The following is a 66,625-nucleotide window of genomic DNA, read 5'->3' as shown; positions in this document are numbered from 1 at the left end:
TACACCAGACCAAAATATCACAGCTGTGGAAAAATGCTTTTTTGCCAGGTGGATCAAGCATACCAACTGATGGAAATTGCTGCAAAACCTGAACATCTTGAACAGGTAAATGCAACACAATAATAAAAAGCTATTGTGCGTGTTGCATTTTATTTCATTCTGGGGTTGAATGGTTGGTATTGCTTTAACTGTAAGTTAATTCATTTTCTGTGGAACCATTCATCAGATTGCAGGTCAAAGAAAGGCCTACAATTCCATGCAGGAGAGCAGGCCGTTGACTATTTGTGATTTTTAAATATCTGAGAGATAAATTACTGTACCTCCAAGTTTAAGTGGGACGACAACTGTGAGCATGAGCCAATGGTGAGGAAGAAGGAAAGCAAGCAAGGAAGGAGCAGAGAAAATGGCAATTTAACATTTTTATTTCAATGGTGAGACAACAAGCAGGAGGCTGAAAGAGTCTTTAAAATTGTAAAAAAAAAGTAAAACTAAACAATTAAAAAGGGTAATGTAAAAACTAAAAATTGAAATTTATAACTTTTCTGTAGAGAAATCTAACATGGTGGATGGAGGATCTGAGATTTCCCAGAAAGGGACTCAACATTTTCAGACTGGGCACAAAGCTACCTCGCTACCAAATTGTGTAACTACAGTGTGACAGGTTACATAGGCAAAATATATACTAAATGTGGACGTGCGTAAAACTTGACACAAAAAATGTGACAACAGAAAGTCAACTGGCGCAGACATGAAATGTGAGCAGACACAAGATTTGTTAATATGTTATGGATAGATTGGTATCAACACTTTTTGACTTTCCATATTTCAGCGATTGGTAACAAGGTCCTGCCATTTGATAATGCATGATGGATCTGACGCCGTGCAGGCAAAATTTGTCAAGCTGACATGGCAGCAGTAGTGCAGCCAGGCCTCAACAATGGAGGAGAACCAAGGTCACACATGCACGATAGGTTTGGTGTGCTGTGCAGAGTCATTCAGTCTGCGTGAAAGTGGACTTATTGTGAAGTGCAGTAGATGCAAGGTGGTTGTTGGGCTTTGACTGTAGCTAGGGAGCCTGTGCATGAAATGCAACTCAAAATGTTACTCCAAACCATTTTAGCTTACAGCTTTAAAACTGTCAATCCTACAAATTGCACTTTTGGACAGAACCAGCTGCATTCAGGATAATGAAGGGCTGGTGGCAAGTGAGATCCAATTAAAATTTTTAACCATTTATGTATATTGATGAAGGCAGCAATTTAAGACTAAGTAGATCTGTTAAGGAATAAGTAAGGTAGAAACATAGAGGATTAGGAAATGGCTGAGGTATCAAATGAATTCTTCACAGCTATTTAAATGTCTGGAGATGTTAGCGAAGCATCCGTTGCAAAAAAAGTTGAGGTAAGTACACAGCATACAGCTACACTCAGATGACTGCACTCTTGCCTCTGGGTCATAAAAGTGGGTTCAAGCCCTATTAGAGGTCTGAGTTTATAATCTAGATCAATACCCAAGTGCAGTACTGAGGAAGTGCTGCATTATCGGAGGTGCCGTCCTTTGGATGAGGTGTTAAACTGAAGTCCCACCTGCCTGTTCCACTGCTTCATGTGGTATTTCCCTGGTTTCCTGGCCAACATTCTTCACCCAGTGACACCCAAAGAAACAGATTAACTGGCCATTCATCTCATTACTGTTAGTAGTATTGTGCTGTGCACAAACTGGCCACTGTGGGTGCATGCATACATCCAGAGTAATTAAACTACACTCCAAAGTAATTAATTCTTTGTGAAATACCTTGAGATGTTTGAGACATGATGAGGCTTTATGGTGTGCACGTTAGAATCTTTAAGGAAATTAGAGTAAATAAGTGAGGCTGAAGGTCTGATTTTGGTACTTTCAGGAGTTTTTTATGGTTGCTGTTCCTGGTAGCGAATGTAATGCATCCAAGATTAAACTAACTGATCTGAGTCCAGTAGTAGGAAAAACACTTCACAAAACAAATAGCAAATCGTGTCTGAGTTTGAGGTTGGGAGAGACTATTTATACTGGCTCTTCCAAACCTGATGCAACTTGGTTTTGAAAGTGATCTGAAGCCTTTTGATGTTCTAGGGATCAACTCCTACTACTGTGTACTTTTGAACCTGGACTGCAGATGACCGTAATCAGGCTTCTGGGGGGGCTTCACGTCCACAGCTCTCGTGAAATTGCTTGGCTGAATTTCTGTTTACAAACCAAGTTTAACGCCACAATAAAATAGAAACTACTTCATTACAATATTAATTCTTCCTGAAGAGCAGAGAGGCCATAAAAAGAGTTGACATGGATTTACAGGCAACAGCTTGTGCCTAATTGAACTACTGGGATTCTTCCAGGAGGTAACAACTTCCAGGAGACGACAGTTGGTTCACAAGCAATCCAGTTGATAAAATTACTTGGGTTTTCAGGAGTTTGACAAAGTTTGACCTGTGAAGCTTATGAACAAAAGTATTGAAAGATTTAACCAGTAGAGTTCAGTTCCATTTTAAATCAAACTGGACTCTCTGATTTTAAAAAGGAAAGTGACAAATTTCTTCTCTCTTACAGATTGGAAGCATAGAGTCATTTGAATATTCTTTTACTAAAACTAAAAGGAAGGTAACAATCCATGCTTGGCGTCACCTAAGTACTGCTTCATTTACCCTCTCCTACTCTTTTCAGCTTTCTGGGCACTTTGACCCTTCACCTAAGTTTCTTAAATTAAAATAAATGTTAACTGATCGGGGCTAGGTCCCTAGTGTATGTGTGAATTGATCTGAATGGCTGATTGTAATGTGGATAAAGAGGTTCAGTACTTCGATTACAGTCCTTATTCATTTGCAACTGTGCGCACTCTTTCCTTTTAGTACATTACCCATGTGCCATCAGAGCAGGGCTAGGAAATTAACTGATCTTCAGTTAGTGCAAATACTTTTGAATTGTTAAATACCTTGCATGAAGCTTGAATTAGTCACTGTGCTACACTGTTTGCTCACTGCACTTGAATCTAGCCCAGGTCGGTCTCATTCTTTTGAGTTTAACTTGTAAACCCATAGCGCACAAATTTATAAAATGAGAAGCAGCTCATTCTTAACCGAAGTGTTTTTTGTTTATATAGTCTTATTGTGCAGAGGAAGAAATGAAACTTGTGGTCAAGGATAAGGCTGAGGTAACTATAATTCTATACATTTTGACTTCACGGGGAAGAGACAGAGAAGTGGGGTGAAAGCAGATAGTTCAGGTTTGCAAACAAGATTATGTTGGGTCAATAAATCAAATGCACTTATTCCAGAACTGTTCCATAATTTAGGTGTACAGTGCAGGGCGAAGACTGCAAGAAATGATTGCAGTGTGTATGGAGTCTCTCATTGTCCTTTGGTGTGTACATGCATTCTCTGAATTTAAAGTATTTCAGTACATAAGTACAAGTGCACATGAGTATGTCAGCATAAGGTGAACCCTACTTGTTCCAACGGAGCGCTATGGATTTTGTTTAAAAAATTACTTGTCAAAAACAAAAGCAAGGGAGTTATGTTGAACCTTTCTCAAACGCTGGTTCGGCCACAACAAGAGTATTGTGTCCATTTCTGGGCACCACGCTTTAGGAAGGATGTGAAGGCCTTAGAGAGGGTGCAGAAAAGATTTACTAGAATGGTTCCAGGGATGAGGGACTTCAGTTATGTGGATAGGCTGTAGAAGCTGGGGTTGTTTTCCTTAGAGCAGAGAAGGTTAAGAGGAGATTTGATAGAAGAGTTCAAAATCATGAAGGGTTTAGATAAAGTAAATAAAGAGAAACTGTTCCCATTGGCGGAAGGGTCGAGAACCAGAGGGGACAGATTTGAGGTGATTGGCAAAAGAACCAAAGGTGACATCTGGAATGTGCTGCTTGAAAGGGTTGTGGAAGCAGATTCAATCGTGGCTTTCAAAAAGGAATTGGATAAATACTTGAAGGGGAAAAATTTGCAGGGCTACGGGGGAATGGGACTAACTGGATTGCTCTTACAAAGAGCCAGCATGGGTTCAATGGGCCGAATGGCCTCTATTTGTGCTGTAACCATTCTATGATTCTAATTCATTGTTACTGAGGTTAAGCAACAACCTGGTTCACAATAGATGGGGTGAACCTTCCTGTTTCTCTCATTTAAATTTGCTGTGAATTACTGACTTAAATACACTATCACTGCATGATGCATGTTTCAATTATATTTCTGTGCCCCTTAATAGAAGAAAAACATTCTGTAATCCATATTTGGTGCACATGCTTTTCATGGGGTCAGCTATTTTTTAATGTGGAAAATCATTGCTATGTTTTCTGATCATCCGTGTAAGATTAGACGAAATGATTGGAAACGGAACTGGTTTTCTCTATGCCTTGTTACAGTTTGTGCAGTTGGTCCTCCAGTACAGTAGCTATTCTACATGAATCAACCACTGGGCAGAAGGTTTTAATACTTGAGTCCATTTACCCTTTAATTCTTTCCTGCCAGCATCATGAAGGGTGCTTCTGAGGCCTCTTTAGATCAGTTCCTAAGAGGTCCCCAAGAAGCAAGAACCCCCACAATGATATCCCTTCCCTGTGAAAAGACACCAGATTTTTATTCCGCACTATTCTGCAGCTAATGCACTGAGAACAGGGGCTTGATGTTAAACCCCCCCCCCCCCCCGCCCCACCAAAGACAGGCTGGAGAAGGTTGGGGGGTTGTTAAGGATTAAATCGTCAAATGCGCGAAACATGACCCCAACCTGCGACACACACGACCGTTTCCGTTTTACCGGCGATGGATATTGGGACGTTCAATTATCCCGCCGTGGAGAAGCAGGTCAGTCATTAACATATTTAAATCAGGCTCCTATTCATGCGATTTTGAGCCCGATTTGGAATTAACGACTGCTACATGGGTTTCCCGGGGTTGAGAAACTCAGCCGTGAAACCGAGGTGAGATTAAGTGACATTTTATCGGGGTGCTTAAAGGTCAGGAGTCCCAATCTGAATAAAGGTTCAGTGCTCACAGCTGCTTTCTCAGTTCCCTCTGGCAAACGGTTTGGTGAGAGTACCTGATGTGTGAGACTTCTTTGTAGAGTTTGGAGTTATTCACATGGAGAACATCAGAATGGGTAGCGCCACGGCTGCTTTTGATTGGACTTCGGACGAGGAAGAGAATGAGCATCATCAGCTGCAAGGGTGTGCTGTGGAGGGAGCTGCAGGTGGCCAGCAGAGAAGGGAGCAATCAAGGTCGCAGGAGACACTACCCACCTAACAGGGTGTACAGACAGGCTCAGCATCGTGTCCGACGACCTCTGGGTGTTGGAGCCAATGAGGGCCCCGCCAAAGACTGCTCCACCTACACATGTGCAGGGGTAGACTGGGCCAACAGGAGAAGAGATAGCATGTTGGGTACTGTTTGAAGGTGAGGCAACGGGTGAGACGTGCGAACGCTTTGAGAGGATTTTGCACTTTCACCTCCCCTATTGCCATTGTCTCTCTCCTGGGCCAGCGGCACATCACTCCTGCCTCTGCGGGAGAGTGGCTTGGAGCAGATCAGTGACGCCTTGTAAGCCCATGGTCAATCTGTCATCCTGTTTAAGGTGGCAGAAATGTTGGCATCCATAGTTTGCAGGGCCCACAGGGACTGATTAGTACGCTGCGATTCAAGTTCCATAGAGGAGGCCACTCTCAATGGAAGACATCCTTGCAGTTGCCTGCGGCATCAATCCACAAATGTTTGAGCTGGAATCCTCCATCCTCTGGGACGCTGTGAAGGGTGTGCCTGGCAGGACTGTTAGTACCTCACACATTTGCTGCTGACCCATTATCATTCTCCTTTTCATTGATGGCCCCCAGGGTTCAGCATTTCTGTCCAGCTGAGCAGAGCTTGGAGAGGAGTGCGCCTTCCGACGTGGACTCCCCACAGCTGTCCCTGCCACCACTCTGCTCGTGCTTACTTGTGCCTGGTGCAATTCACCAGGTAAGATCCCACCTAACTCTCTAACAGGACCCACCGAAGTGCTCGTATCTGCACTGGTGCCTGGTACGCATGTGTCCTAGGACGGTGCACCCTCAGCAGGAATCCACTCCTCTGAGAAATTCTAGTCATCTCTGAGCAGGGGCTGCTGTTCTTCGCATGATGGCCCTGGAGGAGAGAAGAGACTGATATGATTTAGTCATGGGAATGTACAAATGTTGAAATGCACATAATTATGGTAATATTATTAGGTGCTGAATTCAAGTCAAGATGACTTAGTCTTGTAGGAGACGTGGGCCTGAGAGAGTAATTCTGTCACCACTGATGCCACTAATCTCCAGAACCTCCTGTTCAGCATTGGTGAGCTCCACAATCTGTGGGGGTCCATCTCCAGTTCTCTCCCTCGCTCCTGTATTTTGAGCTCTCTTGTCCTGCAAGGGGACCTGACAGACCTATGAGTGGGTGTAAGGCATTTGTGCATCTGATAGATGCAGTGCATTCGGTGAGGGTGACTGAGGCAGCTGCATCACGAATGGCACTGGCAGGCATTTTAGAAATGTGTTGATTGTGTCATTTGAGGACGTGTGCTGAGAATCGAGGGAGCTGACTGAGGTGGTATCACATTACGTAAGGATTGGGGTGAGTGGCAGTGGTGGATGGAGGAAGGGGGTGGTGAGGAAGTGCATTGAAACAGAACAATCGGTGCTGCTGAAACTTAAGTGAGGACTGATGCGAATGACAAGATGGTGAGGGGGCTGCACTACACAATGTAGGTGAATCTACAACTTGCTCACCTTTCCTGACCTGGTTAGGTCATTGAAACGCTTGCTACACTGGATCCAAGTCCTCATAACACTCCTGCTACTCACCCTTTAGGCCACTTCCAGCCACTCCTTCTTCGTTCTGTCAGTATTTTTTTCCCCATTGCTAGGGAACCTCCGTCCTCGCCCTTACTGCATGCAGCAGTACATCCAGGGATGCCTCATTGAATCTGGGCGCAGCCTTTGCCCTCCTTGATTCCACCTTATACTTTACTAAGCACTATCCACAAAACTCCAACTCCTCCACCATTGCATCTGTGAAGTGGGCCTTTAAATAGTCGAAGTGAAATCGGGTCATGCGGGTCCACATCACACCTGCTCACGCGTAGTGGAGGCACGAAACCCGGAAGTAAAATAATAATGAGGCATCTCTGTTGAAATCAGACAATCCCACGATCTTGCATGTTTGTTGCCCGCTATCACCCCCCCCCCCCCTGCTCCGATCCCGTCTCTATGTTAATATTGGGGCCCAGGAGTTCAGAAGAGTGAGGGATTAGACTGGCGCTATCGTTCTGGTGGTGTATGGTGCTATCCTTTAGGAACACACACACAAAGCCAACATCGATGCTTTTAAGTGATCGTAGCCTTCAGTTAGACTCGGCACTCTGCCTTCATCTCGCAGTCCTAGCCCAATCGCTCCTCTTGTGGGGGCTGGTTCTCTTTCACTTAATTTCACCTTCTAGAGGCAGCAGCTGGGTTCATGTCATTCCCATAAGAGATTTTCTTCAAAGTATTTTTTTGTATGCAGAGTATGTCTATGTCCATACATCTTCTTCCAGTGTTCATCTTGACTTTGTAATGTGGGCCTGATGCAGGTTAAAGCTCCATTTACACTGCTAAACATTAAAAAGGATTTGAAAGAAACATTTTGAACTGTGAAATGCTTTTTTTTATTATACAGATTGACTACAAGAACAAACAAACTAAATTTGCTCTGGAGCACTATCAGGTAAATTTTACATGTTGGAGTCTTGCAACAACTGTGCCATAACCTGGGAATTCAGTTATCCAACAAAAATATGCATATGTTAAGTATGTTATTGGGGAGATTTTTTAATCCTTGGAGGGCTTGTAGCTTCAGTGAATTCCAGGCTTCCTGGACCAACTTCTTAAATTTTTAGCTCCCTCCATGCCACTGATGAATACAAGTTACTACTATTATTACAGTACTCAGATATCAGGGAAGCTTTACCCCTGTAAGATTTAACTCTGTTCTGCAAAACACTTACTTTACTTGAGAAGGCTGATAAGCATGTAACTGGTGGGGAAAATGGTCACTGCTAAGTTGTTTCATGATGTCTATGGCACAAATTGTTATTTGCACTGGTTAATCCTCAAACCCCTCACTTTGCGACAGAGTGGCTCTCAAGGCACTCAGTTATATACACCATGGGAATGGAGAGGCTACGGGATAAGGTGAGGTTCGACGTGGTCATAAATATGGGTAGGATAGTTTATATGGAGGGAGAGGTTTATGGAATACGGTGAATTCAGAGGAGTGAGTGTACAGGAGCCAAGAAAGGTGATTGAAATCACCAAGGATGAGTCACCCAGTTCAGAGGCTGAGAGTGGATATCTCGGGTGAGCCTTGGGAGGCTGGTAGATGACAATTTTAAAGACTAGGTGAGAGAGATGGAACAGGGTGAAGTGCTTGAAGCAGCACAGCCAGTATCTGGAAGTGTGGTAGTGTCACAGATGCAATCTAATTGACTTTCTTTTTAACATATCAAATAGAGTTTACATCTGCAGTGCCAGCAGCCTGATTGTGCCTGTGCAAGAATTGGGCCAGCACTCTTTTGACATGTAAACTGATGGTCCAGCGAGTTAATGCAACTTATATGGTGTACCACAGCGTAATTTGCAGCTAGGGCTTGCAACTCCCCACACATTGGGTTCTTTGTCACAGGCAGATGGCAGCCCTCCCCCCACATGCCATCTAAACCAAGGACAGCAAAGGATCTAGTCACATGCCTTCCCTCTGTGGGTTCATGTGTACAGAGGCCTAGGAGCAGATTACCAACTAGATAATGCACAGTGTGCATTTGTGGGGGAAGGTGGGTGGGTGGAGAGAAGGGAAGAAAAATGACTATAATTCTGAATCTTTCAGATACACTGTGTGAACTCTCATTCATTTAGGGATTGGATGTGGACGTTAAATATTCTGAGGAGCTGTTTGATGAGATTGATGACGATGATGACAGTGCTGACCTGTAAGTACTGGAATTTCATGTGTGATGTGTAAATGAGCACATATGTTATGCACATATGTAGCATAACTCAATAGCATCACTCATCACCCACCGTGCAAGGATATGTTCAACCACTGAGACATAACAGAAGGCTACTGCCCAATGTTCTTGCATTGAACTCGTTCAAAGATCGAGGGCCAGTCATCTTTTTTTAAAAAAACAATTGGGGAGGGGAAAAGAGGAAGAGAACCATTGCAAGAGCACATCGTGATAATTGAGAAAGTTTAATAATTAAACGGTAGCTTTGGGAAGATCCGGGTTCTTCCCTCCTTTTGTATATGGTCCCCCTGCTCCTGCATTCTGAGATGTTTGGCTAATCCTTTTGCAGTGCTAGCTTTTGGGAGATAATTTTGAGAAGTCTTTGAAAAAGGAGGTTGTGTGTTACCATTTTGTAGCTGAGTCTTGTTTCTTTTTAGGGAGACGCAAACAATATTGTGCCTACCATTCTTGTGTAGGAAAAGAAGAAATAAGCATAAGGAGGAGAAAGAGGTGAGTTAAAGGCAAGACTTTATTTTTGTAAAGTTACCTTTAATATATTTTCCAAAAAAAACGCTAAACTGCCTTTTGGCTAATGTATGAGCTTATGGAATTGACCTGATTTCAGGATATAAGAGGTCACAGGTCTAGCACCTATGCTTTCTGAATATGATGAGCTCCTGATCACTAGAGCCCCAGAGGGAGTTGCTGAGCAGAGGTGAGGTGCTTGAGGCTAGAATGGGGTGGGGAAGGAAGGATAAGTTCTCTAAATATGTCCTTGTCTTGCTCGCTGGTGCAGTGCTGGTGAAAGCAACTGATGAAGGCCTTGGAGCAGGTTTTCTGACCCCCTCAGCTGGGAAGGGGGAAGTTCTGCACTTAATTTGAATGGAATGAAATGTATGGAACACACTTTGGATAAGATGGAAAATTGAGATGATTTTGGATGTTGCCATAGCATATTGAATATAAAATCAGGTATAAAGAGCGTGGGGTGAAAGGGTTGTTGTAAATGCTCATAGCACTGCCCTTGTACTGACTGGAGATCAGCAACCTAGACACACTTTTCTAAAGTTGAGTTTAGGCTGAGAGTTTGGAATATCTGCCTTGTGCTGTCAACTGAAACTTCAGCCAGGATCATTCTGCGAATGTAGACATTTGTTGCATTCCTTTACTGTATCTGCTTAAACCTCTGATATAGAATTGTGTTGATTTTTGCACATTAGGTTCTAGATATTTTTGATGAAAAATCAGAAAAACAGGTTCGTTTTGCTAATGTTTAGTGGAGCAAAGTTGATACTAAATGTACAGCCTTCCCAGTGATCTGTATCTGTTCCCTGTACCTTGCATTGTGTGCCTCTATGTACTTGAGTATGAAAATGCAGCAAAATTATGGAAGCAATGAAGCTTTCTCTGCTTTTACTTGCATGCACAGAACAAATTTAGGTCTAAGATCATAGTGTACTCCAGGTTATTTCCAATGGCATGGTCTCTGCTCCACACATGCAGCAGAACACGGAGCCTACATTTTCTTTTTTTTTTGCTGTATTGCAGATAATATAGTTTTTGTAACAGTAGGATTGTACACATTTATTATTTTAAAATGCACAAACATTTTAAATTAAATTTGTTTTGCTCCCTCCTATCTGTTATAGCCAAATACCTTCAAACGTGTCACACAGAAAAGACGATCAGAAGCATGCAGTACACAATGAAGAGTGAACAGTGACGGGCACTACACTAATGTGCTGTAGTGTTAGGATGTCCAATGTCACACAGAACCAGTACACCCAAACATAATTTGCACCAGCTCCAGCTGAACTGCCTCAGATGAGTCCAGTTCCAGGCAGTGACTTCACCGGGTGTTAAATGTTGCGTTGGGAGTTCTTTTATCTGCATTATTTTAAGGACTTAAAATTGGGAATTTCAACCTACAACAGTGTTAGTTTGCCATATGACCAGCAAAGACTGAAATATTGAGCATATTATATACAACGAATTCAAAGCTTTGCTTTTTTTTTTGTTTTCCAACAGGGCACAAGCTGCTTTGGGAGATAACTTCCTGCCTGTAGAGATCTGTTAAGATGGAATTGATTGGCCTGTTTTATAATAAGTGGAGTTCCACAAAATCTGTTGTAAATTGTTTTGCCTGTTGATATGTTTAGCTGCTCTGTTTTGACTTTTAAGCTAAATTTAATAAAGATATTATTTCCATAATACGGTCATAGCGTTTCCTGTCCCTTCCCAGGCATGTGCTTGTGACAAAATAGTTTCTGCAACACTACATTGCTGGCCTTTTGACTCACCCAGTTTTAAAATTGCTGTCTTATTGGCTCCTCTATTTGACAGTCTTGCTCAGGTCTGCTGTAGAGGAAGGAAAATGCATGTGAAGGTTTGCCTTCCACATGTCTCAAGAATGCCTTCTAAGAAGCCAACCATAGTGGCGTTGCTGCCATCCAGGATACTACAGGCTAAATGACTCTATAGGGAATGGATAGTGCTGATGTTGGGAGGAGAATGGGATAACAAGAAAAGACAACTAGCCTATCTTTTGTTTCACAACTATCCATTCACTGACCTTACATTGCAGATGATGGTTGCAGCTTAACCTTATATACAAGCACTGAGGCTGATTCCTGCAACAATTGGAAGTATGCAGGCAGCGGATAAACTGGGAACAGATCCTATCGGGAGTATGCATGTCGCCTCTTACACCTTTCATTGCTCTTCCTTCCGTGACCATTTATGCATTCCACCAAGGAACCTGATCTCAATCTCAATCTCGATGGGCTGAAGGGCCTCTATCCGTGCTGTATAACTCTATGACTCAATTCCTCTGACACATCAACATGTTGGAGTTGTGTGGTTGGCACTGCGCCATTTCCAGGTGCAGGTCTTGTCTGTCCGGTGGATGGGCAGTGGCCCCACATTCTGGCACCTAAGGAAAGGTATAATCTTGTACTCTGATCTAAAATAGGACATTGATGGCTCATAATTTAGTAGGCTCAGAGACTGTACTGACAGAGTTACCCAGCAGGTACTTCACAGACTGATAGATCCCACAGAGAGGTGGAATTTTGACAGCAGCACTACCCAAGTGAAAATAAGAAGTTGTACCAGATCTGTTCCAGCATTTGAATCCTAATAGACTGTCCTTCCCCAACACAGAAGCTACCACGTGATAACTGGGCTGTGTGCAGCACTTGTGAAGACAAATTCCATTTAGAAGGTTATGCCGATAGGGTTAGATGCAGAGGGTGGGAGGAGGCTCGTGTGGAGCATAAACACCGGCATGGAGCAGTTGGGCTGAATGGCCTGTTTCGGTGCTGTACATTCTATGTAAATCTGCCTTTGAGTCCCTTTTTATTGCTCTGTGCTGCTTTTGAAAGAGGACTAGCTTTCATTCCTGTTTCCCTTGTGCTATACAACTGAGGGTGGAACTAGTGTTACAACTCTACTGCTAATATATTGATTCTGTGTGCTAGGCTGCTAACACTTGGCGTGAGTATCACTCATTTCCATGTGGGTGGGAGGGTAAGATGGGTAAAGAGCATTGTTCCTAGTTCTATCTAATTAAATCCCAAGATTCAAATACTGCTCCTTGCTGTACCACATAGGGATACATAAGACTACAGTCCAACAGAGTAAATTCCCCTCAATTTGATTTCAGTGTCGTTTTTAACCTGCAAAAAAATGGGAAAATAGCAGCACAGTTTAAAGGCACTATGTGGGGCTCAGCACTTTTCAAATAATTTCCATTAATTAGGGAGGTTGCCCTCTAGCCTCTCCCAATCAAAACTGAAGAGACAGACAATGCAGTTATGCACCGACAGCTACATGTTTGCGTTCACATCAAATCTGTCTGACTTTCCCTATTGTGTCAACTTGGCTGTGTTGGTAGTACTCTACTTTTGAGGCAGTAGGTTGTGGGTTCAAGCCCTACTATGGACTGGGGTACATAATCCAGGCTGGCACTCCAGTGCAGTAGAGGGAATGCTGCAATTTCGGAGGTGCCGTTTTTCGGATGAGACGTTAAACTGAGGCCCTGTCTGCCTGTATAGGTAGATGTAAAAGATCCTATGGCACTACTTGAAATGAGAGTCCTCCTGGTATCCTGGCCAGCATTCTTCCCTCAACCAACATCACCAAAACAGATTATCTGGTGACCCCTTTATTTGCTGTTTGTTGGGACCTAGTGTGCAAATTGGCTACCACGTTTGCCTGCAAAACAGTGATTGCACTTCATAAGTAATCAGTTGGTTGTAATTCACTTTAGGATGTCCTACGGTTGAGAAAAGTGCTATATAAATGCAAGTTCCTGTCAGTTTACTATATTCCCAAGTCCATTCCAAGTGACCAAAATGAGAATGAAATTTGAGTTCAGGGAGCTCAACAATTAAACAAATTTAATAATCAAGGACTGAAGATATAAGCACAAAAATGTGAATCATGTAACAGCCTCACCAGCAATACACATTTAGAACTATTAATTTATAACAGTACTCAAAAGGCTGAGAATCCACCCACACTAAGCACGCACTCAATAGTTTAAGTGCAATGTTTAACTGTACCTGATCTAGGAGGACATTTTACAGTACTGAAATTAATCCTAAATGAACATTTCACTTTTTGTCATCCTGTTAAAATACATAAATGTTATTGGATTGATGAATAATAGACTTTGGCAGCTAATTGAAACGGAAACTAAAAGATGTAAGAGGGGATATAAGTGTGTAAGAGGTCGCAGAGATAGGGTGGGTGAGACTGGAGAGATTTGAAGGAAGAGGATTTTAATTTTACTATGTTGAGGAAGCCTATGTAGATCACTGAGGATAAGCAGTGGGCATCAGGACATACTGTGAGTCAGGATATGGGTGGCTGAGTTTTGAACAAGTTGGAATTCATGGAGACCAGCAAGGAGAACATCGCAGAGATTGAGTCTGGCGGTGAGAAAAGCGTGGTTTCAATATTGGAGTGGCTGAGCTAGAAGTGGAGGAGGGCGTTGTCACGGAGGTGAATAGGATATGTGGGAACAAGGTTGAAACTCAGCTGTGGGTTGAGCAGGATGCCATAGTTTTGAATGGTCTGATTCAGCTTAAGCAAGTGGCTGGGAAGGATGATGTAGACTGGTAAGGGAGTAGAGTTTATGGTGGAGTCTGAAAAGAATTGAGGAAAGTGGGAGTGAATTTTGACATCCTAAATGGAGAAGCAGTCTGACAGCACAGGGACAGTGGTGATGTAGGGTCAAGGGAAATGGTGGGAGAAGTAGAGGTGGGTGTCATCAACATATATATGGAAGCTGACCCCATGCCTGTGGCTGATGTCACTGAGGGGCAGCATATAAATAAGGAAGAAGAGGGGTCCAGGACAAATCCTTGGCAGGACTCCAGAGGTGACGGTGAGGAAATAGGAAAATAAACCATTTCTAGAGATGCGCTGGTTGCATTTTGATATATAGGAGGCGAACTGTATGAGGGCAGTCACCTGGAGCCAGATAATAGGAGAGGTAGTGGAGATGGATGGCAAGGTGGACCATATTAGGAACATAGGAACAGGAGTAGGTCATTCAGCCCCTTGAACCTGCTCCACCATTCAAATAGATCATGGCTGATCTGTACTTCAACTCCATGTACCTATGTATCTTAGCTCCATATCCCTTACCAAACAAAAATCTATCGCTCTCAGTCGTGAAAGCTCCAATTGTCCCAGCATCCACAGCCTTTTGGGGGAAGAGACTTCCAGATTTCTCCTTCCCTTTGGATGAAAACGTGCTTCCTGATTTCCCTCCTAAATGGCCTAGCTCTAATTTTATGTCCCCTTGTTCTTGATTCCCCCATCAGAGGAATGCTATGGAGAGGTCAAGGAGGGGTAATGTACCACACTGATGTTATTTGTGACTGACTAGAGCTGTCTCAGTGCTGTGAGAAGGACAGAAGCCTGACTGCAGAGACTAGAACAGGGGGGTTTTAGCAGAGATGGGCAGAAAGGTGGTTGGCTAAGACACCTTAGAGAGGTTGGAGATGGAGCAATAGTTGGAGACAACAGATGAGGTGAGGGTCGGCTTTTTGTGGAGGGAGCTGTTGGCTGTTTTGAAAGGCAGAGGGACGGTGTGTGAACAAAAGAGCCATTTATAATGTTGCCAAGGCTAGGGTAAGTTGAGTAGTCAAGAGATCAAGGCAGCAGAAAATGGATATCATGGAAGAGATGAGGTTGGATAGAGCACAGGGGCACGTGCGAGAGAAACTGCAGAGTGACGGAGAATTGGAGGTAGGATAGGTGGGAGACTGGGGCCGGTCAGGAGCAGCTGGGGGGAAGTAGCAGAGGCAACTGCATGGATCAAACAGATAAATCCATGAGCTTTTCGCACTTGGTATTGGAGGTGAGGATGGATGGAACAGGGGAAAGAGGTTTGAGGACATGGTTTATCATTGAGAAAAGGAGCTGTGGGTTGTCCTTTTGCCACCAAGATAATAATCTCACCAGGGCACCAAGGTATGAAGATTTTACAGAGGGGAGAGAGACACTGGACAAACAGGGGGCGCTAGTGGGGGAGGAGTTAAATACGATTAAAATCACTAAGGAATTGGTGCTCAGTAAATTAATGGGACTCAAGGCGGATAAATCCCCTGGACCTGATGGCTTACATCCTAGGGTCTTGAGGGAAGTGTCAGTAGGGATTGTGGATGCTTTGGTAATAATTTTCCAAAATTCTCTGGACTCGGCAAAGGTCCCGGCAGATTGGAAAACTGCTAATGTAACACCCTATTTAAAAAGGGTAGTAGGCAGAAGGCTGGAAATTATAGACCACTTAGCCTAACATCTGTGGTGGGTAAAATTTTGGAGTCTATTATTAAGGAGACAGTAGCAGAACATTTGGATAAACATAATTTAATAGGACAAAGTCAGCATGGCTTTACGAAGGGGAAGTCATGTCTGACAAATTTGCTTGAGTTCTTTGAGGACATAACGTACAGGGTGGATAAAGGGGAACCAGTGGACGTAGTGTATTTAGACTTCCAGAAGGCATTCGACAAGGTGCCACATAAAAGATTATTGCTCAAGATAAAGAATCACTGGATTGGGGGTAATATTCTGGCATGGGTGGAGGATTCGTTATCTAACAGGAAGCAGAGAGTTGGGATAAATGGTTCATTCTCGGACTGGCAACCAGCAGCCAGTGGTGTTCCGCAGGGGTCGGTGCTGGGTCCCCAACTCTTTACAATCTATATTAACGATTTGGAGGAGGAGACCGAGTGTAACATATCAAAGTTTGCAGATGATACAAAGATGGGAGGGAAAGTGGAGAGTCAGGAGGACATGAAAAACCTACAAGGGGATATAGACCGGCTGGGTGAGTGGGCGGAGATTTGGCAGATGCAATACAATATTGGAAAATGTGAGGTTATGCACTTTGGCAGGAAAAATCAGAGAGCAAGTTATTATCTAAGTGGCGTAAAACTGGAAAGTACTGCAGTACAAAGGGATCTGGGGGTCCTAGTGCAAGAAAATCAAAAAGTTAGTATGCACATGCAGCAGGTGATCAAGAAGGCCAACGGAATGTTGGCTTTTATTGCTAGGGGGATAGAATATAAAAACAGGGAGGTATTGCTGCAGTTATATAAGGTATTGGTGAGACCGCACCTGGAATACTGCATACAGTTTTGGTGTCCATACTTAAGAAAAGACATACTTGCTCTCGAGGCAGTACAAAGAAGGTTCACTCGGTTAATCCCGGGGATGAGGGGGCTGACATATGAGGAGAGGTTGAGTAGATTGGGACTCAACTCATTGGAGTTCAGAAGAATGAGAGGCGATCTTATTGAAACATATAAGATTGTGAAGTGGCTTGATCGGGTGGATGTGGTAAGGATGTTCCCAAGGATGGGTGAAACTAGAACTAGGGGGCATAATCTTAGAATAAGGGGCTGCTCTTTCAAAACTGAGATGAGGGGAAACTTCTTCACTCAGAGGGTGGTAGGTCTGTGGAATTTGCTGCCCCAGGAAGCTGTGGAAGCTACATCATTAAATAAATTTAAAACAGAAATAGACAGTTTCCTAGAAGTAAAGGGAATTAGGGGTTACGGGGAGCGGGCAGGAAATTGGACATGAATTTAAATTTGAGGTTAGGATCAGATCAGCCATGATCTTATTGAATGGCGGAGCAGGCTCGAGGGGCCGATTGGCCTACTCCTGCTCCTATTTCTTATGTTCTTATGTTCTTATGGATTGTGCTTAACATAGTCAAGCTGGATCAGGCAATGAATGACTGACTGAACCAGTCATGCACCAACTAATGCTTGAGTTTGCAGCCCTCAGACTTACGAGAGCAAAGAGGGGGACTGTACCAGGGGAGTGAGGAGTGGAGACAGTGAATGATTTAGTCAGATGCCGCAATGGGCAGCAGGAAATGCTTCAGAATGAGCAGGGAAATCTGGGGCACTTGAACCTGGAGTGGAGGCGGAAGAAATTGCACCAACGTCCAGGTGCCATATTGAGGGGAAGGTCCAACACCAACAGAATGTTTCAATGTCCTGGTGAAGGTATGGCACAGTGAGGTGTGCCCAATCCTTTAGTGAGGGAATACCTCAATGTCCTAGTGAGAGGGTACAAATAAAATATTGCTCTGGTAGCCCAGTAAGGGGACATGCTGATGCCCTGGTGAAGAAACACCCTGGTAACTTGGTGCCCTTGTGAGATGGTGCCCCAATGAGGAGTTCAAATGCTCTCATCTGGGAATTTTTTTTTTATTATTCATTCATGGGATGGCCGGCATTTATTGCCCATCCCTAATTGCTCTTGAGAAGGTGGTGGTGAGCTGCCTTCTTGAACCGCTGCAGTCCGTGTGGTGAAGGTTTTCCCACAGTGCTGTTAGGTAGGGAGTTCCAGGATTTTGACCCAGTGACGATGAAGGAATGGTGAGGTGAGCTAGTCCTTCAGTCAGGCATCCGTCCTTCTCACAGCACTGAGTCAGCTCTGGTCAGTCACAAATGTTCCAATGTCCTGGTAAAGGATACCTTGGTGAGCTGGTGCCTCAATTCCTTGTTGAGGGGATGACCAATGAGGTGATAAGGTGTCCTGGTGGCCCGATGAGTTGATGCTGTAATGCAATGGTGCGTTGATGCCCTGGTTACAACATGGTGCCATTATTCCATAGTGAGTGGTTATACCCAAGCGAAGATGTCTTGGTAAAGGGGTTGACCAGTGAGGCAGTGCACTGGTGAGTGGGTGCCTCAGCACCCCAGTGAGGTAATGCCCTGGTGAGGGGTTGACCTAGTGCCCCAGTGAGGCAACGTCCTGGTGAAGGGTTGCTGTAGTTGCCCCAGTGAGGCAATGCCCTGGTGAGGGGATGCCCTAGTGCCCCAGTGAGGCAATGCTCTGAGGTAATGAGGGGTTGCTGTAGTACCCCAGTGACTGGTGCCCTGAGGTAATGAGGGGTTGCTGTAGTTCCCCAGTGAGGCAATGCCCTGAGGTAATGAGGGGTTGCTGTAGTTCCCCAGTGAGGCAATGCCCTGAGGTAATGAGGGGTTGCTGTAGTTCCCCAGTGAGGCAATGCCCTGAGGTAATGAGGGGTTGCTGTAGTTCCCCAGTGAGGCAATGCCCTGAGGTAATGAGGGGTTGCTGTAGTTCCCCAGTGAGGTAATGAGGGGTTGCTGTCGTTCCCCAGTGAGGCAATGCCCTGAGGTAATGAGGGGTTGCTGTAGTTCCCCAGTGAGGTAATGAGGGGTTGCTGTAGTTCCCCAGTGAGGTAATGAGGGGTTGCTGTAATTCCCCAGTGACTCTGGTGCCCTGAGGTAAGGAGGGGGTTGCTGTAATTCCCCAGTGACTCTGGTGCCCTGAGGTAAGGAGGGGGTTGCTGTAATTCCCCAGTGACTCTGGTGCCCTGAGGTAAGGAGGGGGTTTGCTGTAATTCCCCAGTGACTCTGGTGCCCTGAGGTAAGGAGGGGGTTTGCTGTAATTCCCCAGTGACTCTGGTGCCCTGAGGTAAGGAGGGGGTTTGCTGTAATTCCCCAGTGACTCTGGTGCCCTGAGGTAAGGAGGGGGTTTGCTGTAATTCCCCAGTGACTCTGGTGCCCTGAGGTAAGGAGGGGGTTTGCTGTAATTCCCCAGTGACTCTGGTGCCCTGAGGTAAGGAGGGGGTTTGCTGTAATTCCCCAGTGACTCTGGTGCCCTGAGGTAAGGAGGGGGTTTGCTGTAATTCCCCAGTGACTCTGGTGCCCTGAGGTAAGGAGGGGGTTTGCTGTAATTCCCCAGTGACTCTGGTGCCCTGAGGTAAGGAGGGGGTTTGCTGTAATTCCCCAGTGACTCTGGTGCCCTGAGGTAAGGAGGGGGTTTGCTGTAATTCCCCAGTGACTCTGGTGCCCTGAGGTAAGGAGGGGGTTTGCTGTAATTCCCCAGTGACTCTGGTGCCCTGAGGTAAGGAGGGGGTTTGCTGTAATTCCCCAGTGACTCTGGTGCCCTGAGGTAAGGAGGGGGTTTGCTGTAATTCCCCAGTGACTCTGGTGCCCTGAGGTAATGAGGGGTTGCTGTAGTTCCCCAGTGAGGTAATGAGGGGTTGCTGTCGTTCCCCAGTGAGGCAATGCCCTGAGGTAATGAGGGGTTGCTGTAGTTCCCCAGTGAGGTAATGAGGGGTTGCTGTAGTTCCCCAGTGAGGTAATGAGGGGTTGCTGTAATTCCCCAGTGACTCTGGTGCCCTGAGGTAAGGAGGGGGTTGCTGTAATTCCCCAGTGACTCTGGTGCCCTGAGGTAAGGAGGGGGTTGCTGTAATTCCCCAGTGACTCTGGTGCCCTGAGGTAAGGAGGGGGTTGCTGTAATTCCCCAGTGACTCTGGTGCCCTGAGGTAAGGAGGGGGTTTGCTGTAATTCCCCAGTGACTCTGGTGCCCTGAGGTAAGGAGGGGGTTTGCTGTAATTCCCCAGTGACTCTGGTGCCCTGAGGTAAGGAGGGGGTTTGCTGTAATTCCCCAGTGACTCTGGTGCCCTGAGGTAAGGAGGGGGTTTGCTGTAATTCCCCAGTGACTCTGGTGCCCTGAGGTAAGGAGGGGGTTTGCTGTAATTCCCCAGTGACTCTGGTGCCCTGAGGTAAGGAGGGGGTTTGCTGTAATTCCCCAGTGACTCTGGTGCCCTGAGGTAAGGAGGGGGTTTGCTGTAATTCCCCAGTGACTCTGGTGCCCTGAGGTAAGGAGGGGGTTTGCTGTAATTCCCCAGTGACTCTGGTGCCCTGAGGTAAGGAGGGGGTTTGCTGTAATTCCCCAGTGACTCTGGTGCCCTGAGGTAAGGAGGGGGTTTGCTGTAATTCCCCAGTGACTCTGGTGCCCTGAGGTAAGGAGGGGGTTTGCTGTAATCCCCCAGTGACTCTGGTGCCCTGAGGGAAGGAGGGGGTTTGCTGTAATTCCCCAGTGACTCTGGTGCCCTGAGGTAAGGAGGGGGTTTGCTGTAATCCCCCAGTGACTCTGGTGCCCTGAGGTAAGGAGGGGGTTTGCTGTAATTCCCCAGTGACTCTGGTGCCCTGAGGTAAGGAGGGGGTTTGCTGTAATTCCCCAGTGACTCTGGTGCCCTGAGGTAAGGAGGGGGTTTGCTGTAATTCCCCAGTGACTCTGGTGCCCTGAGGTAAGGAGGGGGTTTGCTGTAATTCCCCAGTGACTCTGGTGCCCTGAGGTAAGGAGGGGGTTTGCTGTAATTCCCCAGTGACTCTGGTGCCCTGAGGTAAGGAGGGGGTTTGCTGTAATTCCCCAGTGACTCTGGTGCCCTGAGGTAAGGAGGGGGTTTGCTGTAATCCCCCAGTGACTCTGGTGCCCTGAGGTAAGGAGGGGGTTTGCTGTAATTCCCCAGTGACTCTGGTGCCCTGAGGTAAGGAGGGGGTTTGCTGTAATTCCCCAGTGACTCTGGTGCCCTGAGGTGAGGAGGGGGTTTTCTGTAATTCCCCAGTGACTCTGGTGCCCTGAGGTGAGGAGGGGGTTTGCTGTAATTCCCCAGTGACTCTGGTGCCCTGAGGTAAGGAGGGGGTTTGCTGTAATTCCCCAGTGACTCTGGTGCCCTGAGGTAAGGAGGGGGTTTGCTGTAATTCCCCAGTGACTCTGGTGCCCTGAGGTAAGGAGGGGGTTTGCTGTAATTCCCCAGTGACTCTGGTGCCCTGAGGTAAGGAGGGGGTTTGCTGTAATTCCCCAGTGACTCTGGTGCCCTGAGGTAAGGAGGGGGTTTGCTGTAATTCCCCAGTGACTCTGGTGCCCTGAGGTAAGGAGGGGGTTTGCTGTAATCCCCCAGTGACTCTGGTGCCCTGAGGTAAGGAGGGGGTTTGCTGTAATTCCCCAGTGACTCTGGTGCCCTGAGGTAAGGAGGGGGTTTGCTGTAATTCCCCAGTGACTCTGGTGCCCTGAGGTGAGGAGGGGGTTTGCTGTAATTCCCCAGTGACTCTGGTGCCCTGAGGTGAGGAGGGGGTTTGCTGTAATTCCCCAGTGACTCTGGTGCCCTGAGGTAAGGAGGGGGTTTGCTGTAATTCCCCAGTGACTCTGGTGCCCTGAGGTAAGGAGAGGGTTTGCTGTAATCCCCCAGTGACTCTGGTGCCCTGAGGTAAGGAGGGGGTTTGCTGTAATTCCCCAGTGACTCTGGTGACCTGAGGTAAGGAGGGGGTTTGCTGTAATTCCCCAGTGACTCTGGTGCCCTGAGGTAAGGAGGGGGTTTGCTGTAATTCCCCAGTGACTCTGGTGCCCTGAGGTAAGGAGGGGGTTTGCTGTAATTCCCCAGTGACTCTGGTGCCCTGAGGTAAGGAGGGGGTTTGCTGTAATTCCCCAGTGACTCTGGTGCCCTGAGGTAAGGAGGGGGTTTGCTGTAATTCCCCAGTGACTCTGGTGCCCTGAGGTAAGGAGGGGGTTTGCTGTAATTCCCCAGTGACTCTGGTGCCCTGAGGTAAGGAGGGGGTTTGCTGTAATTCCCCAGTGACTCTGGTGCCCTGAGGTAAGGAGGGGGTTTGCTGTAATCCCCCAGTGACTCTGGTGCCCTGAGGTAAGGAGGGGGTTTGCTGTAATTCCCCAGTGACTCTGGTGCCCTGAGGTAAGGAGGGGGTTTGCTGTAATTCCCCAGTGACTCTGGTGCCCTGAGGTAAGGAGGGGGTTTGCTGTAATCCCCCAGTGACTCTGGTGCCCTGAGGTAAGGAGGGGGTTTGCTGTAATCCCCCAGTGATTCTGGTGCCCTGAGGTAAGGAGGGGGTTTGCTGTAATTCCCCAGTGACTCTGGTGCCCTGAGGTAAGGAGGGGGTTTGCTGTAATTCCCCAGTGACTCTGGTGCCCTGAGGTAAGGAGGGGGTTTGCTGTAATTCCCCAGTGACTCTGGTGCCCTGAGGTAAGGAGGGGGTTTGCTGTAATTCCCCAGTGACTCTGGTGCCCTGAGGTAAGGAGGGGGTTTGCTGTAATTCCCCAGTGACTCTGGTGCCCTGAGGTAAGGAGGGGGTTTGCTGTAATTCCCCAGTGACTCTGGTGCCCTGAGGTAAGGAGGGGGTTTGCTGTAATCCCCCAGTGACTCTGGTGCCCTGAGGTAAGGAGGGGGTTTGCTGTAATCCCCCAGTGACTCTGGTGCCCTGAGGTAAGGAGGGTGTTTGCTGTAATTCCCCAGTGACTCTGGTGCCCTGAGGTAAGGAGGGGGTTTGCTGTAATTCCCCAGTGACTCTGGTGCCCTGAGGTAAGGAGGGGGTTTGCTGTAATCCCCCAGTGACTCTGGTGCCCTGAGGTGAGGAGGGGGTTTGCTGTAATCCCCCAGTGACTCTGGTGCCCTGAGGTGAGGAGGGGGTTTGCTGTAATTCCCCAGTGACTCTGGTGCCCTGAGGTAAGGAGGGGGTTTGCTGTAATCCCCCAGTGACTCTGGTGCCCTGAGGTAAGGAGGGGGTTTGCTGTAATTCCCCAGTGACTCTGGTGCCCTGAGGTAAGGAGGGGGTTTGCTGTAATTCCCCAGTGACTCTGGTGCCCTGAGGTAAGGAGGGGGTTTGCTGTAATTCCCCAGTGACTCTGGTGCCCTGAGGTAAGGAGGGGGTTTGCTGTAATTCCCCAGTGACTCTGGTGCCCTGAGGTAAGGAGGGGGTTTGCTGTAATCCCCCAGTGACTCTGGTGCCCTGAGGTAAGGAGGGGGTTTGCTGTAATTCCCCAGTGACTCTGGTGCCCTGAGGTAAGGAGGGGGTTTGCTGTAATCCCCCAGTGACTCTGGTGCCCTGAGGTAAGGAGGGGGTTTGCTGTAATCCCCCAGTGACTCTGGTGCCCTGAGGTAAGGAGGGGGTTTGCTGTAATTCCCCAGTGACTCTGGTGCCCTGAGGTAAGGAGGGGGTTTGCTGTAATTCCCCAGTGACTCTGGTGCCCTGAGGTAAGGAGGGGGTTTGCTGTAATCCCCCAGTGACTCTGGTGCCCTGAGGTAAGGAGGGGGTTTGCTGTAATCCCCCAGTGACTCTGGTGCCCTGAGGTGAGGAGGGGGTTTGCTGTAATTCCCCAGTGACTCTGGTGCCCTGAGGTAAGGAGGGGGTTTGCTGTAATTCCCCAGTGACTCTGGTGCCCTGAGGTAAGGAGGGGGTTTGCTGTAATTCCCCAGTGACTCTGGTGCCCTGAGGTAAGGAGGGGGTTTGCTGTAATCCCCCAGTGACTCTGGTGCCCTGAGGTAAGGAGGGGGTTTGCTGTAATTCCCCAGTGACTCTGGTGCCCTGAGGTGAGGAGGGGGTTTGCTGTAATTCCCCAGTGACTCTGGTGCCCTGAGGTAAGGAGGGGGTTTGCTGTAATCCCCCAGTGACTCTGGTGCCCTGAGGTAAGGAGGGAGTTTGCTGTAATCCCCCAGTGACTCTGGTGCCCTGAGGTGAGGAGGGGGTTTGCTGTAATTCCCCAGTGACTCTGGTGCCCTGAGGTAAGGAGGGGGTTTGCTGTAATTCCCCAGTGACTCTGGTGCCCTGAGGTAAGGAGGGGGTTTGCTGTAATTCCCCAGTGACTCTGGTGCCCTGAGGTAAGGAGGGGGTTTGCTGTAATCCCCCAGTGACTCTGGTGCCCTGAGGTAAGGAGGGGGTTTGCTGTAATTCCCCAGTGACTCTGGTGCCCTGAGGTGAGCAGGGGGTTTGCTGTAATTCCCCAGTGACTCTGGTGCCCTGAGGTAAGGAGGGGGTTTGCTGTAATCCCCCAGTGACTCTGGTGCCCTGAGGTAAGGAGGGGGTTTGCTGTAATCCCCCAGTGACTCTGGTGCCCTGAGGTGAGGAGGGGGTTTGCTGTAATCCCCCAGTGACTCTGGTGCCCTGAGGTAAGGAGGGGGTTTGCTGTAATTCCCCAGTGACTCTGGTGCCCTGAGGTAAGGAGGGGGTTTGCTGTAATCCCCCAGTGACTCTGGTGCCCTGAGGTGAGGAGGGGGTTTGCTGTAATTCCCCAGTGACTCTGGTGCCCTGAGGTAAGGAGGGGGTTTGCTGTAATTCCCCAGTGACTCTGGTGCCCTGAGGTAAGGAGGGGGTTTGCTGTAATTCCCCAGTGACTCTGGTGCCCTGAGGTAAGGAGGGGGTTTGCTGTAATCCCCCAGTGACTCTGGTGCCCTGAGGTAAGGAGGGGGTTTGCTGTAATTCCCCAGTGACTCTGGTGCCCTGAGGTGAGGAGGGGGTTTGCTGTAATTCCCCAGTGACTCTGGTGCCCTGAGGTAAGGAGGGGGTTTGCTGTAATCCCCCAGTGACTCTGGTGCCCTGAGGTAAGGAGGGGGTTTGCTGTAATCCCCCAGTGACTCTGGTGCCCTGAGGTAAGGAGGGGGTTTGCTGTAATCCCCCAGTGACTCTGGTGCCCTGAGGTGAGGAGGGGGTTTGCTGTAATCCCCCAGTGACTCTGGTGCCCTGAGGTGAGGAGGGGGTTTGCTGTAATCCCCCAGTGACTCTGGTGCCCTGAGGTGAGGAGGGGGTTTGCTGTAATTCCCCAGTGACTCTGGTGCCCTGAGGTGAGGAGGGGGTTTGCTGTAATCCCCCAGTGACTCTGGTGCCCTGAGGTGAGGAGGGGGTTTGCTGTAATTCCCCAGTGACTCTGGTGCCCTGAGGTAAGGAGGGGGTTTGCTGTAATTCCCCAGTGACTCTGGTGCCCTGAGGTAAGGAGGGGGTTTGCTGTAATCCCCCAGTGACTCTGGTGCCCTGAGGTAAGGAGGGGGTTTGCTGTAATCCCCCAGTGACTCTGGTGCCCTGAGGTAAGGAGGGGGTTTGCTGTAATCCCCCAGTGACTCTGGTGCCCTGAGGTAAGGAGGGGGTTTGCTGTAATCCCCCAGTGACTCTGGTGCCCTGAGGTAAGGAGGGGGTTTGCTGTAATCCCCCAGTGACTCTGGTGCCCTGAGGTAAGGAGGGGGTTTGCTGTAATCCCCCAGTGACTCTGGTGCCCTGAGGTAAGGAGGGGGTTTGCTGTAATTCCCCAGTGACTCTGGTGCCCTGAGGTAAGGAGGGGGTTTGCTGTAATCCCCCAGTGACTCTGGTGCCCTGAGGTAAGGAGGGGGTTTGCTGTAATTCCCCAGTGACTCTGGTGCCCTGAGGTAAGGAGGGGGTTTGCTGTAATCCCCCAGTGACTCTGGTGCCCTGAGGTAAGGAGGGGGTTTGCTGTAATCCCCCAGTGACTCTGGTGCCCTGAGGTAAGGAGGGGGTTTGCTGTAATCCCCCAGTGACTCTGGTGCCCTGAGGTAAGGAGGGGGTTTGCTGTAATCCCCCAGTGACTCTGGTGCCCTGAGGTAAGGAGGGGGTTTGCTGTAATCCCCCAGTGACTCTGGTGCCCTGAGGTAAGGAGGGGGTTTGCTGTAATTCCCCAGTGACTCTGGTGCCCTGAGGTAAGGAGGGGGTTTGCTGTAATCCCCCAGTGACTCTGGTGCCCTGAGGTAAGGAGGGGGTTTGCTGTAATTCCCCCAGTGACTCTGGTGCCCTGAGGTAAGGAGGGGGTTTGCTGTAATTCCCCAGTGACTCTGGTGCCCTGAGGTAAGGAGGGGGTTTGCTGTAATTCCCCCAGTGACTCTGGTGCCCTGAGGTAAGGAGGGGGTTTGCTGTAATCCCCCAGTGACTCTGGTGCCCTGAGGTAAGGAGGGGGTTTGCTGTAATTCCCCAGTGACTCTGGTGCCCTGAGGTAAGGAGGGGGTTTGCTGTAATTCCCCCAGTGACTCTGGTGCCCTGAGGTAAGGAGGGGGTTTGCTGTAATCCCCCAGTGACTCTGGTGCCCTGAGGTAAGGAGGGGGTTTGCTGTAATCCCCCAGTGACTCTGGTGCCCTGAGGTAAGGAGGGGGTTTGCTGTAATCCCCCAGTGACTCTGGTGCCCTGAGGTAAGGAGGGGGTTTGCTGTAATCCCCCAGTGACTCTGGTGCCCTGAGGTAAGGAGGGGGTTTGCTGTAATCCCCCAGTGACTCTGGTGCCCTGAGGTAAGGAGGGGGTTTGCTGTAATCCCCCAGTGACTCTGGTGCCCTGAGGTGAGGAGGGGGTTTGCTGTAATCCCCCAGTGACTCTGGTGCCCTGAGGTGAGGAGGGGGTTTGCTGTAATCCCCCAGTGACTCTGGTGCCCTGAGGTGAGGAGGGGGTTTGCTGTAATTCCCCAGTGACTCTGGTGCCCTGAGGTGAGGAGGGGGTTTGCTGTAATCCCCCAGTGACTCTGGTGCCCTGAGGTGAGGAGGGGGTTTGCTGTAATTCCCCAGTGACTCTGGTGCCCTGAGGTAAGGAGGGGGTTTGCTGTAATTCCCCAGTGACTCTGGTGCCCTGAGGTAAGGAGGGGGTTTGCTGTAATCCCCCAGTGACTCTGGTGCCCTGAGGTAAGGAGGGGGTTTGCTGTAATCCCCCAGTGACTCTGGTGCCCTGAGGTAAGGAGGGGGTTTGCTGTAATCCCCCAGTGACTCTGGTGCCCTGAGGTAAGGAGGGGGTTTGCTGTAATCCCCCAGTGACTCTGGTGCCCTGAGGTAAGGAGGGGGTTTGCTGTAATCCCCCAGTGACTCTGGTGCCCTGAGGTAAGGAGGGGGTTTGCTGTAATTCCCCAGTGACTCTGGTGCCCTGAGGTAAGGAGGGGGTTTGCTGTAATCCCCCAGTGACTCTGGTGCCCTGAGGTAAGGAGGGGGTTTGCTGTAATCCCCCAGTGACTCTGGTGCCCTGAGGTAAGGAGGGGGTTTGCTGTAATCCCCCAGTGACTCTGGTGCCCTGAGGTAAGGAGGGGGTTTGCTGTAATCCCCCAGTGACTCTGGTGCCCTGAGGTAAGGAGGGGGTTTGCTGTAATCCCCCAGTGACTCTGGTGCCCTGAGGTAAGGAGGGGGTTTGCTGTAATTCCCCAGTGACTCTGGTGCCCTGAGGTAAGGAGGGGGTTTGCTGTAATCCCCCAGTGACTCTGGTGCCCTGAGGTAAGGAGGGGGTTTGCTGTAATTCCCCCAGTGACTCTGGTGCCCTGAGGTAAGGAGGGGGTTTGCTGTAATTCCCCAGTGACTCTGGTGCCCTGAGGTAAGGAGGGGGTTTGCTGTAATTCCCCCAGTGACTCTGGTGCCCTGAGGTAAGGAGGGGGTTTGCTGTAATCCCCCAGTGACTCTGGTGCCCTGAGGTAAGGAGGGGGTTTGCTGTAATTCCCCAGTGACTCTGGTGCCCTGAGGTAAGGAGGGGGTTTGCTGTAATTCCCCCAGTGACTCTGGTGCCCTGAGGTAAGGAGGGGGTTTGCTGTAATCCCCCAGTGACTCTGGTGCCCTGAGGTAAGGAGGGGGTTTGCTGTAATCCCCCAGTGACTCTGGTGCCCTGAGGTAAGGAGGGGGTTTGCTGTAATCCCCCAGTGACTCTGGTGCCCTGAGGTAAGGAGGGGGTTTGCTGTAATCCCCCAGTGACTCTGGTGCCCTGAGGTAAGGAGGGGGTTTGCTGTAATCCCCCAGTGACTCTGGTGCCCTGAGGTGAGGAGGGGGTTTGCTGTAATCCCCCAGTGACTCTGGTGCCCTGAGGTAAGGAGGGGGTTTGCTGTAATCCCCCAGTGACTCTGGTGCCCTGAGGTAAGGAGGGGGTTTGCTGTAATCCCCCAGTGACTCTGGTGCCCTGAGGTAAGGAGGGGGTTTGCTGTAATCCCCCAGTGACTCTGGTGCCCTGAGGTAAGGAGGGGGTTTGCTGTAATCCCCCAGTGACTCTGGTGCCCTGAGGTAAGGAGGGGGTTTGCTGTAATCCCCCAGTGACTCTGGTGCCCTCTATCACTTTCCGTGCAGGGAAGAGAACGCTCACACTGCAGAAGGCGAGTGCGCGTGCTCGGGAACACGAGCGTGCTCAGGAACGCGTCCTGCGTCGCTAAGCAACGGTGTGTGGAGTCGCGGAACCCGGCGCGGTCCCCAGAGAGTGCGGCCGGGCCCGGGGACTCGGACACACACTCACAGCTCTCCCGGGAGACTGAGCAGGGTGCCAGGTAAACTCGTTTTATTCTGTCGGTTGGTTGTGCAGTCGGTTTCATTTAATAAACAAACACCGATATTCACTGAGCTGTTTGCCTCGCTGCATTTTCAATTTGCTTCCCCCCCCCCCCACCCCCCTCTGGAAATTAGGAGCTTTGTGTTACAATTAAACACTGGGAGCTAATACTCCTTAGAAACAGCCTTTCTGTTTCTCCCGAAGAGAGAACTTGCATTTATATAGGGCCTTTCATGACCTCAAGATGTCCCAAAACACTTCACCGCCAATGGAAGTACTTTTGAAGTGTAGTCACTGTTGCAATGCAGGAAACGCTGCAGCCAATTTGCTCACAGGAAGCTCCCACAAACAGCAATGTGATAATGACCGGATAATCTGTTTTAGTGATAAGAAGAACTTCCCTGCTTTTTTCTTCGAAATAGTGCCATGGGATCTTTAACGTCCACCTGAGAGGGCAGATGGGGCCTCAGTTTATCATCTCATCCAAAAGACGGCAGTGCAACACTCCCTCAGCACTGCACTGGGGTGTCAGTCTAGATTTTGTGCTCAAGTCTTTAGAGTGGGGCTTGAACCCATGACTTTCTGAGGCCAGAGTGCTACCCACTGAGCCAAGGCAAGGGTAGAGGAAACTGCCCACTTCTCCAGTTCCTACCCAGCCTTAAAACAATTTGCTGTGGAAGCTAAATATAGCCAAAGAATATACTGAGACATTGCATTTGTGATGCTGTTAATTGCCCAGTAAATTCTGGTTGCTACATATTTAATCAATCAGAGTTAGTTCGCATGAGGTGTCAGCGGTGGCTCATGGTAGCACTCTCGCCTCTGAGTCAGAATGTCGTGGGTCCAAGCTCTACTCCAGAGACTTGAGCACATAATCCAGGCTGACTCCCCAGTGCAATACTGAGTGAGCACTGCACTGTCGGAGGTGCCGTCTTTCGGATGAGACATTAAACCGAGACCCCCTCGTGTAAAAGATCCCATGGCACTATTTCGAAGAAGAATAGGGGAGTCCTCCCCTGTGTCCTGGCCAATATTTATCCCTCAACCAACAACACTAAAAACAGATTATCTGGTCATTACCACATTGCCGTTTGTGGGACTTTACTGTGTGTGAATTTCTCCCGCACTTCCTTACATTACAACAGTGATTACACTTCAAAAAAACAAAAGTACTTAATTGGCTGTAAAGAGCTTTGAGACGTCCTAAGGTCATGAAAGACGCTATAGAAATGGAAGTCTTTTTCTTTTCATATTAGTCACCGTGGCCAGTAGCTGAGTTCTGTTGGGTCAGTAAAGTCCAATGTTGTGAAACGGGACTGTGCTAATTTGTAAGTAATCAGATATCAACTAGCGTAAGAATTCATGAATGACGATGTGCCTGTAGCCTGTGCCTGCACCGCAGATGCCACTCGTGTTACCGTGTGTTTTGTGGCAAACTGCAGTGCAGACAGCAGTTCATCCATGAAAAGGCGGTGGAAGCAGATTTAAAAGTAACTTTCAAAAGGGAATTGGATAAATACTTGAAAAGGAAAAATTTGCACAGCTATGGGGAAAGAGCAGGGGATTGGGACTAATTGGATAGCTCTTTCAAAGCACCAGCACAGGTATGATGGGCCGAATGGCCTCCTTCTGTGCTGTAAGATTCTATGATTTCACTGATCTGCCCACATGTCCCCAGAGCTTGTGTTCCACAGAGACAATGTATTTATGCACATTATCCTGCTCAAAGATATCTGTTGAGCAGGAAAATTGAGGGTTAGAGCAATATTAGTAGCACTGCATTTAAGGGGAAGCTAGATGAACACTTGATTTTCTTTGCCCAAGGGAGGGAGGGGAAGAATCTTACTGCTCCTTAACATAGAGGATCAAAGGGTGGTGATGTTGAGGGGAAGGTTCATGATAGAATAATCAACAACAACAACTTGCATTTATATGGCGCCTTTAATGTAATGAAACATCCCAAGACGCTTCACAGGAACGTTATCAAACAAAATTTGACACCAAGCCACATAAGGAAATATTAGGACAGGTGACCAAAAGTTTGGTCAAAGAGGCAGGTTTTAAGGAGCATCTTAAAGGAGGAGAGAGAGGCGGAGAGGTTTAGGGAGGGAATTCCAGAGCTTAGGGCCTAGGCAGCTGAAGGCAGGGCTGCCAATAGTACAGCAATGGAAATCGGGGATGCGCAAGAGGCCAGAATTGGAGGAGGGTAGAGATCGCGGAGGGACGTAGGGCTGGGGGAGGTTACTGGATGAAGTGGGCTTGACATGGTGAATGGCCCTTACTTACCCTGGATCTCCTTATGTTCTTATCTCTGTACACAGGCCCAACAAGGTCTGGATGCCCAGCAACCACAGCAGTTTTCATGTGGAGCCTCTGTCCAGTAGATGCCCTGGCCTTGTGTAGATAACACCACTTGTTTTTTTTCTTACCTGTGCACTACGATTCACTGTGTGTTCCCTCTTCTAACTCACTATCTACATCCTAGCTACCGTACTGAGGGGTTACAGTATCAACAGAGGCTCAGTGGCAACGAGCTTGCCTCTGAGTCAGAAGGTCGTGGGTTCAAGTCCCACTCCAGAGACTTGAGCACATAATCTAGGCAGGCATTCCCAGTGCAGTACTGAGGGAGTGCTGCACTGTGTAAGGTGCTGTCTTTCGGATGAGATGTGACGCTGAGGACCAGCCTGCCCTCAGGTGGACATAAAAGATCCCATGGTACTAGTTCTCCCTTGTGTCCTGGCCAATATTTATTCCTCAACCTACATCAATAAAACAGATTATCTGGTCATTATCACATTGCTGTTTGTGGGACCTTGCTGTGCTCAAATTGGCTGCTGTGTTTCCTACATTACAACAGTGACTGGACTTCAAAAGTACTTCATTGGCTGTAAAGCACTTTGGAACGTCCCAAGGTCATGAAAGGCACTGTATAAATGCAAGTCTTTCTTTTTTATTTGGGATTACCCGACTAGTGGGTAAACTGTGCTTTCACTTTAATTCATCACTTTTTGCACTGAAACATCCAACTGATTATCAGTCGCCCTTCCTCGGTCTTCATGTTTCAACTCCAGTTGTTGCACTTTTATTGAAATTGAGTTCCAAGTTCTATATTTTACATATGTTTGATAGGGTGGAATTCAGCTGATTTTGTCGGACTGCAATTTCTTAATCTTTGCGCTGTTTAACGTCAGAATGAGCTGGTTGAAATGGGAGTGTTGGCCAACTGGAAGCCCAGTCTGTGACATCAGACACCCCATTGTGTGAGGAATAGGAACTTTAAGTCCGTCACGTTCCAGCACCAGATCAGGTGTAATTGGATGTCCTTCGAGTGCTGAAAGTGATTGGAGGAGCTGCTGACTGTTTTCCATGTGAAAGGTCACGAGGTGACAGTCAAAGCCAATGCTCTGCTTCAGTTTATGTCACTTGATGTCATTGAGTAAGGCTCCATATCTGCACTTATAACTCCCGTTCTAATAACATGAAAGATACAAAAATGGTAATAGAATTAACAAGATCCAAAGTTGTTTTTAAATTTCAATTCAGGGAATTTTTTCTGCTCATTCAGCTGAGAAATGTACACGTTGGCAAATGGGTAATCACTTTCCATTTGTTGCATCCAATGTCGCCATCAAACACGGCCAGGGCAGGTACAGTACAGGTTAGATAGAGAGTAAAACTCCCTCTACATTGTCCCATCAAACACTCCCAGGGCAGGTACAGCACGGGTTAGATACAGAGTAAAGCTCCCTCTACACTGTCCCATCAAACACTCCCAGGGCAGGTGCAGCACGGGTTAGATACAGACTAAAGCTCCCTCTACACTGTCCCATCAAACACTCCCAGGGCAGGTGCAGCAGAGGTTAGATACAGAATGACTTGGATGAAGGAACCGAATGTATGGTTGCTAAATTTGCTGATGACACAAAGGTAGGTAGGAAAGTAAGTTGTGAAGAGGACATAAGGAGTCTGCAAAGGGATATAGATAGGTTAAGTGAGTGGGCAAAAATTTGGCAGATGGAGTATAATGTGGGAAAATGTGAACTTGTCCATTTTGGCAGGAGGAATAGAAAAGCAGTATATTATTTAAATGGAGGGAGATTGCAGAACTCTGAGGTACAGAGGGATCTGGGTGTCCTAGTACATGAATCACAAAAAGTTAGTATGCAGGTACAGCAAGTGATTAGGAAGGCAAATGGAATGTTGTCATTTATTGCAAGGGGAATGGAATATAAAAGTAGAGATGTTTTGCTACAGTTGTACAGGGCATTGGTGAGACCACATCTAGAATATTGTGTGCAATTTTGGTCTCCTTATTTAAGAAAGGACATAATTGCTTTGGAGGCGGTTTAGAGAAGGTTCACTCGACTGATTCCTGGGATGAGGGGTTATCTTATGAGGAAAGGTTGGACAAGTTGGGCCTGTATATACTGGAGTTTAGAAGAATGAGAGGTGATCTTATTGAAACATATAAGATCCTGAGGGGACTAGAAGGGGTAGATGCTGAGAGGATGTTTCCCCTTGTGGGAGAGACTAGAACTAGGGGCCACATTTTAAAAATAAGGGGTCTCCCATTTAAGACGGAGATGAGGAGAAATTTTTTCTCTGAGGGTCGTGAGTCTGTGGAACTCCCTTCCCCAGAGAGCGGTGGAGGCAGGGTCATTGAATATTTTTAAGGCTGAGTTAGATTGATTCCTGATTAACAAGGGAGGCAAAGGTTATAGAAGGTAGATGGGAAAGTAGGGTTGAGGTTGCAATCAGATCGGCTGTGATCTTATCAAATGGCAGAGCAGGCTCGAGGGGCCGAATGGCCTACTCCTGCTCTTAATTCGTATGTTCGTCCATTCGTAATAAAGCTCCTTCTACACTGTCCCATCAAACACTCCCAGGGCAGGTACAGCAGAGGTTAGATACAGAGTAAAGCTCCCTCTACACTGTCCCATCAAACACTCCCAGGGCAGGTACAGCATGGGTTAGATACAGAGTAAAGCTCCCTCTACAATGTCCCATCAAACACTCCCAGGGCAGGTGCAGCACGGGTTAGATACGGAGTAAAGCTCCCTCTACACTGTCCCATCAAACACTCTCAGGACAGGTGCAGCACGGGTTAGATACGGAGTAAAGCTCCCTCTACACTGTCCCATCAAACACTCCCAGGGCAGGTACAGCACGGGTTAGATACGGAGTAAAGCTCCCTCTACACTGTCCCATCAAACACTCCCAGGGCAGGTACAGCACAGGTTAGATACGGAGTAAAGCTCCCTCTACACTGTCCCATCAAACACTCTCAGGACAGGTGTACAGCATGGGTTAGATAGAGTAAGGCTCCCTCTACATCTCTTTCAATAATGAGCATTAATCCCAATCTATGAAGAGCATCCCCTTGCAGGGGGTTGTAGAGTTTTGTCCTGCATTAAATCAGGAAAATTTCTGTATTATATTTCACCTATAGATATTTAGATAGTTAGTATATGAGAATTAAAGATTGGCTTCAAATTTTTTTATTTTTTTTCAAAAAATATACTTTATTCATAAAATTTGCAGCAATACATACAATACAGTTGTCATATCACATTCCAAACATACACAATACAGATTTTACAATTTGCAAGTACAGTTCAATGAACACATTGGACATAATTACAGTTCATGGCACTCTAGGGTGCCTCATTGCAATACACTCAATACACATTTTTGATAACAGGTACGTTACAGATTCTTTCCAGCTTCATTACAGATTCATTACAGTTATATTACATCAGTTAGAATTTTACATTCTGCCCAAGGGAGTTTTTCCCTGATCGCAGCCCCTCGGTATACAATGGCGGGAAGGCTCTAAACGGTTGCCTTTCCCCACAGAGCCTTTGCGGCGGCCGCACCCATCCTCAGTGCGTCCCTCAGCACGTAGTCCTGGACCTTGGAATGTGCCAGTCTGCAACACTCGGTCGAGGACAGCTCCTTGTACTGGAAGACCAGCAAGTTTCGGGCAGACCAAAGGGCGTCTTTCACCGAATTGATGGTCTTCCAGCAGCAGCTGATGTCCGTCTCAGTGTGCGTCCCCGGGAATAGCCTGCAGAACACAGAATCCTGTGTTACGGAACTGCTTGGGACGAACCTGGACAGATAAATGCTTCCTTTGTCTCTGTGACTGAGCCTGGGGGGAATGCTCAAAACTGTCCTGATTCAGCCACAGTTTCAATGAGAGTGAACAGATTTCCTTTGTTGCCGTTGCCATCTTTATACAGAAACTGAGTAGCTTAACTTCATTTGATGGCTGGGCTATTATTTCTTATAAACTTTAATATATTCAAGCTTGCAAACTGGACGAAGTAGACAAATTCATTTTCTATAACGCCTAACCTCTCAGGAGTATCTGTGGAGGAGGTTAATTAACACCAGTGACACAAAAGGCTTCCTTCGATATAAAGGCACTGCCGCAGCAAATCATTAGTTCATTGTTCAAGTTCGGTCTCTGTGAAATGGCCAAAAATATCACATTAGGAAATCTACAAGACTCTGTTTCCTCCAGAAATCTTGCATATTATCTGACTCTTCCAAAGAAGACATCTTAACCCCTTGCCGCCTGACTCAGTCTTTGTTGTTTTCTAATTATTTGTGCCATCATAGTCTTGCAGGGACTTACTGCTTTTGTGTAATTATCCTACCTTTAACTGAATCTATTCGTCTTAGCCTGAATGCAATGGTCTGACAGCGAGGTATTTATCCCCTTTCAGAGCAGACAGGAGGACGTGATGGGCCTCGCAAGTGTTCTCAGATGCGCTACATTGTAATTAAAGGGTAATTGTTAATCCTGTATACGACCCATAATAGCGCAGGTTTCACTTCTGTCTTCCCAACTCACAGTACAATTTTGCCATGTTTATACCTTTCTAATTACAGTCCCCACCACTCAAAACGTCCAAGTTTAAAACGGGCAGCCGCTTATATAGTCCAAAAAGTGCTAACCATTATCCATTTGCATTAACGTCAATTTCAAAGTTGCCGGTTATAGCGTCTTAAGCGCTCCGTTTATTTAGGGCAGAAACAGCTGTGCTTACTCACTAGATTGCACCTCATTAAGATGCACTGAATTTAAGAACAATTGTAAAAGTAAGTAAGTAGCAACTCGTTAATGTTCAGTTACCTTTTGTGTACTTAAACCCTTCGCAGCCCGTCTAAATGGTGTTGGGTCACAGTTTGTACTAAGCACAGACTAAACTAAATTTAGATAAATCTGCAGGGCCGATTGGAGCTAGGAATAAACGGGCGAAAGGTCACTGCATGGAGGGACCATTCTTGTTATACTGTAGCGTATTGTAATAGCGCTACCACGTTATACCGGCCATTGCGTATAGCGGTGAGACCACTTTCGCACGAAAGCACCCATTAGAAGCGGTGGACTCGATGTTGTTTCACATTGGACATATGAGGAGAGGTTGAGTAGATTGGGACTCTACTCATTTGGAGTTCAGAAGAATGAGAGGCGATCTTATCGAAACATATAAGATTGTGAAGGGGCTTGATCGGGTGGACGCGGTAAGGATGTTCCCAAGGATGGGTGAAACTAGAACTAGGGGGCATAATCTTAGAATAAGGGGCCGCTCCTTCAAAACTGAGATGAGGGGAAACTTCTTCACTCAGAGGGTGGTAGGTCTGTGGAATTTGCTGCCCCAGGAAGCTGCGGAAGCTACATCATTGAATAAATTTAAAACAGAAATAGACAGTTTCCTGGAAGTAAAGGGAATTAGGGGTTACGGGGAGCGGGCAGGAAATTGGACATGAATTTAGATTTGAGGTTAGGATCAGATCAGCCGATTGGCCTACTCCTGCTCCTATTTCTTATGTTCTTATGTTCTTGGGTGCACTTTTCTCCAATTCTCACCATACGTATCAAGATGTTCCTGGCTCTAAACATCTATCCCACAAGGTTTTCTTTCTGACGTCTTATGCTGTCAAAGTTGTACAGAAAACATTGATATTTATTGTTAGCAAGGCATAAAAGCAGAGCCGAGTCTCCAGTATGGAGTGATAGAGCGAATCTAAATGTAAATGGCACACTCCGAGGGACCCCCTGCAAATATTGGCGCAGTCCGAGGGAACCCTTCCAAACATTGGCGCAGTCCGAGGGAACCCTTCCAAACATTGGCGCAGTCCGAGGGAACCCTTCCAAACATTGGCGCAGTCCGAGGGAACCCTTCCAAACATTGGCGCAGTCCGAGGGAACCCTTCCAAACATTGGCGCAGTCCGAGGGAACCCTTCCAAACATTGGCGCAGTCCGAGGGAACCCTTCCAAACATTGGCGCAGTCCGAGGGAACCCTTCCAAACATTGGCGCAGTCCGAGGGAACCCTTCCAAACATTGGCGCAGTCCGAGGGAACCCTTCCAAACATTGGCGCAGTCCGAGGGAACCCTTCCAAACATTGGCGCAGTCCGAGGGAACCCTTCCAAACATTGGCGCAGTCCGAGGGAACCCTTCCAAACATTGGCGCAGTCCGAGGGAACCCTTCCAAACATTGGCGCAGTCCGAGGGAACCCTTCCAAACATTGGCGCAGTCCGAGGGAACCCTTCCAAACATTGGCGCAGTCCGAGGGAACCCTTCCAAACATTGGCGCAGTCCGAGGGAACCCTTCCAAACATTGGCGCAGTCCGAGGGAACCCTTCCAAACATTGGCGCAGTCCGAGGGAACCCTTCCAAACATTGGCGCAGTCCAAGAGACCACCTGGAAATATTGGCACCTCCGAGGGACCTGTCATGCAAATATTGGCGCACTCCGAGGAACCCCCACCCCGACATAAATATTGGCACACTCCAAGGGACCCTTCCTGCAAATATTGGCACACTCCGAGGGACCCCCTACCGCCCCCCCCCAACTTTAAAAAAAAACATTGCTACAAATGCAAAAAATGTTCTTTATTAGCATTCAGTAACAGGAATAATCTGTAGTAACAAGAATACAGAAAAGATACCACAGTCTGATGCCAGACAAACCTAGATCTGCCCTCTCTGATCACCAGGCCCCCTTTCCCCCCACCCCTCCTCATAAATCCCGAGGGGGTCCAGCCACCGCAGTTCTGAAAACCGAGGCGGTGAAGTAACTTGTTGTTTAACTTCTCCTTTATCCTAGGACCATGGCGGCAGTGGGACGACTCCCCAATGCCGTGGACGAGACCCTGTGTGACAGTGTGGTCTGTCAGCACCCACTGTGCTGGGAAACCATGAGGCGGCTGGAGCGCGGGCTTCCTCGCCTCGGCTTACGGTCCGTCCCCAAAATCCCTCCGGAAAGCGAAGGTAAAGGCATGGGAGGCTGAGTGGGGCGATTCCCTGGCATGATTAACATCAGTGGAGATACAGTCAGTAACACAGGGCACTGGGGGAGAGGGGTTACTGAGTGACAGTGTGAGGGAGCTGGATTAACATCAGTAGAGATACAGTCAGTAACACAGGGCACTGGGGGAGAGGGGTTACTGAGTGACAGTGTGAGGGAGCTGGATTAACATCAGTAGAGATACAGTCAGTAACACAGGGCACTGGGGGAGAGGGGTTACTGAGTGACAGTGTGAGGGAGGGGGATTAACATCAGTAGAGATACAGTCAGTAACACAGGGCACTGGGGGAGAGGGGTTACTGAGTGACAGTGTGAGGGAGGGGGATTAACATCAGTAGAGATACAGTCAGTAACACAGGGCTCTGGGGGGAGGGGTTACTGAGTGACAGTGTGAGGGAGCTGGATTAACATCAGTAGAGATACAGTCAGTAACACAGGGCACTGGGGGGGAGGGGTTACTGAGTGACAGTGTGAGGGAGCTGGATTAACATCAGTAGAGATACAGTCAGTAACACAGGGCACTGGGGGAGAGGGGTTACTGAGTGACAGTGTGAGGGAGGGGGATTAACATCAGTAGAGATACAGTCAGTAACACAGGGCACTGGGGGAGAGGGGTTACTGAGTGACAGTGAGGGAGCTGGATTAACATCAGTAGAGATACAGTCAGTAACACAGGGCACTGGGGGAGAGGGGTTACTGAGTGACAGTGTGAGGGAGCTGGATTAACATCAGTAGAGATACAGTCAGTAACACAGGGCACTGGGGGAGAGGGGTTACTGAGTGACAGTGTGAGGGAGGGGGATTAACATCAGTAGAGATACAGTCAGTAACACAGGGCACTGGGGGGGAGGGGTTACTGAGTGACAGTGTGAGGGAGCTGGATTAACATCAGTAGAGATACAGTCAGTAACACAGGGCACTGGGGGGGAGGGGTTACTGAGTGACAGTGTGAGGGAGGGGGATTAACATCAGTGGAGATACAGTCAGGGAGGAGGGAGTAGGATTGTGATTCTCCCCTCCCCCCCCCAAACAACAACAACAACTTGCATTTATATCACACCTTTAACGTAGTAAAAGCACTTCACAGGAGTTTAATCAAACAAAATTTGACACGGAGCCAAAGAAGGAGATATTAGGACGGGCGACCAAACGATAATGATCCCAAGGCCGGAAAATCCACATGTGTGGTTGTGATTGTGAAGAGAGGGCGGGTTTGGGATTGGGCTTGGCTTTTCTGCACTCTATTGTCCAATAAGAGGTCAATACACAGGCATAGGATTTCCACTTAGTCCAATCCAATGGCTTTCCAGCAGGGGTCACTGGGTCGCAATCAGGAGCGGAAACCCTCCCTCTACTGAAGGTACACTGAAGCTTGCTACACCCACCACCCCCCCCCCCCATCACCCCAGATAACAGCGCAGACCAATCAAACTGTTGCTTATTAACCTCCTCCAGCCCCACAACCTTCTGAGAACTCTGTTCCTCCAATTCTGGCCTGTTCTCCCTGATTTCTTTCACTCCACCACGCTGTGCCTTCAGCTGCCTAGGCCCCAAGCTCTGGAATTCCTTCCCTAAACCTTCCCCGCCTCTCTTCCCTCCTTTAAGACGCTCCTTAAAACCTACCTCTTTGACCAAGCTTTTGGCCACCTGTCCTAATATCTCCTTATGTGGCTCAATTTTTGGCTGATTACACTCCTGTGAAGCGCCTTGGGACGTTTTACGATGTTAAGGGCTCTATATAAATGCAAGTTGTTGTTTTGTGGCTGAGTGCCAGCCTGGGCAGTGCATTTAAGCCATTGCGATCGGATTTTCCAGATGTTCCAAAACTGAACAGCGAGGGGTCCAACTCATTGGCTGACACAGTGGTGTCAATAGACTCTCTGAGAGTAGATCGGGAGAAACGGTTTCCAGTGGCAGGAGGGTCGGTAACCATAGGACACAGATTTAAGATAATTGGCAAAAGAACCAGAGGGGAGATGAGGAGAATTTTTTTACTCAGCGAGTTTTTATGATCTGGACTGCACTGCCTGAAAGGGCGGTGGAAGCAGATTCAATAGTAAGTTTCAAAAGGGAATTGGATAAATACTTGAAAAGGCAAAATTTGCAGTTCTATGGGGAAAGAGCAGGGGAGTGGGATTAATTAAATAGCTCTTTCAGAGAGGCGCCACAGTCACGGTGGGCCGAATGGCCTCTTTCTGTGCTGTACGATTCTATGAAAGGAAGTTGGAGCATTGACTGGACTCTGAATGCACCCTGTGTTTGAGATTCTTTGCCTGTTGCTTCATTTTGCAGATGAATTGCCGACGCTGAGTATATTGGAACTCCCCCAGTGGAATGCAGACAAGGTTATCGATGTACCGGATCTACTGTCACGGAAAACAACTGCCAGCTCACAGCCCTTTGAAACAGCCCGTCCCAGTAGCCCGCAGTCTATCAGTATGATGGGCAGCAGCGTGGAAGGCAGGTGAGGGCTTAAGAGGATTGGGGGGAAAGTTACCAGCCACTGAGGTAGAGGTGCCGGGATTGAATTTGAGCAGGAATCAGATTTGAGATTCGTGCCCCACTACAAAATTATTTTCTTTTAAATCTTGAAATTTAAAGTGACAAAAAGGCGGGGGGTTGGGGGGGCTATTTTAAATTTAATCCGCCCATCGGAAAACTGACAGGATCGGGTGCAACGCTGGTTTTACACCTCGCCCGATTTTACTCTCCATTAAAGTCAATTGGGCGGGGTGTAAAATCGGCATTCCACCCGATCCTGTGGGTTTCCCGCCCGGCAGGTTGGGTTAAAATTACTGTAACCCCCAAAGAGGTTGGAAAGAGCCAGAGGAAAGGTTGCCAATCCTCCAGGACTGTCCTGGAGTCTCCAGGAATTAAAGATTAATCTCCTGGAGACTGCAACCTGGGAAAAAAAATCACAGCGGCATTAAAAATATGTTTTCTTTACATTTTCTTTGAACACCATTGGTTATAAAAATATTGGAGATAGGAAAAAAAGGCTGTTTGATTGGGTGGGCGGTTGGAGATGGGAGATCATGTGACGAAACCTCCAGGAATACATCCAACCAGAGTTGGCAACACTGGGAAGATCCCACATGCATCCTGCAGTTTCATCACTGCAGTGGGGCCCATATATATCGCACTGCTTCATTCCTTGCAAAGAGCCTGCATGAAATCCTGCAGTCTCACACATGTACACGCTCTCTCACACATGTACACGCTCTCTCACACATGTACACGCTCTCTCACACATGTACACGCTCTCACACATGTACACGAGGTCACACAAACATACGCAGTCTCACACAGTACACGCAGCCACAAATGTATGCCATCTCAAACAGTCACATGCAGTCTCACATACGTACGCGGTCTCACTCGTGCACACATTCTCATGTGTACGGAGTCCCATATGCGTACACGCAGTCTCGCGCACCCATGCAGTCTCAAACGCCCACGCAGCCTCTCACACATACACACAGTTTCACACACATACGCTGTCCCGCACACGTACGCGCAGTCTCACACCTACGCTCAGTCTGACACACGTTCGCACTCGCACGCGTAAGTGCAGTTTCGCACACGTACGCAACCTCGCACACATATGCAGTCCAGCACTCATACGCAGTCTCACACCTACGCGCAGTCACACAGCTACGCACAGTCACACACCTACACTCAGTCTGACACACATACGCAGTCTGATACATGTACGCAGTCTCACGCGTACACGCAGCCTCACACGTACGCAGTCTCACACGTGTAAGCAATCTCTCACGATCCCGTGGCCTCACGCGTACATGCAGTTGCACACATGAATGGGATCTCAAACATGCACAGGCGGTCTCATGCACGTATGCCATCTCACATAGGTACACGCAGTCACACGAGTACACATTCTCACATACGTACGCAATCTCACACAAGTACACACACACATATGCAGTCTCACACACATGCGGAGTCTCATTCGTATACACACAGTCTCACATACATATATGGTCTCACACACGTACATGCAATCTCACACATATATGCTGTCTCACATACAGCATATGCGCGATCTCACATACACGCAGTCTCACACACATAGACGCAGTTGCACACGTACGGGATCTCAAACATGCACATGCAGTCTCATGCCATCTCACAAACATATGCCGTCTCACGGGTACACGCAGTCTCACACAGGTACATGTAGTCTCACACAAGTACGCAGCCTCACACACGTACGCGCAGCCTCACACACGTACGCGCAGCCTCACACACGTACGCGATCTCACACACGCACACACACTCACACATATGCAGTCTCACACATACGCGGAGTCTCATTCATATACAGTCTCACAAAGGTACACGTAATCTCACACACGTATGCGGTCTCACATAGGTACGCGCAGTCTCACGTACGTATGCGATCTCGCACACGTACACGCAGTCTCACACACAAGTACGCAGTCTCACACTTAGGAAGTCTCACACGTGTGCCCTCATCCTCACACACGTGCGCTCAGTCTGACACACGTGCGCTCAGTCTGACACACGTACACAGTCTGACAAACGTACGCACAGTCTCACACACGTACACAGTCTCGTGTCGCAGTATCACACATGTACGCAATCGCACACGTATGCAGTCTCACACGTACGCAGTCTCACATACTTAAGCTGAGTCTCATTCATGTACACGCAGTCTGACACCCATGCACACAATCTGACACCCATGCACGCGGTTGCACACCCGTACGCGCGGTCTCATGTGTACACGCGGTCTCACATGTGTACACGCGGTCTCACACGAGTACATTCAGTCTCACACATACACAGTCTCACACTCGTACGCAGTTACGTCGCAGTCTCACACACGTCGTAGTCACACACATATGCAGTCTCACATACGTAGGTGGAGTCTCATTCATATACACACGTCTGACACGTGTGCATGCAGTCTCATACATTTATGCAGTTTCACACGCGTGCATGCAGTCTCATACAAGTACATGTCATCTCACGCCCATACGCGGTCTCACGCACACGCAGTCTCACGCATACGTGGTCTCATACACATACACACAGTCTGACGCATACACGGTCTCACACACATGCACGGTCTCACGTACATACGGTCATGCACATATGCGGTCTCACACATACACGCAATCTCACATGCACACACAGTCTCACACACGTACACGGTTGCTTGAGGGTGACAAAAGTTTTAATTTTTGGCCCCGGACCTTCCATTGACAGAAGTGCCACCTCTTTTACATTGCAGCAGTGCTGCTGAAGTCAGGGCAGCTACAGATGCCACTGTTCTAATATAAAGGGGCGTGAGAATGGGTCAAGGCACAGTGTCCAGCGGCACAGAGCAAGTTGGGCTTCTCACTGGATTCTACCTGCCTGTATTAGTCCAGGTGCATTTAAGTCTCAGTTCGGCCCAGGCTGTGTGTCTCTGTGTGAAACTAATGTCAGATTCCCGCTGTTGCAGTTTGGACTATTTGCGATTCATCAGGAGTCGTTCCTATTCTCCCGGAACCAGGATACATTCAGCTTCTCTCAGAAAGGTTGGTGTGAAGGGTGGGGGGTGGGGGAGTGGGTAGGGGGGGTGGGGGCGGGTGCGGGTCGGGGCGGGGTCTTGTTGGTTCACGCACAGTGTTAGGGGCACTTCCTTTCTTGTTTGGGGATGTCATTGTGCGATGTCCACCTTTCACTGGGATTCCCGTGGGTGGTTGTGAAGGACCATCTCCTCAGTGGGCAGCAGTTCTCTCTCTCTAGCTCAGGTAGGTGGGTAGGAGGAGCTATTGTCAAGCCGAGGGAGGGGAGGGGAGTTGGGGGGGAGAGGGGCCTTCTGAGTAATGTTGCTCCGCGAAGCCCTAGATAGGACGGTGCGATTACCGCGGGGGGGGGGGGGGGGGGGGGGGCGCGAGGCGACGTGTGATGCATGTCGCTGGGCTTACTGGCACTGATGTAGTCTGGGCTATCACTCTGTATCCCTGTGCAGCCACCCTGGGGCAGTGTGCACTAGTCGCTGTGCCACGATGGAGTTTCTTTACTCCATCAGAGCACAGTGGAGTTTTTTTACTTTTTTTTGATGCGGACATTTCTTTTTTCTTTTTAATGTTCTTCCCCTCTCCCCCTGCCCCCACCCCCCTCAAAGATCAGGGGGCGCACGCACAATTACCTGGTGATTGCAACGTAAAAAAGAAAGACCTGCATTTCTATAGTGCCTTTCACGACCTCGGGACGTCCCAAAGTGCTTTACAGCCAATGAAGCACATTTTTGAAGTGTAGTCACTGTTGTGATGTAGGAAACGCAGCAGCTAATTTGGACACCGCAAGGCCCTACAAACAGCAATGAGATAAATGACCAGTTCATCTACAGACAACCTGCTCTGTAACTAGTTAAGGGGAAATGCACAAGAGCCTTCGTATCTGTCTTCAGCCTCGCACCTCCCATCCATCACTCACTGGCAGTTTGATCAGCAGCATCACCAAAACTGACGTTGTGGACACAAACCCACGGCCTGTCGCTCTGCAGGTCAGTGCAGCAATGTGCCATTGCACCGGATAAATGTGTGAGAGAGGCACGTTCAAAGTGGAGTTACAGTCTGGCAAATGATTGGTCATATATTGCATGGTGTGGTTTGCCAGGATATGTTGTGTGAGTGGCGTCTCCCCTAAAGAGTGAGGGGTCTGTGTGGAATGTGGGTTATAAACCTGCTAGAATCTGCTTTATAAAAAGAAAAAGATTCAGTTTATCAGATGTTCCATTGTTTGTCGCCTTCACTAACAGAGTCAGTTCCAGGAAGTTTCATTGCACAGTGAAAAATTCCAGTCTGCCATTTTTTTAAAAAAAGCATTTTTTCTGTGATCGATAGGCACTGATGCTGGCACATAATGCTACCTAGGAGCATGTAGGCCTGTGTGTGCACACACGTGTGTGTGTGTCTCTGTGAGTGTGTGCATGTATGCGTGTGTCTCCGTGTGTGTGTGTGTGCGCGCGCATGTGTAGGTCTGTGCACGTGTGTATACGCATATATGTGTGTGTGTACATGTGTATGTGTGTGCACGTGTGTGTGTGTGTGTGTGTGTGTGTTGAAGGAGTTTGGTTGGAGTTTGGCAGAATGATGCACTACATCAATGTACTGATGTCCAGTGACATGGAACCAGCTGACCCAGGACTTTGGGCCTGCAGTCTTGATGCAGTGCACTTCCAATCTCAGCCAGGCTGTCGGTCTCAGGAAGACACCAAGTGAGATTGAAGCACTTTCCCCAGAAGTGAAAGGGAAAATGTTAAAAAAAAAATCTCAGCACCTGCTGGTGGCTGGAGAGAGCAGAGGGCTGGCAGCAGTTTACCCACTCATGCTTTTGTCATGCAGCAAGATTTCAAAAAAAAAGGGAAGAAAATGAACAAATAAAATCAAGCATTTGCTCCAAGAACAGGTATGGGTTTTTTGTCTTGTGTAAACCTGAAGCCAGGTCCCAGTAACGGTGTTCACTCGATGTTTGTAGGTTGACATGATGGAGTTGCAGCAACATCCTTCACCCTGTGACCAGTACCCGGAGAAGACGATGTTTATTTGGGTCCCAAACTATCAGAACCAGAGGAAGTGGCAGAGAAAGCGTGAACAATCGTAAGAATGAATGGCTTCTTCCTGCCAAAGTGCGGTTCCTCAGTAAAGTAGAAGTTGCATGACGACGTAGAGGGGTCATCCGTGGAAACGTGACAGACACCTTTCGTCTTCCCCCATCATGCACCCCACACCAGTTATCACCAAACGTAGTGGTGGTTGAATGATACCGGGGCTAAAAGGGTTCAATTATGAGGACAGGTTGCACAGACTAGGCTTGGATTCCCTGCAGTATAGAAGATTATGGGGTGATCCCTAATTGAAGTGTTTAAGATGATTAAACGATTTGATGGGGTAGATAGAGAGAAACTATTTCCTCTGGTGGGAGAGTCCAGAACATGGGGGCATAACCTTAAAATTAGAGCTAGGCCGTTCAGGGGTGATGTCAGGAAGCACTTCTTCACACAAAGGCTAGAAAAATCAGGAACTCTCTCCCCCAAAATGCTGTTGAGGCTGGGGGTCAATTGAAAATTTCAAAACTGAGGTTGATAGATTTTTGTTAGGCAAGGGTTACGGGACCTAGGCGGGTAGATGGAGTTAAGATACAGATCAGCCATGATTTAATTGAATGGCAGAACAAGCTCGAGGGGCTGAATGTCCTTCTCCTGTTCCTATGTTCTTGAGGGTCAGGGGAACCCTAGCCGGAGATTTGGGGATATCCCTGTTTCAAGGTCTGTGGAGCGATTCGCAGTCAGATCAGAGCGTTAACGTGCAGGGTGGGAGGCCTGGGTCTTTGCTGATCTGCTTTCTCCGACTGAGAACTCGCTGAGTTTGGATTACTGTAACTTTTCGCACATTAGATACATCTGGATTTTTGACCCCCTTTTTTCCTCTGTAAATTAACAAGCGTTGAACACAGAGGTCAAGTGTCATTCCATATTTTTGCATATAAGACTTAACTCACTTTCTGTGCATACCTGGGGTTTCAGGCCTACTTTGCTTCTCCCATCCCCCCACCCTAGACGAAGGTCTGACTCTTGCTGGTGATGGGCTGTTCAACAACAGAGGGCACCACAGTCAAGTCTTATCGTGATGTCCATTCATGCTCCCTTTCCAGTAGGTATCACAGGTCAGTGATCCGGAGCAGGAAACCTGTCTTATTCTTCCCCGCAACCCGCTCCAGGTGCAGGGATTTTAAAGCCACTTGTACAGCATGTATGTATGTGGATATATCTGTATGTGTGTGTGTATGTATTTATGTATGTGTGTATATATATATATGTATGTGTGTGTGTGTATATGTGTATGTAAATAAGATGAACTTGCATTTATATAGCGCCTTTCATGACCGGGACATCCCAACCCGCTTTACAGCGAATGAAGTATTTTTGAAGTGTAGTCACTGTAGTAATGTAGGAAACGCAGCAGCCAATTTGTGCACAGCAAGATCCCACAAAATAGCAATGTGATAATGACCAGATAATCTGTTTTAGTGATGTTGGTTGAGGGATAAATGTTGGCCAGGACAACGGGGAGAACTCCCCTGCTCTTCTTCGAATAGTGTCATGGGATCTTTCACATCCACCTGAGAGGGCAGACGGGGCCTCGGTTTAACGTCTCCTCTGAAAGACGGCGCCTCCGACAGTGCAGCACTCCCCCAGCCTGGATTATGTGCTGAAGTCTCTGGAGTGGGGCTCAAACCCATGACCTTCTGACAGAGAGACGAGAGTGCGGCCACTGACACCCTGGACACAGAAAAGACAAAAAATACTTTCAAAAATATTTTTGAATGCTTTGATTGGTTCAGTTCCCGTGCTTTATTTTTATTGATAGCTTTTGCTCAGATTTGTTGCAGCCGAAAGGATTTTTGGAAAAAAATGTATGTGATTTGGTTACTTCAGGTTCTCTTTTGCTTTATTGGCAAGTTTTGATTGTGTCTTTTCTCCGCTGAGCTGTGCTTCTGTTAAGTGTGAAATGTGAACGTATAAAAACACGTGACAGCAAACTCTGACACAGGAAATGTGATGTGACAAACAAGAATTGCGCTCTCCAGGACCATTTATTAATAATATTATGGATGTAGACATTTAGTTTTTTCACTGTTTTAAACAGCACCATAGCCGCACAGTTCGTCACCATCACGGATATCAGCTTCCAGGGTCAGCCGTACGAACAGCTTGCTGGACTGTCAACGAAGCAGAAACACGGGCAGAAGATGGTGAGTCTCCTAACGTAGGCTGCATGATGCTTTCCGCAGTTTATCAGTCACTATGAACACAATTGCCGTGACACGGCTGGCATTTCTGCAGCTGCACCTCTGCTGCCTTTTAAAGAAGTAACTTGCATTTATACAGCGTCTTTCATGGTCCCAGGGTGTACTAAAACGCTTTACAGCCAATGAAGTACGTTTTTAAAGTGTAGTCACTGTTGTAATGCAGGAAACGCAGCAGTCAATTTGGGCAAAGCAAGATCCCACAAACAGCAATGAGATAATGACCAGATATTCTGTTTTAGTGATGTTGGTTGAGGGATAAATATTGACCAGGGCACCGGGGAGAACTCCCCTGCTCTTCTTCGAAATAGTACCATGGGATCTTTCACGTACACCCGAGAGGGCAGACTGGGCCTCAATTTAATGTCTCATCCAAAAAACGGTCCCTCTGACAGTGCAGCACTCCCTCAGTACTGGACTGGAGTGTCAGCCTAGATTTTGTGCTCAAGTCTCTAGAGTGGAACTTGAACCCACGACCTTCTGACTCAGAGACAGGAGTGCTACCACTGAGCCTTGGTTGGGTATCCATTTTCCTGTTATAGCAAAGCCCAAAACGACTTACTTCATAGAATCGTACAGCACAGAACTAGGTCATTCAGCCCATCGTGCCTGTGCCGGCTCTTTGAAAGAGCTATCCAATTAGTCCCATCCTCCTGCCCTTTCCCCACAGCTCTGCAAATTTTTCCTCTTCAAGTATTTATCCAATTCCCGTTTGAAAGTTATTATTGAATCTGCTTCCACCGCCCTTTCAGGCAGCGCATTCCAGATCATAACAACTCGCTGCGTAAAAAATTTCTCCTCATCTCCCCCCTGATTCTTTTGTCAATTATCTTAAATCTGTGTCCTCTGGTTACCGACCCTCCTGCCACTGGAAACAGTTTCTCCTTATTTACTCTATCAAAACCCGTCATGATTTTGAACACCTCTATTAAATCTCCCCTTAACCTTCTCTGCTCTAAGGAGAACACTCCCAGCTTCTCCAGTCTCCCCACGTAACTGAAGTCCCTCATCCCTGGTACCATTCTAGTAAATCTCCTCTGCACCCTCTCTAAGGCCTTGTCATCCTTGGTAAAGTGCGGTGCCCAGAATTGAACACAATACTCCAGCTGAGGCCTAATCAGTGAGTTATAAAGGTTCAGCACAACGTCCTTGATTTTGTACTCTATGCTTCTATTTATAAAGCCAAGGATCCCATATCCTTTTTTAACAGCTTTAGCAACTTGTCCTGCCACCTTTAAAGATTTGTCTATCTGCACCCCCAGGTCTCTCTGTTCCTGCATCCCTTTTAAAATTGTACCATTTAGTTTATATTGCCTCTCCTCGTTCTTCCTACCAAAATGCATCAAGTCACACTTTTCTGCGTTAAATTTCATCTGCCATGTGTCTGCCCATTTCACCAGTCTGTCAATGTCCTCCTGAAGTCTGTTACTGTCCTCCTCACTGTTTACTACATTTCCTACACGTCTGTGCTTCCTCTTGCCTGACTGGCCTTCTCTCTGTCAAAAATCAATGCAATCAACTGACCCCACAAAAATAGCTCCCAATAGTTCCAAGCACTGACTGTCACATTTTCCCTCCCAAGCATGCAACACTCACCACATGTCATGTCCCAGATTACTCATATGCTGTATCCCAAAATGTTACCTTCAGATTCCCTCTTAAATGTCGCCATTGACTTAGCTTCAGTAGCCGCTCACAGTACAGCATTGCACATCCTAATAACGCTTCATGTGAGAAAAAAAAAATCTTCTAACCTATATTTCTGCTACTAATCCTGAGTTTACACCCCCTTTGTTAACAACTGGACTTTTATATATCACAATTAGTAGGCCGCCACACTCCAAAAATTGGACGGCTGGTCTCCGTGGCGAGAATTGAAGGTTACGCAACCACCATTTTCTTGCTCCTCAGAAAAAGAAGGTTAAAAACAAAGTGCCAACTGGTGGGCAGCCATACACTTTCCATGCCAGACAACAGCAGAGCCTCAGGAGGTGGAAGGATACAACGCGACCAATGGGTACAGAGCTTGGCAATCAGCCACCGGGGAAGGTGATGGGGCTCCTGGCTCAGCCTAACCAGAGGTAACGTAGAAAATAACACCGAGAGAGTGAAACAGTTAGAGTGAAATGCGACCCACTTTGAGTGAAAATCAGAGTTCTAATCTTCAATTGGTTTCACCCACAAGCCCTGGGAGACTTGTAGTGTATTGTCGCCCTGTGTTTTCAATAAGTTGCAGCAGAAACTGGCATTTTATTCCTGGATTCAGTACGTTTAAACCCTGCCACCTAGTCGCAGGATGATCTGCTCAGTGCCATTGTCTACCCCCTGCGGCACTGGAGAGACGAATCGGCCAGGTTGACCAGAGCTGTGCCAGAAAAATGCCTCTACTTTAAGCCAAACCTCTGTGTTTACCTCAACCACACAAGAGGGTCTGTATTCGCACACAAAGAAAATCAATGGTAAAGCTTTACACACCCCTTCACCGGCTTCTGGAACTTTCTTTCAGGTTGTGCTGTCAGCAGAAACTATCTAGTTTTGTACGTAAAGGTCAAACATAGGGTTTCTGAGGCAAGCACTGTATCTCCAACTCTTTCTGTGCTCCCAGCAACCACAAGGATTCCATTAGTAATCCAGAGGCCTGGTCTAATATTCCAGAGAACGTGAGTTCAAATCCCACCATGGCAAGGAATTTGAATTCAGTTAAGAAAAATCTGGAAATAGACAAAGTTGGTATCAGTAAAAATGTCCATGAAGCTGTCGGATTGTCATAAAAACCCAACTGGTTCACTAATGTCCTTCAGGGAAGGAAACCTGCCTCCTTACCCGGTCTGGCCTTTATGTGACTCCAGTCCCACACCAACATGGTTGAGTCTTAACTGCCCTCAGAAGTGGCCTTGCAAGCCATTCAGTTGTCAGGGCAACTAAATATGGGCAATAAGTGTCGGCCTTGCCAGAAATGCCCACATCCCATGAATGAATTCCAAAAGCATTGAGAGACGTGTCCTTTTTACAGTTGTTGTTAAGCCAGTGTTATACAAATCACTTCAAAAAGATGCTCACAACATGCAAGGGTTGGACAGAGTCGTGGTCAGTCATTCACTTACTGCATCCTGTCTGATTTACTCTGCATCTGTGCTGTACGTGCCTTGGGAGTGTTTGATGGGACATTATAGAGGGAGCTTTACTCTGTATATAACCTGTGCTGTACCTGCCCTGGGAGTGTTTGATGGGACAGTGTAGAGGGAGCTTTACTCTGTATCTAACCCGTTCTGTACCTGACCTGGGAGTGTTTGATGGGACAGTTTAGAGGGAGCTTTACTCTGTATCTAACCCGTGCTGTACCTGCCCTGGGAGTGTTTGATGGGACAGTGTAGAGGGAGCTTTACTCTGTATCTAACCCGTTCTTTAACCTACCTGGGAGTGTTGACGGGACAGTGTAGGGGGAGCTTTACTCTGTATCTAATCCGTCCTGTACCTGACCTGTGCTTAATGCTGACAGCCCATCGGTGACAGATCTGACTTCAATCACATTTTTTTTACTACTGACGTGAAGTGCTTTGATTGGCAGTTGTGATCAGAACTTAACATAATGGTCCAGGTAAGATGCTGGTTGGACTTGCTGGATAAAGTGGTTGTAGGTCAGTGCCTGGAGACCCAGATTGCAGAATCTCTTACTCCTCTCGCTGTCACCTATCCTTGTAAGTACAACAAGTCTTTGACTCTTTACCCACCGAGATGCTCTCTTTACCCACTGTAGTGACCGTGCAGCTGAACAGGGCCCGAGACAGCGGCATGCCTTGGCCAAGAGCCAGCCTTCATTCAGTGGCTACGTGTGTCAGGGTTCTAGAAAAATCCCAGCTCACCTTATGCCTGCCCCCGTCAACAAGAAAGTTACCCTGCACAACTTCGCTGAGAAGCAGCAGCGAGCCCCGGCAGCCGGCAGCTACGGCGGCCATTACAGAATGGATGAAGAGGTAAGACAAGGATGTCGCAACAACTCGGGCCCTGTGGTTGAAGTTTGGTTTGAGTCAAGAAGGTCGCCTCCTTTCAGCGAAGGTATCAATGGACTTGGACATAGAAGGAGGGGTGGGGTGGGGGGAGATACAGATTTGGGCTTGTCTTTTCCTAGGATGTTGGATGTAGGAAAGATTCTGATCAACCCGTTCATCTCCACAGTGGGCAGGAGCCCACCACAAAACGCAAAGTTATCCACTGTCTGCCCAAAGTGGCGATGCAGCCCGACGCCCCCCGCACAATTACCGTATGTAATTTGATGTAATATTTAGAAGGGAGCAGGAGTCCGGAAATCTGCTGGGTGGGGCTCCTCTCAGTGTTAAGTGCTGAGATGCGTCCAACTTCCACCGCGGACCCCGGCAAAGACTGCCAGGGCAGTGGGTGGTCCTGCGATTTACATGCCTTTGGTGGGCTAGGGCACATCTGAGGCCAGAAAGTCTGGTCGAAGAGTCCCAGGGTGGGGAGGTGCCTGGTAACCACCCCCTAGAAGAAAACCGAAGGTGCCCCCTCCCCTGCCATGGCGTCCTGACGAGAGAAAGGAGGAAAGTGGAAAAAAAATTCCGCCCAAGTCTTCGGTGGTCCAGACCTGGGTCCTGGGCTCGGTCCTTAGGTGGGCCCCATGATCACTAGTGGACTGACTGCTCTGCCTGTTCCGACCTGGTGTACCATGTGCCGGATCCGAAGCCAGGGTCTGAAGCACGGGAATGTCGATGCTATCAGTTACTCCACCACCCACCCCGCCCCTACACACAGGCCATCCTGGAAACTCGGGTGCAAAACTGCTACCTGACATACCTGTGTCCCACCCTAGTTTCCAACCATTCTGGCAGACCCCTGCCAAAGTCGCGGTGGGAAGAGAGAAGGGAAGGGGGAAAGGTCTGATCGCTGCCAGGAGGAAGGGGCTTGCGTAATAAACCAGGGTTTATTTCCCCCATCTGCATTGTTCAGGGGCAATTTTTTTTTTTGAAGATCTATATTTCACCCATGTTGGATTCCCAGTCTGTGCTGAGTTAGTTAATCTCAGCCAGGAGTGTTGAGAGAGGCGCTAGAATTACCCTCTACAGCCCTGGGTTAGGGAAGGGAAAAAACAGCCAGCATTCCCGCTTCTAAATGCTCTCCAGCTGGAGAGTGCACATGTGTGAGTACAGTCCCCACCACTTAAAACATCAACCTTTAAAATGGGCAGTCATTTATATCAGCCAAAAAGCAACATTAGTCATTTGCATTAACATCAATTTCAAAGTTGCCGGTTACAGCATCTTAAGTGCTCCCTTTATTTCAGGCAGAAACAGCTGTGCTTACTCACTAGTTCACACCTCGTTAAGGTGCACTGAATGCAGGAACAAACATAATTACATAAATAGGTAAATGTTTTAATTACCCTTTGTGTACTTAAACCCTTCTAATCCCCTCTAAGTGGTGTAAGAGAAATGATCTTTCAGATACTTCTCCCCACAGGTATGTAATGTTCAGCACCTGAGAAATGAGAAGCACTAACTTTTTACTCAAGTTTATTATAACCCAAACTCAGATATAAACAAACACAACCTTTAAGCAGGAAATGCGACTCGACTGCGGAGGGTGATCAGTCCTCATAGCGGACGGAGAAACTTTCTTCACCGATGTTCCCTGATGTCTCTTCAAGATCCGAGTGCACCCTTTCTCCAGGCAACACACAATCTTATACCTATGCTCTTATCACAAAATCTTTAGCTTTAGACTGATTAGTCAAAGCCCTTTCACCTCTTCCTAGGCAACTAGAATCATAGAATCTTAGAAGGAGGCCGTTCGGCCTGCCGTGCCTGTGCTGGCTCTTTGAAAGAGCTGTCCAATTTAGTCCCACATCCCAGCTTTTCCCCCATAACCCTGCAATTAGTCCTCTTCAAGTATATGTCCAACTGCCTTTTGAAAGTTCCTATGGAATCTGCTTCCACTACCCTTTAAGACAGTGCGTTCCAGATCTTAACAACCCTCTGTGTGAAAAAATTTCTCTTCATTTCCCCTCTAGTTCTTTTGCCAATTATTTTAAAATCTGTGACCTCTGGTTACCGACAAATCTTCATTAATTTCTCTGCTGATGTAGATTTTAATTCCTGATTCCTTCGGTGACGTGGGGTTACAGCACTGACTGCAGTCTAACTACAGCTGCATGTTAGAGTGGAGCTGGAAACAACTGGGCAAAAGATCACTGCACAGAAGGAACACTCTTGTTATACAGTATAGAACTGTAATAGCGCTACCACGTTGTACCAGCCATCGCGTTTAGCGGGCAAATCGCGCTCGCGCGAACCCGCCCACTATAAGCGGTGGGGACTGTATTAGATGTAGACTGGGTTGGTTCAGCTGTCTTTTCTTGCCCACATTGATCTGTTGACGAGGGCCTGGAAGATGCCCAGGTAACACTTGCAAGCGTCAGCACGAGAGCAGGGGAGAAAATTCAGAGGGAGAATTAGAGAAGGAGGTTTGTTTTTCTTTTTAAGAAAAGTACATCAGATTGAAAAGGGGAAGGAGAGGCCGAACGGTCCTGCAGCGGTCAGACAGAGAGTGCAACAGGGTGTGCTCTCTTGGTCTGGTAATCTCCTCAGCTCTTGCAACATTGCCTAACATCTCAGTCCTTTCTTTCAGTACCTGGAGGCCAAGAGAATGGAGATCGTTGACCTGGAGACTTTAAAGAGGCAGCCCTACCTCTGGAAAAAGTACTTTGGCGACAATCGTTCTGCCTCTCAGGACAAGACAACCAACACTCTATCATCCAGAACATTCACAGATCAAGGTTCTTATTTCCAGTTATTCATTTATTTGGCATTTCCTGGGAGGAATTTTGAGGGGTGGGGGAGAGGAAATATTAACGGTTCCAAAAACTCAGCAAAACCTTTTACCACACTGATCCACTTTATGCATTTCACTGATTGCTAAACCTTTATAAATCACTGGTTAGGCCTCAGCTGGGGTATTGTGTCCAGGCCTTGGAGAGGGTGCAGAGGAGATTTACTAAAATGGTACCAGGCATGAGGGCTTTCAGTTATGTGGAGAGACTGGAGAAGTTGGGATTATTCTTCTTAGGAACAGAGAAGGTTAAGGAGAGATTTAATGGAGGTGTTCAAAATTATGAGGGGTTTTGTCAGAATAGATTGGGAGAAATTGTTTCCATTGGCAGGAGGGTCAGTAACCTCGCAACCTTGGCGTCCTATTTGACCAAGATGAGCTTCCGATCGCGTATCCGCTCCATCACCAAGACCGCCTACTTCCACCTCCGTAACATTGCCCGTCTCCACCCCTGCCTCAGCTCATCTGCTGCTGAAACCCTCATCCATGCCTTTCTCACCTCCAGACTGGACTATTCCAATGGTCTCCTGGCCAACCTCCCATCTTTCACCCTCCATAAACTTGAGCTCATCCAAAACTCTGCTGCCCGTATCCTAACTCGCACCAAGTCCCTTTCATCCATCACCCCTGTGCTTGCTGACCTACATTGGTTTCCGGTCCAGGAATGCTTTGAGATAATTGGCAAAAAAGCTACGGGGAGATGAGAATTTTTTTTACACAGCGAGTTGTTATGATCCGGAATGCACTGCCTGAAAGGGCGGTGGAATAATAACTTTCAAAAGGGAATTGGATATGTACTTGAAAATTTACAGGGCTATGGGGTAAGAGCAGGGGAGTAGGGCTAATTGGATAGCTCTTTCAAAGAACCAGCACAGGCATGATGGACTGAATGGCCTCCTTCTGTGCTGTATGATTGCACAGATTTTTCTAAAAAGGTTTTTTAAAATATATATATATATATACGACAACAACAACTTGCATTTACATAGCGCCTTTAACGTAGTAAAACGTCCCAAGGCGCTTCACAGGAGCGATTATCAAACAAAATTTGACATCGAGCCACATAAGGAGGTATTAGGGCAGGTGACCAAAAGCTTGGTCAAAGAGGTAGGTTTTAAGGCACGTCTTAAAGGAGGAGAGAGAGGTAGAGAGGCGGAGAGGTTTAGGGGGGGAATTCCAGAGCTTAGGGCCTAGGCAGCTGAAGGCAAGGCCGCCAATGGTGGAGTGTTTAAAATCGGGCAAGAGGCAAGAATTGGAGGAGCGCAGAGATCTTGGAAGGTTGTAGGGCTGGAGGAGGTTACAGAGAAAGAGAGGCGCGAGGCCATGGAGGAATTTGAAAGCAAGGATGAGAATTTTAAAATCAAAGCGTTCCTGGACCGGATACCAATGTACGTCAGCGAACACAGGGGTGATGGATGAAAGGGACTTGGTGCGAGTTAGGATACGGGCAGCAGAGTTTTGGATGAGCTCAAGTTTATGGAGGGTGCAGGATGGGAGGCCGGCCAGGAGAGCATTGGAATAGTCCAGTCTGGAGGTATCAAAGGCATGGATGAGGGTTTCAGCAGCAGATGAGCTGAGGCGGGGGCGGACACGGGTGATGTTACGGAGGTGGAAGAAGGCGGTCTTGGTGATGGAGCGGATATGCGATCGGAAGCTCATCTCAGGGTCAAGTAGGACACCAAGGTTGCGAACGGTCTGGTTCAGCCTCAGACAGTGGCCAGGGAGAAGGGTAGACTCGGTGGCTAGGGAACGGAGTTTTCAGTGGGGACCAAAGACAATGGCTTCTATCTTCCCCATATTTAGTTGGAAAAAATTTTTGCTCATCCAGTACTGGACAAGCAGTGTGATAAATGAGAGGCAGTGGAGAGGTCGAGAGAAGAGGTAGTGGTGAGGTAGAGCTGGGTGTCGTCAGTGTACATGTGGAATCTGACATTGTGTTTTCGGATGATGTCACCGAGGGGCAGCATGTAGATGAGAAAAAGGAGAAATATATTAAAAATTGAGTTTCTTTTTAATTGGGGCGGTGGGGGGGGGGGGGAATAATTTACGTGAAACAAATATTTCCGTGCATTTGGATTGTTTGCTGCAGAGGAGGTTAGAGAAAGTATCGAGCTGAGGCTCGCAGCGAATCACAGGCCTGGGGAGTTCTACAGTTGTGCACCGTACCCCTGGGTATGGGACTGGGTCCCCGCTCCTGATCCCTAAACAGCCAGCCTCTGCTGGAAGGTGCGTGATTGCACTAACATGAGGATCTGGCTGAGATGTGATGCGCTCTACGGTTGAGTACCTTGCGGTATTTTGGGGGAGGAAGGGGTGGGGGAGACGAATTTTCCCCGGCCCTGCATCACTCGGCATGGCCTTGAGCGCAGGCGGTCAGCTTACCATAAAACTGTGGGCACGTTGCCACCCTCGCCCCCCACCCCCACCCCCGCAATTTTCTCTCCGTTAATGTCAATGGGGAGGGGGATGGGGGAATCGCAGAGTGTGTACCCACGGTTTTGCAATAAGCCGCACCCTACCGATGGCGGGAGGCTTTGGAAAATTTCGCCCGTGGCAGTCCAGGTTCACACGTGAAGAATGGTCACTGGGGGCAGGTTCCACAAGGCAAAGGGAACTGGAGATGGGAGTTGGGGAAGGGGGGGTGGGTAGGGGGTGCTGTGTGAGGATCACAGTTGGAAAACTTACCGTTTTTTGGGATGAAAGTCGGCAAAACCTGAAAACAGAGAACCTTATTTCAGATGTAAAACAAAAGCAGAGAATGCTGAAAACACTCAGCAGGTCAGGCAGAGAGAAACAGAGTTAATGTTTCAGGTCGATTATAGTCCATTATAAACATGCCTCAGAGCAATGCTGGTGCAACATGCAGCATTAAACCCGTTGTTTAAAGGCTTCCTATTGTGCGTCTGTAGGGACTGTGGCTCTACCATCTCCTGTCTCTCCCACTGAAGAGGAATGCACCCAACGATGCTCGAACCTTTATGGAAGTGATTTCCAGATCTTTTCTAGTCGTTGTTCAAGTTTATGCGACTGCTTAGAAAGCTCTGTCATTATACCGGTGAGTTCTCCACTTTTATTCGCACAAAAACCCAGACCAACAAGAAAGATTCAGACCTGGGGCTGGGTTCAAATCCAGTACAGACTAATGAGGGGAAAGTTTCCTCTCTCTCTCTATATACTGACCATAATGAACTGGGGGAGTTTCTACCCAGTTCTCAGTGTTCACAAAGGATGGGTTTATAGCACAAACACGTGCATGGTCTGCCACTCATTGGTAATCTTGCTCAGAAAGGCTATAAAGATGGATGGTGTAGGACAGTGTTGACCAATACATTATCCACTGGCCACATGTGGCTAATTGGGAATCCAGATGTGGCTAAATTGCATTTCTGAATAGTAAATAAAAATGAGTAATAGACACGGTTGTTGGGCACGTGATCTCAATACTCATATTCGTACTGCATATGCATGTGAACTTTAACCTTTTTGTACGTTTTGTTGGTAAAACAGTAAGATAAAGGCAGAGTATTTTTAGATTGTTGTGAGTTCCTTGCCTTCCTTGGTTACTGAATGGTGATAGATGTTTGTGAAGTAAATATACATGTGATGTACATTTACCTGTATTGTGTGTAAGGTGTTTTTTTACTAAAGTTAGTGTGTGTGGCTAATAAGTGTCACTGTAGCCACACCTGTAGCTGGTCAGCAATTTCTATTGGACAACACTGGTGTAGGAAATTGAAATCTCATACAGGTGCAGTAAAGGGTCCCCTTCTGATCATGAGGTGCATTGTTGGCATAGTATAAAGACTGCTTCATCTGTATCTAACCCATGCCGTCTTTCACCTGGGAGTGTTTGATGGGCAATGTAAAAGGAGTTTTACTCTTTATTTAACCCCTGCTGTTGACGATACCGGATTCTTTACTCTTAGTCTGGTTCAGCAAAAACTGAAAGCGAATACACTTGAAAGTTTTAACACAATTTATTAGCTGCAGCTGACCCTATCTATAGAATTGATTTCAACTCTTGACAGAGTCTGGTCAATCTCATAGAACAGGCAATTTACACAGTCAAAGTTCACACAATTATACATTTTCAGAGTGGGGAGGGACATGAGTAGCAAGGGGTTAAAACCAATCATAAGCTGAGTCTGGGCAAGCCATACTAACTGACATAATGACCGACCACTCACAGGTGATACCTGTTCATACGTAGGTCACAGGAAAGGGAGTCTCACTTATCTCAGGCCTGGGATGTTTTTCGACCTTGTCCGAAATAAGGATCCATTCATTAGGTAGCTGCAAAACAACACTCCCTACACCTGCTTACCCCAGAATTCAGCTTATCATATCGCTTTGCTTGATTCATAATAAAGCATACATTTTCATACAGGAAATTAATAACATAAACGAATGATCAAGGATAAACTCATTTGAAAAGCTCATTGTTCTAATTCTAGCTAGCAAAATGGGCCACTTATATTAACCCTTGGTTTACCATACTGCCATTTTGTTATGGAGGCATCTTATTGAGCTACTGAAAGCTTACTACATATGCATTTCATTAGAGGGGCACCTCGTAGGTATTCTCACTGTCGCGAACTTGGGAGTGCTTGATGCTGACACTGGGGACCCGGAATGGAAAGTGTCTCATTTTCCAGTGTTGACGTTGCTACCATAGTGGGCAAAGAAAAGAAATTCGACACAAGAAATACACTAAAGGCGAGGGAGCGTAAAACTGTGAGCAACTGTGCTCATTGCATCTACTTCTCTCCATGTGTATTGGCCCTGTGTATCTGCTTCTCTCCATGTACATTAGCCCTGTGCATCTACATTCCTCAATGTGCATTAGCCCTGTGCATCTACATTCCTCAATGTACATTAGCCCTGTGTATCTGCTTCTCTCCATGTGTATTAGCTCTGTGTATCTACATTCCTCAATGTGTATTAGCATTTGTGTATCTGCTTCTCTCCATATGTTTTAACACTGTGTATCTGCTTCTCCCCATGTGTATTAGCCTTGTCTATGTGTGTTAGCTTGTGAAATCAATGGCTGTGCCAGTCGCGGTTGGCATCCAAACCATGATGCATGTTTTAGGGGACTGGACCCCAACTACACTCCCAGCTCTTCATTGCCTAATTTTTTTTTTAATTGCAGGAAGTGAAAAGTGAAGTGAAGAACAAACCGTCAACTGTTGTGGATAACAGGTTGTTGACTAATGCAGAGACTGACACAGAGATGAACTCCCCTCTGAATCTACCTGCTCAGCCAGGTAAGTAACACCTCAATTTTACCCAGCTCTACGTTTTCACTAAATTTATCAACAAAGAGCAAACATTGGGACCTGGAAATCTGCGCAGGTGATGTAGAGTGCTGCGCTGTCTGCCTGTATTCTAGTGAATGTCCCGTGAACTTCCTGATGGTTAGTTGGAGGAAATGGTATGACTTTTGGGTGAAAGAAGAAAAAGCAAAATACTGCAGGTGCTGGAAACCTGAAATAAAAATAGAAAACGCTCAGCAGGTCAGGCAGCATCTGTGGAGAGAGGAAAGTGGGGTTAACGTTTCGGGTCGATTTCAGATTTCCAGCATCTTTATTGTTTGATTCACTGCCGCTTCTCCTCCAGGAGTCCCCACCTTGACGAACTTCTGCTCCTCTTTTCCATGTGATTTCATTTGTCTCTTTTACCCTGTTCACCTTCACCTTCATCGTTATCTATCTCCCTTCTTGTCTTTGATCACGTGTTCTCTTACAACCGCTTTCACAGTCACATCTCAGCAACTGTCTCCGGCTCCGACTCATTCCACATGGACTTTTATATATATATATGTGTGTGTGTATATAGCGGGTCTGATAAGAGATCATCGTCCTGAAACCTTAACCCTACCATCCTCTCCCAACAGATGCTGCCTGACCTGCTGAGGTTTTCCAGCATTTTCTGTGTTTATTTTTTTCTTTTAGCTGTGTTTGTTGTAAGTCGCGTCGCCAGCTCTGGTTGGACGTTTTCCTGGAGGTCTCATCATATGACCTCCAACCTCCATCTGCCCCGCCTGGTCAAACAGCCTCCTCCTCCCATCTCCAATATTTTTATAACTAATAAACAAAAGTGTTCAAAGAAAATGAGAAAGGCACAATTTTTTTTAATGTCCCTTTTCATTTTTCTCCTGGAACATAGGAATAGGAGGAGGCCATTTAGCTCCTCGAGCCTGTTCCACCATTCAACGAGATTATGGCTGATCTGTGACCTAACTCCATACCTGCCTTAGCCCCATATCCCTTAATACCTTTGGTTAACAAAAATCTATCAATCTCAGATTTAAAGTTAACAATTGAGCTAGCATCGACTGCCGTTTGCGGAAGAGAGTTCCAAACTTCTCCCACCCTTTGCGTGTAGAAGTGTTTCCTAACTTCACTCCTGAAAGGACTGGCTTTAATTTTTAGGCTATGTCCCCTAGCCCTAGACTCACCTAGCGGTTCCCCTTAATATCTTGAAAATTTCGATCAAATCACCCCTTAATCTTCTAAATTTCAGGGACTACAACCCTGGTTTGTGTAATCTCCCCTCGTAATTTAACCGTTGGAGTCCAGGTATCACTCTGGTAAATCTGTGCTGCACTTCCTCCAAGGTCATTATATCCTTCCTAAGGTGCGGTTTCCAGAACTGAACACAGTACTCCAGGTGTGGTCTAACCAGGGCTTTGTATAACTGTAGCATAGCTTCTACCTCCTTGTATTCTAGTCCTCTAGATATAAAGGCCAGCGTTCCATTAGCCTTTTTGATTATTTTCTGCACCTGTCCATGACATTTTAATGATTTGTGTACATGGACCTCCAAGTCTCTTTGGACCTCCACTGTTTTGAGCTTTTCACCATTTAGAAAATACTCCTGATCTATCTTTTATTGGTCCAAAGTGGATGACTTCACACTTGCCTACATTGAAATCCATTTGCCACAGTTTTGTCCATTCACTTAATCTATTAATATCTCTCTGTAATTTTATGCTTCCATCTATATTGCTTACAATGCTGCCTATCTTTGTGTCATCGGCAAACTTCGATATGTGGCTCTCTATCCCATCATCTAAGTCATTAATAAATACAGTGACTAGTTCAGGCCCCAAAACAGATCCCTGTGGGACACCACTAGTCACATCCTGCCAATTTGAGTACCTGCCCATTATCCCTACTCTCTGTCTCCTGCTGCTCAGCCAGTTTCCTAACCAGGTCAATAATTTGCCCTCAATTCCATGCACTTCAACGTTAGCTAACAGTCTCTTATGTGGGACTTTATCAAATACCTTCTGGAAGTCCATATAAACAACATCCACAGACATTCCCCTGTCCACTACTTTAGTCATCTCTTCAAAAAATTCAATCAGGTTCGTCAGGCATGACCTACCCTTTACAAATCCATGCTGGCTCTCTCTGATCAGCTGAAAATTTTCAAGGTGTTTAGTCATTCTATCCTTAATTATAGACTCTAGTAATTTCCCAACAACAGATGTTAGGCTAACTGGTCTATAATTCCCTGGTTTCCCTCTCTCACCTTTCTTAAATAACGGAGTGACAGGTACAATTTTCCAATCTAAAGTAATGGTTCCTGAATCGAGAGAACTTTGGAAGATTATAGTTAGGGCATCTGCAATGTTCTCACCTACTTCCTTTAAAAACCTGGGATTGAAACCATCTGGTCCTGGGGATTTGTCACCAGTGCCATTATTTTCTTCATTACTGTTAATTTGTTTACATTAATTATGGTGAGTCCCCATCCCTGATTCAAAATTAGTTTCCTTGGGGTGTCTGGCATACCATCCTCTCCCTCTACTGTAAATACTGATGCAAAGTAATTATTTAACATGTCTGCCATTTCCTTATTTTCATTTACAGTATCACCATTATCAGTTTTTAAGGGGCCCACATTGCTCTTGACCACCCTCTTTTTCCTAATATGATTGTAAATTTTTTTTGTGTTGATTTTGATACCCCTTGCAAGTTTCTTTTCATACTCCCCTTTTTGTAGCTCTTACTATCTGTTTTGTCACCCTTTGCTGTTCTTTGTATCTCTCCCAGTCGCCAGGATCTGTGCTACGTTTTGCATTTTTGTAGGCTTTTTCTTTTAGTCTTATGTTGCCCCTTACCTCTTTTGTCATCCATGGCAGTTTTTTTTTAGCAAATAGAGCTTTTGCCCCTTAGGGGTATAAACTGGTTCTGTACCACGTTAAATTCTTTTTTGAACACCCCCCACTGATCTTCTGTCATTTTACCCATTAACAGATTTACCCAGTTTACTGTGGACCATCTCTGTCTCGTCCCGTTGAAGTCGGCCTTGCCTAAATTTAGAATCTTAGTAGCTGATACGGGTTTCTCCCTTTCAAACACAGTGTTGAACTTGATCATATTATGATCGCTATTGAATGTTCACGGACCATTAGGTTGTTAACTAAATCTGGCTCATTACTCATTATTAAATCTAGTATGGCCTGCCCCCTGTTGGTTCTAGGATATATTGTTGCAGAAAGCTGTCCTGAACACTCAAGAAATTTGCCACCTTTCTGACATGAGCTCGTCTGCTTATCCCAATGTATATGAAAGTTAAAATTCCCCACTGAAACCACTCTACCTTTGCTACATGCTTGTCTAAATTCTTTTATGTGTATAGCAAATATCGCGTGGTGTTGCTCACAGTGAATTGGAGGACTCGCTGTTTTATAACTTAAGGCATGTTTATGACATGTAGGCTAAAGGGAGCTGACTACGTTCTTACTGGAGACAATAGCACTCTGTCCTTGCACCTGAGTCCTAGGTTTGATTCCACCCCAGATTGTTGAGATGAAAGTTCTCTCTGCCTGCTAGCCATAAGGGTTCTATGTGCACTTTCAGTCTAGTTTCTAATGGGCTTGGGTCCGCTGTACAAAACTGGCCTTAATTCAGCACTAATTGTCAGTTTCATTCAGGCTACAAGGATGGCTGATGTGGAAATTGGGAATGTCACGGTGGAATAGTAGGAGGTATTTAACAACAATAACCACAACTTGTGTTTATATAGCACCTTTAACATAGTAAAACATCCCAAAACGCTTCACAGGAGCGTAATCAGGCACAATTTGACACCAAGCCACATAAGGAGATATTAGGACAGGTGACCAAATGCTTGTTCAAAGAGGCAGGTTTTAAGGAGCATTTTTAAGGAGCAGAGAGAGGAGGAGAAGTGCCAAAGATGGAAAGAATCCCATTCCCCAGGAACAATCACTTTGGTCTTCTGGGAAAAAAAAGACTGTTTTGGGATAAAAACACATTTGCGATTCTATTCCTAAAGCCAATTTTTAGAACAATGTGTGAGTTTTAACTGGGGTATGGACTTACCATGAGGACATATCCATCATGTACTCCTTCATGTGTGTGAAACTTTCCTCTCAGAGGACAGCAGCCTCAGCCTCAGCTGGTGGGCACCACACTTTAGGTAGGATGTCAAGGTCTTGGAGAGGGTGCAGAGGAGATTTACCAGAATAGTATCAGGGGTGAGGGCCTTCAGTTATGTGGAGAGACTGGGATGGTTCCCCTTACAGCAGAGAAGGTTCAAGGGAGATTTAATAGAGGTGTTCAAAATCATGTGGGGTTTTGCCTGAAAGGGTGGTGGAAGCAGATTCAGTAGTAACTTGCAAAAGGGACTGGAATGAATACATGAAGGGGAAAAAATTGCAGGACTACGGGAAAGAGCAGGGGAGTGGGACTAATTGGATTGCTCTTTCAAAGAGCTAACTGAATGCCCTCCTTCTGTGCTGTATGATTCAATAAGAGAAAACTCAGATATCCAAGCTCCCCAAAAAATGCTTTATGTCTAAGATAGCGGTATATAGTAGAGCAATTAATGACAGGATCCCTTGAGTAATAAGTTGCAGAGTGACCTTTCACCTGTATTTCTACTAAGCTGCAAATATTTGACATTGTTTTACTGTCACCCAGGAGATGAAGTGCAAAATGTAAAGTGGATCAAAGAGCAAGATCTCAGTACTGCCACTGAAATGGGGTCTCCACTTCTGGTACACGCAGGCTCTGAGGACCAGAGCAGCCTTCCAATTGCCGAAAGGAGTGAACAGGAAGGTCCGGAAGCTGCCACTGAAATGGAGTCTCCACTTCTGGAACAGGCAGGCTCTGAGGACCAGATCAGCCTTCCAATTGCCGAAAGGAGTGAACAGGAAGGTCCGGAAGCTGCCACTGAAATGGGGTCTCCACTTCTGGAACAGGCAGGATCTGAGGACCAGATCAGCCTTCCAATTGCCGAAAGGAGTGAACAGGAAGGTCCGGAAGCTGCCACTGAAAGTAGACTTGTGATCCTGGAACAGAGGAATCGTGAAAGGTCTGAGGATCACCAGAATGGCATTGTAGTTGCCAAAAGCGTTGAAGAACAAGTTACAACAGTTCCCACTGAAACAGCATCTCCACCTGTTGGAGAGACGGATCAAGGTGGGCCAGAGGTTTAGCACTACGGATACAAGGAAAATTAGCAACGCAAGCTGGTTCTTTCTTTTATATTAAAATGTTACCTGTGCAGGACATTGTGACTTTCTTTTACCTACGAGATACCGGCGATATTCTACGATTCAGGAACATCGTATGCTCTTTGGTGAATTATTGCGCTGATCAAGGTGAAGGATGTCGATAATGGAGAATGAAACACCTTTTGCAATCCACTGACCGCTTCCCAGGTCAGAGGCAGCTCAGACATTGGCCTAAGGCCTCTACATGATCCCAGCAGTGTGCCTTGACTCCAACTCCAGAAGCACACTCCTACTGGACCAGAAAAGTACTGCGAATACCAATGCTTTCTGTACCACAGTCAGATCTCCTATCTACTATATGTATTTTTCCCTGTACCTGCTCTCTGGTTTTCCTGCATGGAATTAAACTTTTTCTGTGCCTTTTTTTTTGCTGTGTTCTCAGTGTAGGCAGAAAAACTTATGATGTAAGATTCAATATATATTGTTTAATGTTTTTCACCTTTTTTATGCCTTCTTTGTTTCCTTTCGCAGTCTCTTCTGCTTTTCTCATTGCTTTGATTTCATGCTGTCTGCATGTTTCTGCTATTAGTGTGTCTTTCTCTCTCTGTTGTCCGTCTGTCTCTCACTGATGTCTGTGTATAGGCCTCTGATGTTCATCCCTCTCTATCTCAGCTGTTTATCGTGAAAGCTCAGTGCGTTCACTTGACACTTTTCTATTTGCTATTTTAACAGAGTTTTTTTTTACTATTCATTCTCGGAATGTGGGCGTCGCTGGCGAGGCCGGCATTTATTGCCCATTCCTAGTTGCCCTGAGAAGGTGGTGGTGGGCCACCTTCTTGAACCGCTTTTTGATACAACCGAGGGGTTTGCTAGGCCACTTCAGAGGGCAGTTAAGAGTCAACCACATCGGTGTGCAACTGGAGTCACATACAGGCCAGAACGGGGAAGGACGGCAGGTTTCCTTCCTTAAACGGCATTAGTGAACCACCTGGGATTTTACGACAATCCGACAACTTCATGGCCATTTTTTTTTACTGATACCAGCTTTTTAAACTGAGTTCAAATTCTCAGACTGCCATGCTGTTAGTTTGTTTATGTTAACTTCACCCTCTAACGTTGTACTGAAGTCCATACAGCAGTGTTTATTTTATACTTAGAATATCTGTAATCCTTCCTGGAGGAATTATTTTTATCTTGAAAGGCAGAATGCCTGTCAGCCCCAGAATACCAGAAAGTGGGCAAAATAACACCCTGGGGGAACATGCCTTTAGAAAATAAATTTCTGTTCTTTGTATAAACATCCCTATCAGTAATTTCTAAGTTCACCTATTGCTACGGCAACAACGACTCGCATTTATATAGTGCCTTTAACTTAGAAAAAACGGCCCAAGGTGCAAGACACATGGTAAAAATGGACGCTGAGCCAGAGAAGGAGGGGTGACTAAAAGCTTGGTTGAAGAAGTGTGCTTTAAGGAGGATCTTAAAGACGAAGAGGGAAATGTTCGAACAGGAGGCAGCATTTGGAAGGACTGTTACAACTGTGAAGCCTTAACTAAAATGATTCTGTGATCAATAAGACTGGGTTGAATCCCCTTTTTACTATTAGGCAATTAAAAAAACTCCTAATAATAAATTATCCACTGCAACTGGGAGCAAGAAGTTTCAAAATGTGAAGATAAATCAATCATTCTGAAAAATGACAAGTGTAGTTTTCAATGAAGTTGAACAAAAGTCCCTGCCTCT

The 66,625-nt window shown here is 47.2% G+C and overlaps 1 protein-coding gene across 1 annotated transcript; it reads left to right on the top strand.

Annotated features, from left to right (window-relative positions):
* Positions 1-15,207: 15,207 nt before the first annotated feature.
* Positions 15,208-65,301, top strand: LOC137300327 (uncharacterized). The gene is made up of 13 exons (XM_067969413.1): positions 15,208-15,288; positions 28,184-28,377; positions 37,504-37,667; positions 39,997-40,168; positions 43,196-43,271; positions 45,220-45,341; positions 47,391-47,496; positions 49,462-49,631; positions 51,308-51,524; positions 54,190-54,337; positions 57,300-57,445; positions 59,543-59,657; positions 64,347-65,301. Exons 1-13 carry the CDS (start codon positions 15,208-15,210, stop codon positions 64,862-64,864), a joined length of 2,229 nt encoding a protein of 742 aa, XP_067825514.1. The 3' UTR covers positions 64,865-65,301.
* The last annotated feature ends 1,324 nt before the right edge of the window (positions 65,302-66,625 follow it).

This window comes from Heptranchias perlo, chromosome 31, assembly GCF_035084215.1.
Source record: "Heptranchias perlo isolate sHepPer1 chromosome 31, sHepPer1.hap1, whole genome shotgun sequence".
In the NCBI taxonomy this organism is placed as follows: domain Eukaryota; kingdom Metazoa; phylum Chordata; class Chondrichthyes; order Hexanchiformes; family Hexanchidae; genus Heptranchias; species Heptranchias perlo.
This window is presented reverse-complemented; position numbering and strand designations above follow the sequence as displayed.

Excerpts from the sequence above, each read along its gene's own strand:
- LOC137300327 (XM_067969413.1), top strand. The coding sequence starts at position 15,208 with ATGGATATCATGGAAGAGATGAGGTTGGATAGAGCACAGGGGCACGTG. Across the intron at positions 45,342-47,390 it reads CAGAGAAAGCGTGAACAATC|CACCATAGCCGCACAGTTCG; the intron begins GTAAGAATGAAT and ends TGTTTTAAACAG. Across the intron at positions 47,497-49,461 it reads AGAAACACGGGCAGAAGATG|AAAAAGAAGGTTAAAAACAA; the intron begins GTGAGTCTCCTA and ends CTTGCTCCTCAG.